Raw genomic sequence first — 71,735 nt, 5'->3', positions numbered from 1 at the left:
GCCATCCAAATCATTTTGGAATATATAACTGGCTGCCCCCAGGTTAGTTGTGTGCTCACCCCTGACCTCATCACCCATGGTCTTCCTCACCACCACCTCCCAGACCTGGAAGTCACACAGCTATTATGGCTGTATATTCTAGGCTGCTGTGGGTGGCAAGGGTGCTAAACTGCCAGGGATGTGTTATCACGTAAAGTGAGGAGCTATTTACAGAGAGGGTACACTTTGAATGATTATGTGATGGATTTCAGTTATGAGATTTAAGATCCAAATTTCTTATTTAAAAAAAAATCAATTTAGCTTAATAAAAATTGCATCAGGCTCTCAAGACAGACACATATGTGCACAGGATATGCCCAGAAATAACTTACTATAAAACTATTTGTGAAAGTTTCTTACAAACTGCCGTATAAGATTACATGCAAGCATAAGAAAGGATTCTCTCACTGAGCAAGTACAATCAAGGTATGACATGAAGTGGTCATTGATTTTTATGGAGAGAGGCGGGAGATAGGGAGGATACAAGCGAAGCAGTGGGAAGGATATGAACAAGAATTGGAGAAGTGAGATTATCAGTACCCTTGGAGAGGCAAACACTACAGTGTGGCCGAAGAGCAGGGTGAAGGAGGGAGGAGGAGAAATGACATCAGTCCACTATTCTCAGCCACATGCCGGATGTTTTCGCATGACACCTCGTTGAATCCTTTCCAGTGGTCCTTGAAGCACCATCTATGGTCCTCCTTTTACCAACATGCACAAAGGCCAAAACCATTCCTCCCATTTATGCCATCACAAGGATAAGGTGGAGAAGGCTACAGAGTGCAGATTGAGGGGAGGTCTACCTGCAATCTAAGGAATTTACATCTGACTCTGAAGGCACAGGGAGGTCATGCAAGATTCCTGAGCAAAGATTGCCATTATCAGATCTGGATGTTAGAAAGATAATGGTGGTGGAAGTGTGGGTATTAAATAAGTATTCTTTCTCTCTTTATCATTCATGTGATTAAAAATATATTTTGAAAACTCACTGCGAGTCAAGACCTTGTACCAGGTCTGTGGGAAAAAAATGTTCTAGACATAGCACCTAAGCTCATGAAGCTTATAATCTGTGTGTGCATATAATGTGTAGTTTATATATGCCTTTCTCAATATAAATATTATATAATGTATATGAACATACACTCACACACATACATACAGAAAGAGACAGTTTAAATTTTAATGATCTTTTAGCTCACAAAAATAGTATCATAACATTTTGGTTTCTAAAAATAATTTATAGGACTGACTAGAAGTATAGGTAGAGTGTTTACCTAGCATGCATAAGGCCTGGGTTCTATTCCCTAGTGCCACAAAAATCAGTAAATTAAAAACCCCTGCAAAATAGGAAAAATAAATCAATTAATTAAAGCAATATGAAAAATGGACCTCTAAAAATAATTTATATATTTCAGCAATTAATCTCTTATCAGATACACGATTTGCAGATATATTTTTTCTCATTCTATAGGTTACTCTTTTAATCTTTTTGTGTGGGTGGGGGTGTGTGTGGTACTGGGGATTAAACCCAGGCCTGCCATGTGCTTGGCAAGTGTTCTACCACTGATCTATAACCCCAGCCTGATAGTCTTTTGATGCAGATAAGTTTTTTTTACAAAGTCCAATTTGTCTATTTTTTTCTTTTGTTGCCTGTGCTTTTGATGCTATTTCCAAGAAGCTGATGCCACATCCAACAACATAAAATTTTCTCTTGTATTTTCTTCTGGGAGTTTTATACCTTTAGGTCTTTGATCCACTTTGATTTAATTTTTGTATATGATTTAAGGTAAGTATCCAACTTTGTTCTTTTACATGTGAATATCCAGCTTCCCCAGCATCGTTTGTTAGAAGACTGCCCTTTTCCTATTGAATGGTCTTGATACCCTTCTTGAAAATCAATTGACCATAGGTTCTCTGTTCTTTCCCATTGGTCTATGTATTTGTCCATACATTGGTACCATACTGTTTGGACTACTGTAAATTTGGAGTAATTTTTAAAACAAGCACATGTGAGCCAGTCACAGTGGCGCTTATCTGTAATCCCAGCACTTGGGAGGCAGGAGTTCAAGGCTAGCCTAAGCTACAAAGTGAGACCCTATCTCAAAATTAAATAAACAAATAAAATCAGGAAGAATAAGTCCTCCAACTTTGTTCTTATTCAAGGTTGTTTTGAGTATTCAGGGTCCTCTTGAGACTTCATATGAACTTTAGGGTGGATTTTTCTATTTTTGAAAAACAAACCACCACTGGGATTTTGACAGGGATTGCTCTAGAAGTCTGTAGTCAGAGGGAGTGATGTAGGGCTTCAGATATCTAATACAGAATAGTGTAAGACCCTGGAGTTGAGCAGATAAAAGTGGGAAGAAGGTAACATACGTCACAGGTGACCCACAAAGACACTGATTTCACAGAAGAGTCAAGACAGCAATTTAAAACAGTAAAATAAATTTAAAAAAAAAGAGACAGCAATTTAGGAAGAATGCACTCTTGTGTCATCACTGGAATGAGGTGGGGACAGATAGGATTATAGAAGGATTTTTATTATAGCACCTTTTAAAGGAGAACAGATAGTAAGGATGATTGTCTTAAAACTGTAATTTAGGAACTTTGATTTGGGAGAGGAAGATTAGGAGCCAGGTGCATTTTTGTTTTGTTTTTAAATCCTCATGGCAGAGACAGGAAATCCTCATTGGATAATGCAGGCATGGATGGATTGCATAGGGGAGGGCATGCCTGCCAGCTGGCTCAACATTTTATTTATTTATTTTTAGAGCAATGATTTGGCAGTAGCATTGTGGAGCCAGGACAAGGCCAACCCTGCCTTCTAACCCTGTTGTTAGGAGAGGTGGTAAAGCAAACTCCCCCAGGTTCAAGACAGCAGCGGAGGAAGCTACACTCTTGTAAGACAGCCAAGTTTCAGTTAAGGCAAGAAGTGGGAGACAAGCTGGGGATGGGATGGTTTGCCCACTATTAACAAGAGTTTCAGAGGTCACAGCAGACAGCTGTGAGAGGGAAGCAGGGTAGGATGAGTGAGAAGGCACACAGCAGTCTGGGCCCAATGTATAGGATGATAAGATGGGTGAGTGGAAGCGGTTGCACAGACAGGCCTGTAATCCGCCACTCAGGAGGTAGGAGCAGGAGGATCTCAAGTTCAAGGTCAGCTGGAGAAAATTAGAGACCCTATCTCAAAAAACATAGTACAAACCAAAGGGCCACAGCTCAAGTGGTAGAATGCTTACGCAGCATGAGCAAGGTCCTGGGTTCAATCTCCAGGACCAAGAGAAGAGAAAAAAAAGAAAGAAAAGAAAGAATGGGAACAGGGTCACTTAATACAGAATGGTAGTCTCTAAAGGCCCACAGAAGTGTGATGCCAAGTTGAGCAACAGAGAACAAGACCTCTTGGGACCTGAGCAAAACACTGAATTTGACCTGGGATACCACAGGTGGTAGAGTTTGGGTAGAAAATAAAACAACAATTCATAGTCCCAGAGACAGACATTAGTGGGGATAACTCATGGGCCATGGGCAAACCAGACAGACTGAAGTGGGTTGTGCTGGGGATTAGAAGGCTGGCTCCCAAGGGTGGGGCTGGGTTTTGGAGAGCCTTCTAAGCCAGCAGAGGAGTTGAGACATGATTTGTAAGAAATAGGGGCTCATTATGGTCTTTTACCAGTGAAGAGACAGATGAAAATAGCATTTAAGGAAGATTAGTGTGAGAAATATCCATGCAAATTGGTTGGGGTAGAAAAAAATTGGGCTTCCTTCAGGTTTTGCAGCTACCCAAATATGGTCTAAAATGGGCTTGGATGAGAGAGGAAAAGAAAAAGATAATTTCAAAATAAAAATAACAGAACTTGTTTTATATATGGGAAAAGGAAAGAAAAGTTAATATTTTTCATAATTGTGATCCTGACTGGAGATTATGGGCAGGAGCCAGATGTGGTGGTGCACATCTGTAATCCCAGCACTCAGCAGGCTGAGGCAGAATTGTGAGTTCCAGGCCAGCCTGGGCTATACAGTGAGACCCTGTCTCAAAACAAACAAAAAACCAAAATAATAGTAATAATAATAATAACATAAAAACAGAACAAGGGCAGAGAGCCCCAGAGAGGTACGTTCTGGGGATGGAATGGATGATGAGTGTAGTTTGGAATTTTATAGCTGTACAAGGCATCTGGTCACATGGAACAACTATAATATTTTACAGATAAAGAAAACAAGAGTTCAAGATAACATAGGACATCTGATGAAGATGTCCCAAGGCAGATGGCCATTCATGGCTGCACTTTAATGACAACAAAATGAGCGATGCCAATGTTAGAGCCATAAGCATAATTTTGTGAAACCATTCTGTAAATATGGGTGAATTATCCGAGAGAGAAGAGTTTAATCAAGAGGAGGAACAGAGACAGGAATTTTGGCTCTGCTATTTGCTATGCACATGAACTTGAGCCTGTCTGGGTTTCAGGTTGCAATTATATCCAATGACTGAGAGAGAGGATCTACCTCCAAGCAGATTCATGTGGTCTCTTGTCCTGGCCGGCTGTAGGCTAGAGACATTGGTTCTTTGTCATGTAGGCCCCTCCAGAGGACATTCACAACATAGCCACAGGCTCTCTCAGAGCGAGAGAGTGAGTAAGAAGTGCTCATGACAAAAACCTAGTGTTTTATACTCTAATCTCAAACAGTGGCATCTCATCACCTTTGTCAAATGTTATTCATTAGAAATAAGTCAGTAAATCCAACCTGCAATTAAGGGAAAGGGATGACACAGGGGTGTAAATACCAAATGGCAGAATCACTGGGGAACAATTTAAAAGCTGCTGCCACAATACCTAACAGTTACATTACTAGTCACCTATTTATTTTTATAACTAGTTCACCCACATTGGACAATTAAATATATATTGAGTCCATTGAGCTAGACACAGACACAGCTGGGGCACAAGGAGGGCAAAAAATAGTTTTACCTAGAGAGAAAATTCATGAAAATTTCCAGAAGAAAATTAATTATGCTTGCACTGATTCTTAAAAAATAAAAATTATCAGGAGACAAAATGAGGAAGTTTAAAATTTGCCAAATGATTGTAATTTGGATTGTGAAGTTCTTTTTTACTGATGTTAAAGCTGAGTGGAAATATGGCAGGCTTGAAAAATGCATAATCTGAAAAATCTCCAATCTAATTAAAATGTGAAAAACAAAATTTTGAGACAAAGCCTCACTATGTTACCCAGACAGACCTGCCCAGGCTGATCTCAAACTTGTGATCCTCTTGCCTCTGCCTTCCAAGTGCTAAGATTACAGGTATGTACCCCCATGTCCAGCTCAGTTTCATTTTTAATTATTTTTCTAATTCTGTAGGCTTTCCCCCTCATTCTAGTGCTTTCGTTGTCTATGCATCTGATAATCTCAATGCTTAGGGTGAAGAGTATGGATGAACTTCAAATAAGCAACTTTGACAGTGTCCCAAAATGACAACAATGACAGAACAGTATGTGGGTTTTTCAAAGGCTTCCCTCCCCACAAGAAGACCATCACTGCAAATCTGGCTTCCTCTCAGGGGCTGTCAGATTGCCCAAACTTTGACTCCATCTAATCAGGCTCCCCAAGATCTAAGCAACTAGAGAGGAGGACCAAGCAGCAAGGGGGAGCCCTAAGTAACCTCAATGCTAGTATTTGGAAGAATACTGTTTCGCTTTCTCTCCATTGTTTCTCTAACAACTAAAAGGTTTGGGTCACTATTTTGGATCTTAGTGTTCAACAATCCTGTAACCCTGGTACCAGTGGGTTAGGGTGCCCAGGAAGCAGGAGGTTTGCTTCCACACAGACTATCCTGTGTTAAATCAGCTCCCACTCCAGGGTGGCTGCTGGCAGCTGGAAATTTGATTTAGGAACAAATTTACTGTTAAGCCCCATTGTTTTTGTGTACAAAGAACAATGGCAGGGACTGTTTTTTTTTTCTTCCTAAGCATTCTTGATGTTATACTATTCTAGTGTCCCTCATTTTCTATTAATTCACTTTCTTTGAATAGCAAACACTCTTTTCTTAGTAATTAGGGACAAAAATAAACATGAAAAACCCCAGTGTTTTTTGTTTGGTTGGTGCTGGGGATCAACCCAGAGCCTTGGATATGCTGAGCACTGGCTCCACCACAAAGCTGCACCCCAGCTATGAACTAGTTGATAGTTCAGTCACATTTGCATGAATGAAATTAAATTTTTTTTTTTTTTGCAGTACTGGGGCTTGAACTCAGGGCCTACACCTTGAGCCACTCCACCAGCCCTTTCTAGTGATGGGTATTATTGAGATAGGGTCTTGAAAACTATTTGCCTGGGCTGGCTTCAAACTGCGATCCTCCTGATCTCTGCCTCCTGATTAGCTAGGATTTTTAAGCCACCGGCACCTGGCTTAAAATCTATTCTTAAAAATAATACTATTCATGCTTCTCAAATTAGAATATTTTATCTATCATAAGCAGTTGATTTCCCCAGAGAGAAGTAGAGATCAATAAAATGGCCAATCACAGATGAAAAGCATCCTAATTTTAGTAAGGATAAGCAAAGAATTATAAAGAAACATAGCTTCATGGTATGTTAGCATGCAATCACCACCTTTAAAGTTAAAATAATGCTAAATTCTTTTTTAAATACACAATGAATACAGTGTTGTTAAGGAAGAAGAGTATCTGCAGGCTCCCTCTGGTTCAACATGCTCCCAGTGCAAATGTTCCCTCTGTATATCTGAACGAATCCAGGGACAAGACAGCCTTCTGCATGAGACATCCCATGGTATTGCCAGTAACTTAGAGGTCTGTGTGCAGAGCACGGCACTGAATGTTCTGTGCAATTAAAAAAGAAAAAAGAAAAAAAAAGAAGTACTTGTTCAAAGAAGCTTCGTATCTTGTTCACAAAGTTCAGACAATAATTACAACATCAGACAAGAAATTAAAAGGGCACAAACAAGTCTTGGTGGCAACTCACTAGCAGAGGCCAGATTACCTGTCTGCTTGAGGGAATCCAATGGTCTGTTTGACAGACACTCATTTATCTGCCAGAGCTTCACATGCTTTCTGGAAGAAAGTTATCCGATCAGTTGCTGAGGGGCTTGAAGCTTAGCTCTGTGCATTGACACCTTTGAATTGTGTTGCTATTGGCTTTTTTTTTTTAATTTATCTTTTGAGATAGGGTCTTGATATGTATTACAGGCTGGCCTTGAACTCTTGATCTTCCTGACTCAGCCACCCTAGTGTTAGGATTATAGGGTGTAGGTGTGTTCTACCACACCCCAATAGATCCTTTTTTCTTTTCTTTTCTTTTCTTTTTTTAGTACTTGGGATTGAACCCAGGACAGGACATTGAACTTGCTGGGCAAGTGCTCTACTACTTGAGCAATGCCACCATTCCTTTTGTTTTTATTTTGTTTTTGAGATAGGGTCTCACTAACTTTGCCCAGGCTAGTCTTGAACTCCAGATCCTCCCATCTACCTCCCAAGTATCTGGGAATACAGAATTGTGCAACCACGCCTAGCAACATTCTCTTTTTTTTGGCAGCTAAGCAGGTGTTCTACCACTTGAGCCATTCCACCAGCCCTTTTTTTTTTTTTCTTCTTCCTTTTGGCAGTTCTGGAGTATGAACTCAGAGCCACCTGAGTGGAGTGTGAACACCTTGAGCCACTCCATCAGCCCTTTCTGTGATGGGTTTTTTTGAGATAGGGTCTCATGAACTATTTGTCTGGGCTGGCTTTGAACTGTGATCCTCTTGATCCCTGCCTCCTGAGTGACTGAGATTACCGGTGTGGGTCACTGGTGCCTGGCTACCAAGCAACATTTTCAAATATAAATCTAGATTCTTTCTGTTCAGCCAGATGACCCTGTACTTTTTTTTTCTCATTTGTGAAATGGGTATAAGACCAACCTGACAAGCATACTGAGGAACACATGATAGTATGAAGTACTTTAGCATAGTGTCTGGTACTTGCTGTTTAACGATGGTAGCTTTTGCCTGGTGTGGTGGGGCATGCCTGTCACCCTAGCACTCAGGAGGCAGAGGCAGAATTTCAAGTTTGAGCTCAGCCTGGGCTACACAGCAAGACCCTGTCTCTAAAATAAACAAAGACAGTAATTTTCACTTTCCATTTTATTCTTTTCTTTACAAATGGGTCTCCCTATGTTGTGCTGGGTGGCTTACGAACTTGTAATCCTCCTGCCTCAACTGCCCAACTAGTTAAGATTTTTAGGCACATGCTCATTCTTTGTTTTTGGGATTTTTCCAGGCTGGCCTCAAACTAGCAATCCTCTCATCTCACCTAGTAAATGGGATTATAGGAAGTACCACACACCTGACACCTGACAACATTTTTTTTCATTTTCATCTAATCCATCATTATCACTCCTAATAATACATTTTCTAGATCTCTTCAGTTTTATGTGTACCCTCAAAACTGTTTAGTTTTCACTCTCCTGTAATGTGTTATCTACTTTACAATAAAACTTGTCCCCCAAACAGAAAAGCTACAGTTGGGGCCTGACCATATAGAGCAAACCAAACTGCTTACCTTCAACTCCCTTCTGAACTATACTTTTACTAATGCAATTCAATATCTTTAAAGTGCTCTCGATAGCTTACCCCATCACCACTAGCAATGCTATGCTGTTGTTAATTTACAGGAAGCTTATAGTCGGCTGTATTATTTCATTAGTAGTCAGGTCTCTCTTGTATTTGATTTTTTGAGCCTAAAGGAAGATCTTTTTATCCTTCTTTGTGTAGGCCTGAACCCTTAGTTAAAAGCAACAGAACGCTAGCTGAAACTACTTTCAATAAAAAAGAAGTTGTTGGCATAACTGATAAACAAGAAGAATGAGACAAGAATGAGACTGCCTTCCACAGGTTTCTTCTGACATCGAGCTTTTACTGCAGCTCCTAGCTCAATAGTCATAACTTGAGTCACACAAGAAATGATTCCCTCTTCAAGTCCTCCTTCCTGCAACCTTTGATTAACAAGAAAAAAATCCCAGGGAAAGAACTGTCAATTGTTATCAAGTTGCCTCAGCCCCTAAAATTGAGTGAAAAATTGTTAATGCTTATACCAATTCCTGTGACTGAGGAACCTGGATTAAGAACATAGTAGCTCTCAACAGAACTCAGGCTATACACAGGAAAAAGTACTTCCAAAGAAATAAGGAATGCATTTTCTGGAAGAAAAAAAAAAGGTGGTTAAGAGTTAAGTTACTTAGCTAAGGAGAGCTGGAGGCTTTGTTGTTGTTTGCCTGTGGAGCTGAAGACAAAACCATAGCTTTGTACATGCTAGTCAAGTATTAGACCAGTGAGCTACACCCCCAGACATGACTCAAAGTCTTTTAACTGCTATTATACTGTAGGTGATTTTTTAAAATCAGACACAAAAAGGTTTTTATGAAAGCAAGTCATTTATGTTTCCTCTATTTTTATAAAGAACTAGTATTTATTTAATTAATTTGGGTTTTTTTTTTTTTAGACATCTGTGTAGTCCAGTCTGGCCTCAAATTTACAATCCTCCTGCCTTATCTCCTCAGTGCTGGGATTATAAATGTGGACCTCCAAGAACTAATATTTTCTTTTTAAACAATGTTTAAATTTTTTGTTGTTATACATTAATAAGGGATTACACTGTGATCATTTCATATATGTGTACCTTGAACAGAACTAATATTTTATAATTTTTATTGCAGGAACTTCCTTCTTTCCAGTTAAAATCAGATAAGGCAAATTTGGATTCATAAAAATGGGATGTGTGTGTGTGTGTGTGTGTGTGTGTGTGTGTGGTTTTAGATGGGACTGGGGACTTGGCCTCATGTTTGCTAGGCAAGCATTCTACCACTTGAGCCATGCACCCAGGCTTAGACTGATATGTTTACAAGAGAACTTGCAAAACTTCAAATTAAATGTCAAAGTAATTTCAAAAATCTCATTAAATAAAATGTAGCCTACAGATACCATTATTAACAATCATTTGGGATGTAGAATTAGCTCACATGATAGCACACAGACTAGGTCACTTATTAAAGAATATGAAGCAAACCACAAGTCAAGCTAGACAGGATGATTTCAGAACTTCTACCTTCTAAGCATTTAACCAAACATTTTAGGCTATCTTCCAGGCAACTGTTTTGAGATAAGGGAAATACAAACCTATCAGGCATTACCCAACAAACAATATACTTGTCAGATAATGCCTGGCAGCAAAATATAAATGAAAATAATTTTCCAAGATTTCCTAACTTCCAAAAAATAGAGGAAGGTATGAGAGCAAACATACAGGTCATGTCCATTGATGATTCACTAATGTTACATTTAATTTATAAAACTGGATTACTGCTGTAGCCTCTTACATAGGTTTCTAAATCAGTCCTCTTAAATAGTGAGCAATTTGTTGTTTCTTGAAGTCACAAAAGACATCAGTATATTACTTATGACTTGCTTATCACAGCAAGTGTCCCAAGACACCTAGAAAATGTTAAAATGCTGACCAACATCTGACACACATAGCCAGTGAAATGAAAATTGGACAATTTTTCCCCTTACACTTAAGATTTGAATTTGGGCTCCACCCTCCTTTGATTTCATACATACCACTCTATAGGTAGTTAACCTATAGACAAAGGTTTGGGTGGTGGATACCAGCCAGTGCTGGGATGCAGGGCATCTCTAGACTAGAATGCTATATAACCCTATTGAACTGGCTTTACATTTTGTAAGGAGAAAAATTAAACATGGTAATAAAATTAAATATTTCTTATTTGAAGTAAAAACCAACCTAGGTAAAGGAACTGATTTTACATGCTATAGCAAATAAAGGAGTATCTGTTGTACTCCTTGTATCTATTCATTTCAGAGAGAAGAGTATTTAATTTGAACTTAGTACCTGACAAAGTAATTTGGAAACTTTTTACCTATTTTTACTGGGCCTTAAATACCATTGCATCAGAGTCTTGATGAGTTTTTTGAAAGGTTGTCAGGGCACAAGAAATATGGTAAAGCTGAAATGCTGTAGTTTTGGGGTTTTTTTGGGGGGTGCTGGGGATCAAATCCAGGATGGGTCACATGCTAGGCAATCATACTATCACTGAATTATATATCCCCAGCCATCAAAATGCTTCAAAATACGAATGCTTTATTCAGAACATAAAAATTCTGGTTTCCCCTTCATGATAAGGAGTACTCTATTTACCTTGGCAATAAAAATTCACATTAAGTTCCCTTTAAACATTTCCATTGTCTTAGTTTCTCCATTTTGTGCTGCTATAACAGAATACCAGAGACCAGGTAATATGTAATGAACAGAAAATTGTTGGCTCAAGTGCTGGAGGCTGGGAAGTTCAAGATCGAGGAGCTGGATTTGGTGAGGACATTCTCATGGCAGAAGGGCAAAGAGAGGGCAAGAGAGAACAAGAGGTGGAGTGAAGAAGACTGAACTTGCCCTTTTATAAGGAACTCTCTCCCTCCATAATGGCATTCATCCATTCATTCTCTCATGACCTCATCTCTCATTAGGCCTCACCTCCTCACACTGTTGCACTTGAGGACTAAGTTTCTAATGCATACTTTTGGGAGATACATTCAAACCACAGCTTTCATTAAACAAAATATATATATATATATATATTACTCTTTATTACCTTTGAACTCTTTTACAGTCACATTTATACACATGATTGCATGAGATTTCTATTAGAGGGTGGTGATTTTAGGTTTACTTATTATTGTTGAATGACTTACCTTTATCAATAATGTAATATTTTATCTCTATTGGCACAAAAGCAAATAGGTTTAAATCAATCCAGCAGGATGATCTAAGTGTGAATGCTATTATATCATTTTATCTTGGGGCTCTCTATGTAATGTTAATATTTTTGCTGGCACAACCTGTGTATTTGTGTATGAGTAACCTGACTTGGCAAAACAACCAAAACCCCAAACCTCAAACATAATTAAATATGTTGTTCTCATTAAGTTGCTATGTTGTCTATTCCAATGTAGTACAGTTTTCAAGGTTCTATAGTATTCACTAAAATCTAGCATTATTCTTTAAACTTGAATACACAAATACTCATTACATGGGTAGTTTTAATAATTAAAGTTGCTGAGTTGCTCCATGGTGTAAATGATATTGGAGTAAGCCCCAGTTCAGCACCCTCCACTTGAAGAGAGGTCAACATTCCTGACATCACTGTAGCGGCTCCTCACTTGAACCTTTACAACCTCCTGTTCCTCTACTCCACTGAAATTGTTAAAAGGTCACAAATAACTTTTTCTTGGGTCCTTGTCATTCTCCAGGAATTATTTCGATTGCTTCTCAAATGTTCTCCCTGCCCAAACATATAATCCTTTCTCTTCCCATCTCCATATTCTCTGGCTTTCTAAAATGCAAATAACTCCCATGATCACAATCCTTCCCAATGCCTAGGGTTTAAAATTCACCCTTTGTTGGCAATAATGGCGCCGATAGGTTTCAGTTCTTACTGCACCCTTAAGCTCCTGTTTTCCAGGGTCACAGTCCTGCCTCCCAGGGTCACAGTCCAGCCTCAAGTCTAGCTTGAACCCTCCTTCTGCCCCAACCTCCAATCAGCATGAACCATAAGATCCTAACCAACCAGAGCATGCTAAGTCTCACTGAGGGGTATTTAAGCCCCTGCCCCTCTCTCCCTCACTCTCTTGGCTCTCTGCTCTCTCCCTCTCCCACCCAGCAATAAGGAATCTCTTGGCCAGATCACTCCTCTCCATATGGTCACTTTGGGGCCCACATTTCCTTACACCCTTAACATGAGATTGCAGTTTACTGATGATTTTGCATTTGTCAAAATCAGAATCCCCTTTTCATCCTGTTTGAAGGATATGACAACCCTGATCAATCACTCCACCTTGGAACAAATACTCTACTCCTTGAATGACTTCACACTGCACTATTCTAATCCTCTACTTCTTTGGCTGGTCCTCTTGGCCTTCTCTGCCAACATCTCTTGTCCCTGGTAGTTCTCTAGGTCCTTTATGTTCCTTTTCCTGTACATGTCAACAATTCCTTAATTATCATGTCTACAGGAAAGGCTCTCAAACTCACAGCTGAAGGGCTCCAGATCTCTCCATTTCCTGGAGATTTTACCTGGATTCCATTAGCAGTTCAAACTTCGGCGCTCAAAGCAGATTTGAGGCAGGCTAAGGTAGGGAAAGTTCAGGACTCTTAAAACATATATGACTTGTATTTCAGGTTGAACATTCTTCTCTTTCTCTGAGCCTTCTTTTTCAATTGCAAATGTGTGTAGATTGTCACACCTTGGCTCAGGGACAACACAAACTACCCTTACCTCAGCCCCTCCCCACTCATCTATTTTTGGTGATTGGGAATCACCTTCCCATAGGTTAGTGTAGGTTTTAAAAGCATCAGGAAAGACGTGTACCAGTGGTTCACACCTATAATCCTAGCTACTCAGGAGGGAGAGATCAGGATTGCAGTTTCAAGCGGGCCCTGGGCAAAAAACGCATCACAAAAAGGGCTGGCGGTGTGGCTCAAGGTGTAGGCCCTGAGTTCAAACCCCAGAACCACAAAAAACACAAAACAAAACAAAAAAAACACCTGGAAAGAAGAAGATGCTCTCTCTGCTTCTGGCTTCCACTAGGCCCTGTCATGGCCTTTTGTAACTCCTTTCTCTAACCTTCAGTAAACTCCATTACTTCCTTCACTACACCCACGTGTCCTGCCTGGAGGCTTCCACATGGCACACGAAGAATTTGGGAATTTTCTTGTAAGAGGGACTCAAACTGCTTTAGCTGAAAAAGCACTGACTCCTTGCGTGCACGAATTAACTATTAGCAGGAGAAAATCGTGGCATCCCTGCCTCCACTTTGTATTCGTCTTTGCTTTAAGCCATTTTCTCTGCAGTCACCTTGCAACCACCTTGGAATCAAGGAAGGACAGGAAAGATCAATAGCATCTTTATGACAAGGAACCAAAACTATCCCCAACAGTAGACTCTCCTTTGGATGGACCACCTGCCTGGCACCAGATAACAACTTCCGGGTAACTACTTTGGAACCTCTCCCCAGAACCTTGGGGCTGAGATAATCAGGACACACCTGTGACTGGGACTGTTTAACTGTATGTTGTCCCCTGCCCCCAGTTCTTTTGTCTATTTAAATCTATAGCTCATGTCTGTACCCCAAAGATGGCTGAAGATAAGCTGAGTGCTCACTCTGCCTCTTCCCACAGCACCTCCCGAGCCATGTGTTAAATCTCCTTTCTCTGCTTTCACCATATCTCTTTGGCGTTTAGGGGTGGGTGGTCAGACCTGGCATACAGAATCACAGTAGTCTGAGCCTCGGGTCCAAAAACTCCAGTTTCATTCTGATTAGAGACTGTAGGCGCCTACAGCAGCTTCATTTTATGACTTCCAGATTGGGTCTATTTCTATCTCTGTTCATGGTTCCAGAATTCTCCGTTGGTAAGCTTGATGGCCTCAAATCACTTAGCACTTCCTCATGTCCCTTGACAGTCAGGCTCTTTCTATGCCTTTTCTCTGTCATCCTTTCTGAATACCTTAGCACCTTTTAAAAGTGTTATAAGAGTCTGCCTGTTTCTGCAAACTGTCTTATCATTTCAATCCTATCCATTGATGCCAAAGTAACCTTTGAAAAATATGTCTTCAGTCTGTGTGGTGTGTGCTTCTGTAATCCCAGCACTAGGGAGGATGAGACAGGAGTATCAAAAGTTCCAGATCTACTTGGGGTACATAATGAGGCTGTCTCAAAAAAACCAAGCAATCCCTGCCCCCGCAAAAAAAAAAAAAAAAAAAAAAAAAAACAACTCTCACTTCATTTTGTCTTTTGAATATGAGCTGCAAAGCGTTAGTATGAGAAAACTGAGTCTCTGACCACTGGTGCTAAAATGACCTAAAAAAAAAAAAAGACTCGGATTGGCTGGGTGCCAGTGGCTCACGCTTGTAAACCTAGCTATTTAGGAGGCAGAGATCAGGAGGATCCCTTAGTAGGCCAGCCCAGGCAAACAGTTCCCCAAACTCCATTTCGGAAATATCCAACACAGAACAGGACTAGTGGAGTGGCTCAAATGGTGGAGCACGTGCCTAGCAAGTGTGAAGGTCTGAGTTAAAACTCTAGTGCCGCCCAAAAAAACCCCTAAAGGACAAGGATAAATTAAAAGCTATGTAGGTTATCTTAGACCCACTGGTAAGTTTGGTATGGAGAAAACTAAAATGACCTCGAAAGTGAGACATGAAGATTAAAGTAATGACGTTTGTGATATGACTAATCTCTCCATATAAGCCATGCTTCTTTAAAAAAAATTCCTGCTACACCATATTGCAACATACGAGTACTAACATTCTAACGCGATCACAAGCCTCTGTAATCACTGAACAGACCGGCCCTTGGCCACGAGGAATGCGCTGCCATAAAGGAGCTAACCATCCCCCGGGGCTGGACCTCTCCCTGGGAAGGCTGTCCCCAAGCAGCATGAGAGCCAGAGGAAAGCCCCGCAATGGCGGTCACAGGCCTCCCCTGCAAAACAGGTGTCGCGAAGGCTCCTGGCCCAGACACTGCTCAGGACTGCAGCCAGAGTGGCGCTCACAAAGCGCCAGCCCTCCGCAGGCTTTCAGCGCAGGCGCCTCAGGAGCTAGGGCGCGGGACCGGCGCTGCGCACTGGCCCAGCCGTCCGCCCTTCCCCCGCCCACCTCCACGCAGAGGGCCTTCCGCCTGCAGCGGAGCAGCGGGCGGCAGAGGGCGGGAAGCGACCCACTGGCCTGCACCTGCATGGCCCCGGCGTCATCGCCATGCCACTTCACCCCCCTGTCTGCTGTCCCCTTTCCTCTTCCGCCCCTCTGCTCTCCCGGGGCGGCAACCGGCCCTGCCCCGCTCGCGCGGCTGCCCAGCCGCCTGTGACGTCACCCGGACACGCCCCCTCGCTATAAATACTGGCGTCTCCGGCACCGCCTTCCCACACTCTGGCTGGTCTCTCGGCTGTGGCGTTCTCTTTTTTTCCCCCCCTTCCTCGTAGTCGCCTTCTCTGCCTCTTCTCGTTGCTTCTCGCTCTGCTGCTCTGCGGTGTGACGAGGCCGAATCCTCTCCCTCCCTAGCCCGCGTCTTTCTCCTACTCGCGCTGTTCCATTTCTCTCCTTCGGCCACCGCCGCCACTGCTGCCCAGCTGGTGTCGGTGCCGCGCTTTTCCTCCCACGTCGTCCCTGCAGCCTATGGCCCAGGCCGCCTTGGGTATTTCTGCTCAAGGTAACCACATCCCTCTTTAAAAATTCCGCCGAAAAAGAGAAGACGCTTTACCCGACTCTTTGGGCCGTTATCTCACGTGAGTACGGGGCCGAGGGCGCGGGAGGGGTCGAGGGCGCGGGCCGGCTGTGGGGCCGCCGGGTGCCTCCGCTGGGCCGTGCCGCGCTTGGAGTCCCCGCAGCGCCCGGCGGACGGCCGCCTCGAACATGGCGGACGGCGGTGTGTGTGGTGGCAATCGGTGCCTCGGGCGGTGGGCAGAGCCTCCGGGTCCTTAGGCGGTCGCTCGGAGGAGTCCTAAGCCACCGCGGTTGGGGCGAGGGGGCGGGGGCGCGCGCTGGGGTTTCGTTGCCGGGGGTCGCCGTCTCCTCCCGGCGGCGTGCGGCCTCCACCCCTCTCCCGTGGTGCATTGCTGTTTCCGGGGAGGGGGCCCGGCCGCAGCCCCTCGGGGCTGGGGTCCCGCAGCCCAGACCCGCTCTGCGTCGTCGTCCGGGACTCCGGGGCCGGACGGGCGGGCGGCGTGCTGGGCGCAGCGGCCCGGGCGCTGGTTATGAATGGAGCGGGGCGGGCCTCGCGCCGGCCTCCGGTGACAGCTGGGAGGAGGCCGGATCCTTAAGGACAGCGGGGAACGCGGTCCCCCTCTGGCGGAGGAAAGTTGACCTCATTCGGGGCCCGGCGGCGGGGAAGACCCGGTGTTAGATAGCGAGCGGGAGGCCTTCGGCCCCTCTGGAAGCGTCCGGCTGGTGCTCCGCCCCTGCGGGGCTCCTGATTGGGCCAGGTCGCCTTCATTCACCCTAGTCACCTTCTGAAGCCCAAGGATTAGTCACCATGGCTCCGAGTTCTTTGGTCCGAGCCCTGGGCCCAAAGAGGGAGAAGGGTAGGTTGGGGAAGTGGTGACGCGTTGTAACTCCTAAGCAGTGTAATGTATCCTGAACGCGCTTCTTCAACTAAAACGCTGGCTAGGAAATGTGAACTGGTCGGGGACGCAGCTTACAACCCCATGGTGTTTCGGCAGATCTAACTGGATTTGTGGTGGCATCTTGGTGTGTCCGTTAAATCCTGTGTCCCGTCTTGTTTGACCATTGAATTTCCAATTTGGGAGAGAATCGGAGGGCTCTCCCTTGCTGTGTAATCTGGAAAGGTGGATGTGGACTGTAGATTATTAACCTGGCAGAAGTACGACGAATGGTTGTCTGGCAAGGCCCTAATCTTTTTAAATTGCCATATATTAAATTGTACATGGTAAAGAGATTCATCATGACATTTTCATACGTACATGCTTATAATGAACTTTGATATTCACTCCCTCATAATTTCATGCATGAGAGCATGCAGGTGCTGGTAATGAAGTAATCAATATCTTTCTCCCCCCGAGGTTTTACTGTAAGATTTCAAACATAGAAAGATGAGTGGTACTCCACTTAGCTTCCACAGTTAACATTTTTTCTGCATTTGCATTATTGTCTGTTATTCCATATAAGTTAGACACCACAATGCCTCACCCCTCCAACTGTGGTATGTATGTATCAATAAATAAAGCTCTGTACTGTTTACGACTTTTTAAATTTTGGGGGAATAAAATACACAGAAGAGTATTCAAAATTTTAAAAAATTTCTTTTTCTTGGTGGTACTGGGATTTAAACTCGGTTTCATGCTTGCTAGGCAGGTGCTCTACCACTTGAGCCACACTGGCAGCCCTAAAATTCACAAATCTTAAGTATACCATTTCATGAATCTTAACAAAAATGCAAACTGCGTAGTGGTTCTCAGAACTCAGGCTGACTCAGGAACGTTGAGAGTTGGAAGCCAGCGTGGGCTACATAACAAGACCCTGTCTCAAAAAAAAATTAAAAACAGCTCTGTAACTCTAGTTAGAGAATATTGCTAACAACCCAAAAGAGTTCTCTCACCCTCAACCGTTCATGCTGTTTCCTAGTTCCCATAGAGGCATTTGCTTTTCTGATGTCTCTTTAAACCAAAAATTAGTTTTGTCTGTTCTAGAACCTCCATGTAAATGAAATCAACCAGTATGCATTCTTTTGTGTAAAAGGTGTCAATTAAGTCTGCTTTTTTTTTCTTGGCCTACATTAATAGTTAAAGGGGGTTTCATTGATGATTCAATAGGTGCATACAGTGTACTTTGAACCCTTTCACCTCTTTATTATATTCCCTTTAACTCCCTCTTCCCCAGGGAGGTTTTTTGTTTTAATAGTCCCTGATTTTTTTTTTTAAAGTAGTGCCTGATTTTAACAGAAAAGACTCAGATAGCAACGTCCTGTATACTTAAATTACCTAGTTGACTTTAACACCTTGCAGTGTCAAGGTATATTAATACAAGAAACTGACTTTAGTATTAACTAAACTTTACTCTCTTTGGAATTTGGACCAGTTTCCTCTTTATTGTCCTTTTCTTGTTCTAGAATTCCATCCAAGGTGCCACATTGTATTTAGTTATCTTGTTCCCACAGTCTTTGGTCTGTAACAATTTCTGTCTTCTCTTGCTTTGGGTGAACTTCCTAGTCTAGAAGTATTGACTAGGTATCTGGGAGACTACCCTCCAATTGAATTCTCATTATTAGACTGGGGTTTTGGGTTTTTAGAAAGAAAAACAGCTCCAGTGGAAGAGTGCCTACCTACCAACTGTGAGGCCCTGAGTTCAAGCCCCTGTACTGCCCCCCCCAAAAAAAAGAAAGAAAGAAAAAAGAAACAATACCAAAGAGAGTAATGGGTAAAGACAATGTATGGTCAAAGAAAAGGTAATTTTGAGATACAAAGTTTTGAGTGGTTACTGTCAGAATGGCATATTTCTTGTCTTTGATGATCAACTCTTATTCAGGCTAATCTCATTATTCTCTTCAAATGATTGAAGGAATTTGGTTTCAATATTGTGCCTGATTTCAGCTGATTTATACAAACCTTTCTAAATGAGAATAGTTTATCTTTTTCTGTACTGCTTTTCATCCACTTTTTCCTTCCCATTTCATCTATTCTATATGTAAATGACCAATTTATCTTATATACTCCTTTTAGTATCTATGAAAATGTGCCTTTCAAATTTGGGGGCCTTAATTCCCTACTAGTAAAGTTTAATGGCCATTTACTGTTTCGCTCTACTGATCTTGGGTTGTGCTGAGCAGCAAAATGACTTTGGATAATATAGCAGGAAAAAGATGAATGTCTCACCCAGGATAGTTATGCTATTCCTTAGGATAACTGTCCCAACATGAGTAGACTTTTTATTTCTTGTATTTTCTAGACGTGGGAAGAATTAGAATGTTTATAGAGTAATACATTATTTGGAATCTAAGGTCATAGTCATTGTTGCAATGACTATGTGAGTCTTTCCTCCTCAACCTTGAATCTTGAGTGACTTTGAGTGGTTAGTTCCCGCTATTAGATGGAACATTTTATTTCTCTTAAAGGGTACCTTGATCCTGGTTGAGATGAGATAGGCTTTAGGTATGCTTAAATAGAAGTATAGGCATAGCAGTTTAGCTGAGAGGTGTTAAGTCCTCCGGTTCAAACCACAATAGGGGGCAACCATTTCTAAAACCTATTTAGCATTTTGTGTAGTATGCTATGCTTCCCATTGATATGCTTCTAGTGATAATACAATGAAATAGATTAGGTAGTTTAAATATGAGGAGACAAGCCTGAAGTATGAGTTACTTGCTTAATAAAAGGATTTTTCAATAATATTTAAAGTCTTGAATATCAGGAGTGAATTCAACTATGACAAATTGTAAGAACTTTTGTAAATGTCACAGAGTACCCCCAGTAAAACAATAGTAAAAAGTCCTGCATATATACCAGGTTGTGAGAATACAGATTTGAATTTTAGAAAACAAAAGCAAAAATGGAATTAGATGAAGACTGGAAACTCACGAGTGGGTAGATAAAGGAACTTGAGAAGATGACCGATGACAGAATCTGAGAATTTTGTAGTACAGCTTGGAAATGCTTAGCACATAAAGTACTTGGTATCATGGTAAAATCTTTGAAAACATTGTTTTGTGTAATGTGACTTTAATAGAACACTCTGAAAACTAAAACTTGTTCTAGCTACATAGTTCATCTTTAAGTCAAGCATCTTTAAGTCAACCTGCTTGAAGCACAACCTAATTCTTGAAACATAAATCTACTTTTATTTTCTATAGGGCGAACTTTCTGACCAAGTATACAACTACCCAGAGGGCCTAGGAGAAGTGCTGTATAGAGAGCAGTTCGACTTCAACGCTGAGCCACCTTGGGAACCTAGCTGATGATAGGGGGGTTCCATCTCCTAACTTGTCCATGTAAGTATCTTCACATCTGAGAGAATCTTAATAAAATTGAAGTAAACAAGAGTCCTCTGTTTTACAAAACTTGAAATTGTATTTACTTCTTTAAGTACAATGTCCCATAAAGCTAGAGAAGTTTTTTTTTTGTTTTTTTGTTTTATGCCTTATTGGGAAGTTGAACTCAGGGCCTCACACTTTGTGGGGAAGTGCTTTACCACTTGAGCCATACCTCAGCCCCGGAAGTGATTTTTTGATTCAAGATGTGCTATATCACATCATTCAGTCATTTAACATAGTAAGTATAAGTATTTGGGCTTGATCAGAAAAGAATCAAAGACATTTTTATTTCTTTGGCACAGGAGATTAAAGTCCACTGCATGCTAAACATGCAATCTATTACTGGCACTACAATCCCCAACCCGAAAGACATTTTTAAATACAGCAAATTATTCTGTTTTCTGATTTCACTTAGTGAAGCTATATTTGAAGCATGGGATATGTGAGTTGAATGTTGTTTTTGGAGGTACTGGGGTTTGAACTTGGGGCCTCATGCTTCCTAGGCAGGCATTTTACCACTTGAGTCACTCTGCCAGCCTAAGTGTTAGTTTTTGTTTTCCTAGTTCTGTACCTTGCCAGAGTAAATGTGATTTCTTAGAATTTATATTCCTTTTCATAAAATGTCTTTATAAATCCTCAGCTGGTGTCTGTCTCCAGCTTACCACCTTCCAAACTAGATTTTCAAGGACAGTTTTTGACTATTTGATATTCTGTGTTCAAGTATAAACTTGAACCTTTCTGAAAAATGTGATTTCTCAGTAAACTGATTTGAGTTGCTAGATTTGTGTAATTGATTCATTTAAAAGCAATATAGGGCTAAGGCTGTGGCTTAAGTGCTAGAGCTCCTGCCTAGCGAGTGTGAGGCCTTGAGTTCAAACCCCAGTACTGCCAGAAAAAATACTAGTAATTTTTAAATGCAGTGTATGTAGACTTCTATTGAAACTTAGATGTTGAGCAAATTGCTTATTATTTGAGTCACACTTACATAACACAAATTTGTACTGCATCAGTTCTTTTAGTCTTAAACAGGCACAGTAATCTATATTTTTCTGAATATATTGCTTGCTTGGTATGAATTATAGTTCTTGGATTAGAAATGGCAGAATCTCACCCAACAACCTGGATCAGAATCTGCAGTATTTAATCAGGTGGTTAAATATGCATAGTAAAGAGAAGTATTGTTGCCACCATCTTAATATCAAGTCAGTTACCTAATTTTTGTTAGTCCATCTCTTACACCTCTAACTGATCTGAAGTTTTCCCCAAAATTAACTTGCAGATTTAAAATTTTCTGAGGTGGGGCTGGTTGGCATCATAGTCATTATGAGTCTGTTGTGGATTTTTAAGAACAGATTTCTTTGTAAGGAATTCCATAATAAGGGCATGCCTGTCTTAGTTGAAGTCTCTTGATTTAGTAGAAATTAAATCATGAATTTTATTTCATATTTCTACTAATGAGACATTTGAGACTTATATCATTGAACCAATATATTTATGAATGATTTTTGCAAATTTTTGTCTTCAGAATAATGAATAATGTAGAACTCAAATCTACAGGGTCCCCTTCTCCCTTGGGGGTCAGGGGAATGGAAATAAACTATGCTAAAGATATTTATTATTCTGCAGTTTCTGGCAGCCAGAGCTGACTGACTTTTAGGTTTATTGTGCCAAGGTACAATGTATAATATGTTAAACTCTAGTAACTTGATGGTTTGCTATAAAGCCACAGGTCCACATCCTTTATTCATAGAATTCTGAAATCTGAAACAGCTCTGAAATTATTTTCATAGCTTCCTTGATGTGACCTAAACTCGTTGGTAGAAAAACTTGAATCTGTGCTGATTTAAGGCTATTTTTATCCTACTCCATTTAGTGTTAATATTCCTAAATTTTACTACTAAAATACTGTAATCAGGGAGCTGACTCTTTCTCTTGGAGAGACAGAGACTCTGTGTGTGTGTGTGTGTATTGTTGCTCTAAAATTTGACAGGTATGGATTCAGAAAGATACCATAGTCTTAAAGGTTTCACTAAAGTTAGCTTAAAAAAATATATATATATAAAAGCTACCTCCCAGAAATAGAATATCCTTATTACTGTAATAGTTTGTGCTACTGGTCACTAAAATCCCAAGGTTAATTTTTTGTGGCATAACAATGTTATTTGCTTATAGTACTATAAGGTACATAGCTATATGAACTCTGAAATATTGAACTGTGAAGTATTCCAGTAGTCCTGCAGAATATTTTTGCAGCTCACTTGAACGGCAGGATTTGGCTTCAGGATAAGGTTTTAAATCAGATAACCATCTTTATTTTGAAAGGTAGTTCATTTCATTAAGTATCTAGAGACTTTGGCGTTTTTAATCTTTTCCTTTCAAAACTTGGTTTTAGTATATGTATATGGTGTAGTATGCATCTTTTAAGTTGTGAGTGTCACAGGGCCATGGCAGGTGCTCTGTGGTTTAGACTGCCAGCATTGTGAAAATATCTTGCCAGGTATTTCAGATCTATGTAGTGGGGCCCTAATCAGAAAAGTTTTTGCATACCTTCTTGAAAATTCCCTAGAACTTTATCCTGGAGTAAGGTTTTTCTAGTGGGCTGACTTTATTTTAGCTATAACTCCTGTTTCTATTAGGATAATTATTAAATTAGTCTGATAAAAAATAGGCCAATAGACAACCATTTAATAAATTAGCCCCTTTTTCCCCCTTTCTCTTTTTTCTTGTTCTAACTTTTTTTTTTTTTTTTTTTTTTGGGTGGTGCTGGAGTTTGAAGTCAGGGCTTCATGTTCACACACCTTAAGTCCATTTTGCTCTGGTGGTTTTCAAAGATGGGGTCTCAAGAGCTATTTGCCTGAACTGGCTTCAAACCATGATCCTTCCAATCTCAGTCTCCCAAATAACTAGGATTACAGTCATGAGCCACCAGCACCCAGCTAAAGTACATGTATCCCCTTGGCATGCATAAAGTAATATTTGATGATGCCTTTCTACTTGTATAAAGTAGCAGAAAATATTCCATTACAAACAATGTGAACAAATAGCACATTAATAGATGAACAAGATTTTGGAGACATGTTATTCTTGGCCTTGAGCAAATTTATACTCTTAGGAGTATACAAAAGATTAGAAAGCAGTATAAACCAATTTTTTATGGAACAGTTGGGCTGAAAAACTTAATAGTGATAACCAATCTGTGTTTTGTCACACTTTTCTCTACCTACCCTGGTCTTGTTTCTGGGCTTTCCAGTTTGAAGTTTTCTCTACTTCCCTCCCTCTAAGAAAAAATGGACACTTTTGGGACACATAACTCCAATTAGAATAAACGGAGTGTTGTATTATGAGAAAGGTTTGTAAATTGCAAACTGTAGGTAAATTTGGTCAGCTGATATTCTAGGCAGATGAGCCTAAGGAGCCCCTTCCAATCAAGTACTCATAGGTAAAGGTCTAATAAACAGATACTTCATCCTTCACCTCCATTCCAGGGTCATCCATGCACACTAAATCAGTTTCTTACATGTTAACTGAAATAGAGACTTAGCCGTGCTTTCCTTTAATCCATTGTTCACTTTATGGCATAAATAGAAAGTGTTTGTATATAGCACACTGAGTTACAAGGATTTAGCTAGTCAAGTTCAACCTGCCCAGGCTGTAACCCAGCCACTAGGAGTTTGAAGTGCCTGTAATTGATTTGCAGGAGTCTAAAAGTGTTCTCTAAACTTTTTGCTTATCTTATAAGCTCATATTTCAAGTCTATTCAGGACTTACTTGCTAGGAGTTTTGTTACTTTTTGTTCATTTACTGTCCTGCTTTGTCAGCTTGTGATTTGATCTTTGCTACCTTGAGCAAAGTCATTTTGGGGGAACTAGTTTTGTTTTTTAATCTGTGGGCTATGTGGACTTGATCTCTAGAAGTTAGAAAACTTTTGAAAACAGTACCCTCTAGCTGCTGTTCAGAATGTTAGCCATTAGACTAGTAGCTGTTTTTCTTGTGTGAATTACCCACACTTTTTTACACAAATTTTGTGATCAGTTTTATACTCAAAAATATTGCCATGGAAATCTTATATTTCATTTTCTTGTTAAGATATTTTAATATTTATTGTGAGGCATTTCAAACTTCGAAATAAGTTGGGCTCATTTCCTCTAGCTTTCTCCTCCCCCCCCCCTTTTTTTTTTCTTGTTCTTCTTTTTTAAAATAATTCTTTAGTGCTCTTCTAGGCTTACTCAATGTTATTCAGACTCATCATCTGAAAAATAAGTTGGAATATTTATTGTGATTGCTAGCTTCCAGTTACTATCAGTTGAAGCCATCCCTGTCCTGGCCATCCTCAGTACTCTATGTAGGCTTCTTGTTTTTGTCCATTGTTTGTTTTGTGTCCAATATGGCAAAAGTAGTTTATATGATCTTACTGTTACCAACAAGTTTATTAGAACTCCTTACCTACCATTTTCGGTACATAGCTTCCTGGTACTTTTTCTTAGTGATTCAGACCTGCTTTAGGCCTCATCTGTAGTATCACAATCATCCTTTAGAAGCCTCTTCTGGTTAATTACTTATCAAGTTGTTCTGTGTGGTAAGTAACATTTTTTTTTTTTCTGTTGAACATAGAATACAGGGGGGCTTAGACATCATTGTCTACTTTTAAAAGCTGATCTGAGTGCTGAGTCATCCAATGCTTACATAACAATATAGGTAGAAATGCTGTTAGGCATCTTTAGGGTAATTGTAGTAGTGTAAATATCAAAATGAGTAAAAGTCCTGTTAGAAATATGATTGATGTATTAAGGTTGGGTTTCCTGCTTAGATGTCTCTGAAACAGTACTCTCAACCTTTCAGCTCTCCCTGTTCTACTTCCAGGGAGGTCTTCACTTCAGAAACCCAAGACTCATATTCATCCAGCTTGGTGTCAAGTGGCTGTTGCTGCCAGAATTATCTTGTGATTATTTGAGAGATGTTTCAGTTTCTTCTGAAGTACAATCAACTGTAGAAGCCTTTGTAGCAGGTGTGTAACAAGGCAAGTGCCCAGCTGCTGCAGCCACTACTCTTGGAACCACCTTCCCTGTGAGCTTGAGGACTCAGCTGGCCTCATGAAAGGCTCCAGGGAGAAATATGTGGTTCTTTCAACCTTTTGTTTCTTTTTGGCAGCTCTTCATGGAAAATATATTATCAAAAAACACCAATATAAAGGTGTAAATGAGGAATGCTACACATTTTTCCAGTTATGAATCAAAAAAGATATTAATGACAAAAGTAGTATTGTGATTATAGCAACTATAATAGTGTGAAATAAGTCATTTTTTCTTAGCCACACATAAGTAAGGTGTTTAGTAATAAAAATAGCTTTAAAAGTGCTTGACTAGAGACCACTTCTTAGTAATTGTACACACCAATAAACATTGAAGCTTTTATTAAACAAATTTACTATGAAGTTCTAAAGCATTTAGATGAGAGTCTTAAAATTTATATTTAGGTTTTCTGAAGTTTAACTATTTCAAAGTCCAAAAAACAGTACCAGATTAGTGTTTCATGTCTAGTAAATCAGTCCCATTTCTGATTTGTATATAAACCAGAAAAAATGGTGATTTTTAGGAATTACTGCTATTCAGAATTTCTGGGAGGTTTCATCTAACACTTGGTTTGAGTTTGCATTCTTAGTGGAGAGAATAGAAAGGTCCTGGAGCAGAGTTTGGTGTTAAAAATTAAGGTGGATTAATTTGTCAAATTTGGCATATAGTATAAATTCTACTACCTCCTAACTCATACACATTTATTTTCATGCTGACTCCCTGAAACAATGTATCTGGCTTTTTATTAACAGTATTAAATAATACCTCTTGCTGGGTGCTGGTGGCCCACTCCTGTAACCCTAGCTACTTGAGAGGCAGAGATCAGAAGGATTGCTGGTCAGGGCCAGCCCAGGCAAATAGTTCAAGGGACCCTATCTCAAAAAAAACATTCTAACAAAAATTTCTTCATTTGGTGCCTTAAGGCAAAAATGTCAACATAAATCTTTTCTGTGACAGTGGAGCTATAAAGTATTTTTCCTAACATTAATGGAATTGCAAAGCTGAGCCATGGTGGCTCATGCCTAATAATCCTAGCTACTTGGGAAGCTGAGATGGGAAGGAATGAAGTTTGAGACCAGCCTGGGCAAATAGTTCTCAAGACTCCATCTCTAAAAACTAACCAGAGCAAAATGAACTGGAGGTGTGGCTCAAGCGGTAGAGTGCCTGCTTTGCAAGCTCAAGGCCTTGCGTTCAAACTTAAGAAAAAAAAAAGCAAAGCTTCCTGGAATCTTTATCCTGCTTTTTAGGACTCCTTCAGTGGTGTGGATATACAATATTGGCTGTAGGAAAAACTCTAGATCAACTTGCTTTGATTCTATTTGTCTGTTTTTAATGGAAATAACAGGCTTCAAAATGACATTTTGTTTGAATTTGTTGGCTCAGAGTATCATAGAAAACTTGTCTCCTGAACGTATTTGTGTTTTGCAGAATTAGTTTTTTCTGGACCTACCTTTTAGCATTTAACAATAACTGATAGTTGAACTTTGTGTTTACATGTGGAGCACTTGTTTATACATGAAGGTTATGCTCCCCAGCAGCACAAATAACTACCCAGTGTTAAGAGTTGTAAAGTCCTTTTTCCATTTGTTCTGAAGACCTGCTCTGGCTAGAAATGTATGGAAATCTCAGATGAAAATAAAACTCTTCAGTACTAGGGTTTGAACTCACTCAGGGCCTCACAATTGCTAGGCAGACTCTCTACCACTTGAGCCACTCCTCCAATCCTTTTTCCTGTTGAGTATTTTCTAGATAGGGTCTCATGAACTATTTGCCCAGGCTGGCTTCAAACCTCCATCCTCCTGTTCTCTGCCTCCTGAGTGGCTAGGGTTATAGGTTTGAGCCATTGGTGCCCGGCTAGAAAATGAATTTTATTTCACTTTTCTAAACACAGCCCTTTTCTCTGTCAGTCAGGGTTTGGTCAACAACCCTGCAATTATTTCTGAAGTGACAGTTCCACTTCAAAGATGAATAGCCACTTTTTTTATTAATGTATTTTTACTCATTGATAATTGTCAACTATTTTGGTCTGGTCTTTTCAATTACTGTTAGAATTATTTCACTTCTACAAAAATAAGGTAGGAAATAGGTCTCTACTAAGGTATTTGTTGGGTTTGGATATACATTGCTAACAGGACATGAAAGAACTTATGGTAGTAATGGTAATACTTAAATGTCAAAATGGTTACGCATTTTTGCATATGAACTGTTAAGATGGATGCAGAATGGAAAAATAAATTGGGGTGTATATCTAAAAGTCAGACAAGATTTTAAAAGAATAGCAAGATTGATAGTCATGGCACAGCACACGTTAAGCCCTGGGTTCAATCCCAGCACCAAAGAAAAGGAAAAAAAAAAAAAAGTAAAAGGAAGAAAGGTAAAAGCTGTGAGTAGGAACAATACAATGTACCATCAACAACTGCAAGAGTTTGTCTGAAAATGGTTAGATGACTTGAGAGCAGTGTTGATTTTCCAGAAAAGGAATCCTCTTTTTATAGGGATGAGGTACTGGAAAGGCAGGTTTTTGCATTTTGTTTTAAACATAGATTCACCAGCATTTTAAAATAGTACCTGGCATATTGTTATAATTATGTTTGCTGTTAGATTTAAGCTAGGTTAGCAAGCATTGAGAGTTGAGCCTACTAGATGATGTGATTTGCAAATACTTGGAAAACATCCCAGTGATACTACTCTAGAAAAGCCTCTGAAGAATGTGGGCATTCACCAGGTAAGACTCACCCAGTAGTCTTGATGTTTTTGCCAGTACTAAGCATCTATATATTATTGGAAAATTACCCTTCCTGAGCTATAGAAAATTGAGCTTATCTTGTCCTAACTTAAAAAACAGACCTTCCACATTTGGCAGCAGTTGCCTGTGGTGGTCCAAGGTTCCCAAGTAAGTACTATATACATAGTAGAACATTTTAAAAAGCCATGATCTGACATTAGGATTTAAAAAAACAAAAAATTTTTATTTCAAAGTGAATTTTATTTTAAGCTTAAGTTTTTTTGAGACAAGGTCTCACTATGTAGGCTGGGCTGGCCTTGAACTCCATTATTCTTTCTCATCCTGCTTTAAGTGCTAAGATTACCAGTGTGGGCCACTACATCTGTGTAGACTAAATAAGCATTTTGGTTAAATATTTTTTCTACCTAGTTAATAGAATAAATGAAAACTGACACTGTTAAAACAGTGATGCTAAACTTAACAGGAAGTTCCTCCCTTGCTCTTAATATTTACTTTGACATTTATCTTTTTTGAATGAGCAGCCTTCTTTCTTTCTGTGCCTAGTTGAATATCCCCCTAAAAGTGATGTTCTGGCTGGAGTTAGGCATCCTTGGCCTACAGTGTCTACTTGGGAGCACAGGTTTACATCAGTCTGGGTATAACATTCTTTAGAGAATTGTCTAGGCTGTGGTTTCACTTCACTGCATTATAGGTATCATGCAGTTATACCTAAATTAACTCCTTTGGTAAAGTAAGTATCTTTGACTCTTTGGTCTCCACTGTACTATGAAAGACATTTGATGGGTTGAACTGAATGTAGTTGGCTTCTTAGAAATGAAGCTGTTAATGTTTTCAAAGTTAAAACTATGTATTATATTTTTGTGAGACTTGACTAATAACTGCAGCTGAGCAGTTCATTCTGATGCAGCCATAAAGCCAGCACTTTGTTTGGAAAATGAGTGTACTTTCAAGAGGGCCAACAGTCAAGGTGAAGTCTAGCATGGGGCAGTGGAAGGTGGAGGGAGTGATAGGAGGAATCAAGGACATAAGAAAGGCTGCGCAAGCTTTAAAATAGGTTGCCAGGATAGCTGGTCTATGCCCATTATTAATGTGTAACCAGAAATCATCACCAACAGTGAGTAGGACCCATAAAATTCAGCAAAGAAGATAAACTTACTTTGTCATGATGTGCTGCTCCAGAGTAGAGTTGGTGACCTGGAGGAGGGGGAAGTTATTTGATTGGTTGATTATGAAGGAGGAAAAGCCAAGAGTGGTGGTAGATTCCTGTAATGTCTGTAATCCTAGCACTCAGGAGGCTGAGGTAGGGAGGATCAACAGTTCCAGGGCAGACAGGCTACATGGAGAATTCAAGGCCAGCCTGAGGTCTGTATCAAGACCCTGTCTCAAAAAAAAAAAAAAAATTTATAGAGCCTAGTAAATGGTTCAGGACATATAGGTACACAACTTAAACATAGTTTCCAGTTATGATGGAGTTTTGTATTTATGGCAGTTGCCAGCTCAGTTTTAGTTCTTGTTTTGAGCTAACATTTAGACATTTTTTTATTTCATTTACTCTAGAGTTTTATTTACATTTGTATACAGTCTGGCAATGCTAATGTTATGTGGTACAAGTGTTGGTTACCTTTTCAGTAAAAATTACATTTCACTTGTTTTTTTAATGTTTAAAATATGCATTTATTGAAGTGGATATTAAAGGTTCAGTGTAGCTGAAAGTGTTAAATGATCCCATAAATTCCTCACTAAATTAAGCACTTGGCACATTTTCACTAAAACTCATACATCATTTAACTATTGGAATAATGCGGACTTTGATATAATTTCTATTTTGACAGTTTGTTGCATATTCTAAGGACCCAGACACAGGCTTGGTGGCCCATCTCTTGTTTTTCCTGGTTTATGACTTTCGGCTTTGTGGAATACGGCTGAGATGAAAGGATTTATTGATGATGCAAACTACTCCGTTGGTGTGTTGGATGAAGGAACAAATCTCGAAAATGTTATTGATAACTATGTTTATGAACATACTCTGGTAAGCAAACTTGGTGTTTATAATTTTCCAAATTTGAAAACATACCAGTATGTTGTTTTTGTCTTGTTTTGCTTTTTGGTGGAATTAGAGTTTGAACTCATTTTGCTCTGGTTAATTTTTGGAGCTGGGGGGGTCTTGTGAACTATTTGCCTCAAACCATGTGTGAGTCACCAGCACCTGGCATCAGTGTGTTCTTAACTTCTAAGACCTTAATTTGATGAAAGTACTTGGTTTAGTTAACCTTTCAAGTTGTCTCAACTTGACACTGAAACCCCAATCTCCATTCTCTTTTTTGGTGTGTATTTTTCTTTCTCTAGACTACATTTTAAAAATTGCTTCACAGACTGCATAGTGGAGCATCACCATAATCTCAGCACATGGGAGAATGAGGCAACAGACCAGTTTCAAAAAACAAAAAAAAAATTATTGCCATCTAACATGAATAATGCATGCTCTGGTCTCTATATAACCATCTCTTTGGTCTTAGGAAGAATAGCCATTGCCACAATTTTAAGATCATTATAGAATCTTTGTTTTCTTTAGAGGGAAGGGTGTTCTTACTGGGGTTTATCTTTTGAGCCAAGGTTTCATTATGTCGCTCAGGCCGTGCTCAAGTGACCGTTTGGCCTCAGCTCCCCAAGTGGCTTAGACTATAGGCATATACCTCCTCACCTGGCTCTTACGCATTGCCATTTCTGTGCACAGACTTAACTAACAACTTTGTCTCCTTAAAAATTGTTTCCCAGCTGGGGGTATGACTCTCAAGTGGTAGAGTGCTTCCTTGGCAAGCATAAGGCCCTAAGTTCAAACCCCAGTACTGCTGCTGTCTGGCGTGTGTCGTCGTCGTCCCCCCCCCCCCGCGCCAAAATATTTCCTAATGAGGCTTCTTCCTCATTATCTTTTCTTTATGTGCATTTTGGCGAAGGGGGAGGTTGGAGCAGGGGTTGAGACGGGCTCCGTAATGTAGTCCAAGGTGACCTTGAACTCTGCCTCCTGAGTTGCTAGGTTTATGGGTATGCACTAGCATGCCTGGCTTATGACATAAAATTTAAGGAGATCTTGCTTTGTTTAGCATTCTGGAGTCAACTCATTGTATTAGAAAATTACATCCTGAACCGCTAACATGAATTTGGTCTCTCCTTCACGCAACCATTACTATTACTAAGAAGTAAAATTGAGTCTAGAGGCTGAGGATGTAGTTTAATGTTAGAGCACGTGCCTAGTGTACAAGATCAAGGTTTGGTCCTCAGCACCACAGAGGACCACACCTGCTGCCGCCCCCCCCCCCCCGGGTAAAAAAAATGACATTGATTCTGAAAATTGAAATAGAAAGTTTGTATTTAGCCCAGTGTGGTGGCTAGTGCTTATAATCCTAGCACTTGGGGAGGCTGAGGCAGGAGGATTGCCCAGCCTGGCCTACATAGTGAGATGTCTAGAAGAAAATAAAGCAAAAAATGAGAGAGAAAATATGCCAGAAAAAGTGAAGTTTAAGAAGAAAAAAAAATGTTTACTAAGCTCTAAATTACTCTAAGCTTTACCTGGTGTACCTGGTATGTGAAACCTGGTCTATTTTCAATGGTTCTTGGTTTTTGTTTTTGTTTTTTTTCTCCCCATAACCATATCAGACAGGGAAAAATGCATTTTTTGTGGGGGATCTTGGAAAGATTGTGAAGAAACACAGTCAATGGCAGAATGTGGTGGCCCAGATAAAGCCATTTTACACAGTGAAGTGCAACTCTTCTCCAGCTGTACTTGAGATTTTGGCAGCTCTTGGAATTGGGTTTGCTTGTTCCAACAAAGTAAGTATTTTTCTTTCTTTTTTTAAACTTAATGTGGCAACATTTTTAAAATGCCAACAAAAGGCAAGTTTCACAGTAATGAGCCTTTTAGAAGCTTTCTCCTTACTAATCCAAAATTTGGATTTGTTCTTCATTCTTAGAAGCTCTAAGTCCAGCTAGCTAGCTCTAGACCAAGCAAGCTACTTTTGACTAGCAAATATTTATAAACTATGAGATTTCTCTTTTTAAAGGTATTTTTTTTAAGTAGCAATGTAATGATAGGAAAGAATTAACAAAAAGTGAACTGTGACATTATGTAGTCAACATTTTAGTTTAACCAAAAAATAACTTTGGAGCTGGGAGTAGAACAATGGTAGAGCACTTGCCTAGTGCTCATAAGCCCCTGGGTTCAACCCTTGGCCCTGGGAGAAAAAGAGTAAAAGATAGTAGTCAAATGAAAAGTAAACAAATTTTGCCTTATAAATGACAGTGGTCAAAATCTATTTCACAGAATGAGATGGTTTTAGTGCAAGAATTGGGTGTATCTCCAGAAAACATCATTTACATAAGTCCTTGCAAGCAAATTTCTCAGATAAAGTATGCAGCAAAAGTTGGAGTAAATATCATGACATGTGACAATGAAATTGAATTGAAGAAAATTGCACGTAATCACCCACATGCCAAGTAAGTGTAAAACTAAGTACCTCAGGGATACCATCATTACTACTTAGGGGGGGGGTTCATTTTGTCTTTAGTACCAGAAGAAGAAGGGGCTTGAATCATAGTGCATTGGTATGTATTATAACTATAACTTAAGAGTTCCTTTATGGAAAATGTTAATACCATTTTATTGACTACTTATATCTGATCCTTTATAAGAGCAGTTTGAGAGATCTCAAATCTAACTCAGGAAATTTGGTATGATCATCAAATTAGGACCATAACTATGTGTTTTGTTTCTGTGTATCTGCAATTTTCTTTTTGACTTTAATGGTTTTCCTAAGGTCCCCTTTCAGCATTGATTATTCTAAAAACCTTTAACTTACTTACATAAAGGCCTTTTTGGAAAAATTGTAGGGAATCACTTTTTCTGAAAAATCTGCCCGCTGTGATCAAAGATAAGCTTTGACTTGGTGTATTTATTCACTGTGTTAGATTGTAAGCTGAATGTTACATTCTCAATATCTGATTCTGCCCTTAAAATAATTTTGCTTTTATTAGTTTTGCCTTTTGACCGTTAATTATTCTTCAGACTTCTTTGGAAAAAAGTTTTAGAAACATTTATACATTTGTAGCTTCTAGTGGCTTACAGTAAACTACTGCTTATAGAGAAATTCAGTAAGCCTTTATCATTTTGTCTCGGTCATCCCATTTTGGGAGGAAATGACAGATTTGAATCCAGTAAATTAAAAGGGTGCTGTTTAGGTACATACACTAACTAAAGTATCACAGTTTTTTCAGTTAGAAACTTGTAAATATGTAAAAGATTAATAGAAGACTGTTCATGGTAAAGGGTTAGCTAACCTTGAAGATGTTGTAAAGCCCTGATTTTTTTTGAAAGACATGGATGGCATTGCTATTCAATTTAGTCTTTCTAGGTGGATTTATGGACTGATGGACTTCATTTGAAAGTAATGTCATCTTTCATTACAGAGCCCAACTGACTCTTCCTGCTACAACAGTCTTAACTTGCTGCATATTCCAAAATCCCATCCTTGTAAGCTTCATGCCTTAGGCCCTAATTGCTAGTTTTTTCTCTATACAGGATTGTTTTTCATTAGGTTCACTTGATTCTTCATGGCTGGATTTGGGAGCGCTGGCAACATAATCAACAATTCTACAATCTTCAGGCTTCACATGTGCTGATGATGATGTAAACCAACTCTGCCCCAATCATCTTCCCCTTCTCTTAGGGTCTTACTACATATTGCAACAGAAGATAATATTGGAGGTGAAGAGGGTAACATGAAGTTTGGCACTACTCTGAAGAACTGTAGGCATCTTTTGGAATGTGCTAAGGAACTTGATGTCCAAATAATTGGGGTTAAGTGAGTATTTGTTTTAAATTGCATTTTTTTGGTGATAATCTGCCTTTCTGGTTTAAGACTTAACTTACATGAAATCTACAATTCATCTTCTTTCAGCTTTGTAATACACGTTTTCTTACTTAAAATAAATACTTTTTCTTTATTCATACAGTTTTATAACTGCATCCCCTCCTCCTAATAGACAAAATAAAATACCAAGTACAGTGTAATTAAATCCATTTTTTGGAGGGTGGGGATCCTAGGATTTCACTCATACTAAGTGAGCACTCTGAGCTCCATCCCAAGCCTAAACCATTTCTTTTATGTTTTTATTCTTTGTGTGTGTGTGTGTGTGGCAGTACTGGGGTTTGAACCCAAGACCTCACACTTGCTGGGCAGGTGCTGTACCACTTGAGCCACTCCACTAGCCATTTTTTGTAATAGGTATTTTCCAGATAGGGTCTCAAGAACTATTTGTCCGAGCTGGCTTTGAACCACGATCCTCCTGATCTCTGCCTCCTGAGTAGCTAGGATTGTAGGCATGAGCAACCAGGGTTCCATTTTGATGTTTCATAGGGCTAAATCATCCCATCTGACATTTATTGAGACCTTTCTTTTTTGGCATTATTGGAACTTGAACTCAGAGCCTCACCCTTGCTAGGCAGGTACTCTACCACTTGAGCCACATTTCAGACTACTACTGTTTTGAAATGAGGTGCTATGTGAGAAAACAAAAAATAATGTGATCACAGTGTTAGAACTAATGAAGTAACTCAAGCCCCAAATTTTCTGAGTTGCCAGTCTACTGCTAGGCTCTTTTACTATGGTAAAAGGTACTGTTTTTGTAAATGGTCATAAAAACGTATAGTTGATTGTATATCTTTCTATGCCTCTTTGTATGCAAGCATAGTTAAATTGTAGCTTTCTTTTCTGAAGATTTAAGTACCCCTAAGAAATAATACTAATAGGAATGACTATTACTCCGCTGAATTAATGTTCATTTGTATTTATCTCCAATAAAGACACATTTTTTCTCCTGTCTTTGGTTTTCCTGCAAACATTTTTATATTTGTTCAGATCAAATTGAAAGATTTTGTAGTGCCTAACCACGTGCCGGTGGCTCATACCTGAAAATCTCAGCTACTCAGGAGGAGGGTTCAGAAGGATTGTTTTAAGGCAGTCATGGCAAATAGTTTCCAAGACTCTATCTCAAAAATACTCAATACAAAAAAGGGCCAGGCTGGTGGTGTGGCTCAAGTGATGGAGTGCCTGCCTAGTAAGTGTGAGACTCTGAGTTAAAACCCCAGTACTGCAAATAAATAAATAAATAAATAAATAAATAAATAAATAAATAAATAAATAAATAAATAAATAAATAAGTGATCCCATTCAATTGAGAATGCTTGTTACTTTACCATATACATAAAAGCATGCTGTGGCTTAAAACCATGGCAAATAGTTCTTGACATCCTATCTTGAAAAAACCCTTCATTTAAAAAAGGGGTAATGGAGTGGCTCAAAGCGTAGGTCCGGAGTTCAAACCTTACTACTGGGCGGGGGGGGAGCATGCTGTGAAACATGACTGACTGGCATTGTTAAAGTTTTTGTTTATAACATCACAGTATTGTTCAAACATTGCCATTTCTAAAAAGTTCACATTGTAACTTGATAATTTAGATGCCACTCTTCTTATTTGGTGAAGTTAACATGTAGAATGGTATCCATAGGGTGAATTGTAATTGAAAGGATTTACAGGAGGTACTTCATGTGTTTCTCCTTTAAATTTATTGCTCTGTTTCTTTCAGATTTCATGTTTCAAGTGCTTGCAAAGAATCTCAAGTATACGTACATGCTCTATCTGATGCTCGATGTGTGTTTGACATGGCTGTAAGTTCTGAACTTATTTTGGTATTTTACGCCAGGATGTAATTTAAGACTAGGACTCAGTATTCTGCCAGCGTGACTTACTCTTGTTACACTTAACATGACAGATACTTCATTTTTAATAATTCACGTGCATGATGACAATTTACTACCATGTCTAAAAGAACACAGAAAGATCAAGGGGAGGATAGTATACATCACATTGAGTTAATCTTGAATTTTGTTAATAAAAAAACCAAAGAAATTAAGCATGGTAGTGCACACCTGTAATCCTAGTTTTCAAGGAGTTGTAAGTCCAGCCTGGGTGGCGAGACCATGTCTCAAAATATAAAATTAAAACCAAAGAACGATGTACTAAAGGTCAGAACAGATACTTCCCTTCCTGGGAAGGTTTTTTAAAGTATTTTTAGTGTTCTCATGTCCATTACAATTTGGAAACATATTTATGTTTTTTTCTCTTAGGGAGAATTTGGATTTAAAATGAACATGTTAGACATTGGTGGAGGCTTCACCGGAACTGAATTCCAGTTGGAAGAGGTAAATATATATTGGAATAGTCTATTCTTTGCTATTAAATTGGTGGGTATATAAATCAGGATTTTTACAGTAGCAGAAACTAAATGACCTGTAACATCTTAAACTTAGATTCTAAGAAAATGAACAGGAAATGAAAAGTTGTAGCTAACTGAAAAGTTTTAAATTCTTTGAACCTTATCACATTGTGACAAAAAATTTTATGTTTTATGATGCTGGGCATTGAAATCTTGACCTCATGCATGCCAGGCAAGCACTCTACCACTGAGCCACAATCCCCAGCCCCACAAAAATTTTGTTTCAGTTGTGTTTATGTACTTATGTTACAAATGAACTCGTTTAGAAACCTTGAACAACTTGCATTGAAATAGCCAGTTATATGAGTCCTGCTTTTTGCCCTCTCATTCTTTTTTTTTTCTTGTTCTGTAATATCTAGAAACTATTATTTGAAATTTTGCTTCTTTAGGAGCAATCAGCAATCTTCTGTTAACAATTACCTGATATTTAAACTGATGTCATTGTGCTATAGTTACAAAATGAACTGCGACTTGAAAGCCTAATTGATTACTTGAAGATACCTGCTAAATAAATAGGCTTCCTAGTCTTTAATTAGAGCTGCTTAATTTTCCTAGAGAATTCCATTAATAGCTGTCAGTCTCTTAATTTGAGAATTCTGCAGTGCAGCACTGAAGCCATAATCTGGGGTTTTAAATCCATAGGTTAATCACGTTATCAGCCCTCTGTTGGATATCTACTTTCCAGAAGGCTCTGGCATTAAGATAATTTCAGAACCTGGAAGCTACTATGTGTCTTCTGCATTTACACTTGCAGTTAATATCATTGCTAAGAAAGTTGTTGAAAATGATACAATTTCCTCTGGAGGTAAGTTTTGAAGTTTATGATTTGGTTTTGTTAGTAGATAATTCCAGTTAGTCTGGATGTGAATAGTTGATTGTGAGGTTATGAGTGTTTTTCATACATCTGTAGGAGGCAGTGGAGCTTTTCAAGGGACTATAGCCAAGGTTCCATTCCATAAGACTTCATGATTCCAGCTCTCTTCAAAGCCACTTTGATTGTGATCTGTTACACGCTTCTTGCCTCAAATGAGTCCAAAGGAAGAACCTGCTCCATACTTTCTGGCATAATATGCCCAACAAAGTCTTTTAATCAATCCTCCAGCCAAACCAGTAAAAGCATTACTCTGTCCTATCAGCCAGTATCACTGTAGGAAATACTGTTTTATACTAATGTATCTATTGTGTTTTTAACTGTGGGTTAAACTGTGGCCTGGGGAGTCCTCAGGACTGTGCATTGCATTTGTTTTGTCTCCTTTGTATTTCTTTATTTTTGAAGAGTAGTGTTCTAGTGTCCCTCAGTTTGAATTTATCCAGTGATTCCTCCTGATTGAATTCTGGCTACACACGTTTAACAGGATATTGTGTTATTCTCAGTGCATGTGTTAATGTTTTTATTTTTTACGCTGATTTTGACACCAGGTTGAGGTGGTATCAGACAGGTTTCTGCATTATGAAGTGGTAAGGTGATGTGAGATTATGTAATGTTTCTCATCACTTTGCTACTTCTAGCATTATTAATGAAATGAACTCTTATTATTGTCTTTACTGGTTGACCTTTAAAGACCAGCTTTTTGTCAGGCATGGTGGCATATGCCTGTAATCCCAGCACTTGGAGGCTAAGGCAGGAGAATAGTGAGTTTGAGGCCAGCATGGGCTACGTAGTGATACCGTTTAAAAATCAAAAGGAACAGTTTTTCCTTCTCTTATTATTTTTAATGTATTAATTGAGACTTGTCAGTAGTGAATAGGTTATATAATCTTGACACACCCCAATTTTCTGAGCATTTTAGTTTCTGGTCTGTCAAGATGTACCAGGCTCATTTCATCCTTTTTCTGCCTTAGTACTGTAATCGGTTGTTTTTCATCGAGTCCTGGTTCACTTTGTGGAGAGTGGTATTTAAAAACCCAAGAAATAAGTTGATTTTGTTTACTAAGAATTGCTGGTCAGAGTATGGGTGTTTTCAAAGGTGTCAGGTGATTGTACCATTTTACCTTCCCACTGGTGATGCATGCACATGAATTCTAGTGGCTCCCCACCTTCACTGGTACTTTCATCAGGTTTTAAGTTTACTTAAATTTGTGTGTGGTGTAGTAGTGTGTCATAGTGGTTTTAACTTTATTTACTGAATGGCTTGTGATGTAGAGCACTTTTCATGGGCTCATCAGTCATCTTTTGGGAAGTATCAGGGTTTTTTTAGGCTAAGTCTTATCTTCAGATGTCCGTATATAGCAGTCCTTTTTTTTTTTTTTTTAAGTTAAAAATGTAAAAATTACGTTAACTTGTTTTATAGATACTAACTCAAGCCTATTTGATGATGTGTTTTATATTAACATTTCACTACAAATTCATCTTTCTCTTTCCTGTTTTCAGTAGAAAAAACCAGGAGCGATGAACCAGTGTTCATGTATTATATGAATGATGGTGTTTATGGTTCTTTTGCAAGTAAACTGTCTGAGGACTTAAATACCATTCCAGAGGTTCATAAGGCAAGTTTTACCACAAATACTAAAATTTATTTGGCAGTTTAAAAACCAGTCCATAGGAATTGGGAGTATAGCTCAATGCTTACTATATGTAAGGCTCTGGATTCAATCCCCAGCAGTCCTTCCCTATACCATCCCCCCAAAGAAAAATAAAGTAAAAACCTAGCTGTTGTTTTTAAAGTATACCCAATTTTTTGAGAACTACATTGGAATGAGGAAAATGCTCTTTTGAGGATTCATATACCTTAGCTGAGCCCCTTCAGTTTATTGCCTTGGTGTGGAGGTCATGGTGCTGTTGATGCTTAATGGTATTATTCTTCTTGTGCTTGGCCCTACACATGGAACCTTACATAGTGAAAAATGCTTCCTAATCACAAATTCAGTACTTGTAAGAATTTGAGTTTTTAAAAAATAAAACTTTTATTTTCCTACAGAAAGACAAGAAAGATGAGCCTTTATTTACAAGCAGTCTTTGGGGTCCATCCTGTGATGAGCTTGATCAAATTGTGGAAAGCTGTCTTCTTCCTGAGCTGAATGTGGGAGATTGGCTTATCTTTGATAACATGGGAGCAGATTCTTTCCATGAACCATCTGCTTTTAATGATTTTCAGAGGCCAGCTATTTATTACATGATGTCATTCAGTGATTGGTAAGGTGATTTTATTTTAAAACAAGTGGGATATCTGAAGTGACATTCTTTAAGCCAGGCACCAATTGCTCGTGCCTGTAATCCTAGCTATTCTGGAGGCAGAGGTCAGGAGGATTGAGGTTCAAAGTCAGCCAGGGCTTTGTTTGTGATACCCTATCTTGGCAGAAAAAAAAAAAAAAATTCACAGAAAAGGGCTGGTGGAGTGACGCAAGGTGTAGGCCCTGAGTTTAAACCCCAGTCCCGCCAAAAAAAAAGTGACATTGTGTGTTTGCTAATAACTTCCATAATATGCATAAAAATGATAGCCTTAAAGGTAATTGGAAGGCTAGTTAAAGTCCTGTTGCTTTATTTGTTATGTGATTTGCAAAGACTTAAATTCAGAATTTTGCATATTCCTTATTTAGGTATGAGATGCAAGATGCTGGAATTACTTCAGACACAATGATGAAGAACTTCTTCTTTGCATCTTCTTGCATACAGCTAAGCCAAGAAGACAGCTTTTCCACTGAAGCTTAAACAGGCATTAACGCTTCCATAGATCTGAAGTAGCAGGTTAAGCTTGTCTGGTCTACATTCCAGTGTGGAAAAAAAAAAATTCAATCTATTCTGCTATTCTCTTGGAAACAAAAATTAATACTAATAGCTATTTGGGACCAGACAAAATCAGCTTCATCTACAATTCATTGGGGGTAGTGGGAGATTTAGATAATGTATCCAGATTTAAATATCAGTTTGTCCTACCCCTTAAGCGTTTAAATAAAATATGCAACAAAATGGGTGACTTAGTGGAGATGGAAGCCCATTAATTGGGTTCCCCATTAAACCGTTTACATACAAGTACACAGTTTTTATACTAAGGATTCGTGTTAAAAAGTCTTGTAAAGTTAATGTCTTTCACCCAGATACATCAAATGTCAGTGGAAGACCAGTGTGACTTCATTAGATATGTTTAGTGTATTTAGAATGTGTAAATTTGTGCTTTGAACTGTAGTTTAATAAATGTAAAATTGCATCATAGTACTTGTTGTATTTGACCTGATATAACCCTGTATGATTGCAATAAATTTTTGTGTAGTTTTACTGTTTTTTCAGGCTAAAGCTTTGGGAAAGGGGCTAGCTAGCAAAGGTAGTTTTGAAATAGATGTGTATATGGTCTGTTTTGAGGGTTATTTTTCTTTTAGCCCACTTAAGTTTAGTTTGACTCAGTACATTTTTCAGTTATTTAATTAGTAATTTAAAGTGTTTGGTAAATCATTGTGAAGTTCAGATTTATTATGGAGAGTTGATGTGCAGTAAGCATGATGTTTTAATAATTTTAACACCAAAAATTGTTAATTGCATAAACCAACTGTAATAATTAATAAGTGTTTCTGTATAGATAGAATGCATAGAGTACCTTAGTAAATCTTTAAATCACAAGTCTGGCTGACATGGAAGATTCTATTAAATACTTTGAATAAACTTGGTAGGGGAGGGGAATAAAATTGCAGAAAACTGCGAGCACTAGAATTTAAAGAAGGGCTACATCTATATCCTGAAATCTGTTGCTCTTTTGCACAGAATATGTAAATTTAGAATGGGGAGGGGGTGGGGTAAAGCACACTTTCTTTAATTTCTCAATTGCAGTGATTTCAAATTTAGGACTTTTTGGTTGTTATTGGGTTGAACTATTCCCTTAGTTTCTTATTATTCCCACTTGTTCAACTTAGTGATTACTTTTAATGTTTTTCATACTAGAATTTTATGGTAGTTGGGGAAGGAGTTAATGTCACTAACCTGACAGTTTTACCAGGAATTTGCTTTGTTCACTGCTAGTATATAGTGATCTTAGATCTCAGAATCACAATAGTAATAAAACAAACTACAGGGGTCATTTCTTCCTAACTTATTCTATGTTCAAATGTGGAATTTCTGTCTCCCAAGAGGAAATGTGACTTCACTTTGGTGCCAATGGACAGAAAATTCTACCTGTGCTACATAGGAGAAGTTTGGAATGCACTTAACTAGCTGGTTTTCACACCTTGATTTCAAGGTGGAGAGAAATTGATCATGAATCTCTAATTTCAATCTCAAACCAGTAGGTGCTTAATATTTTTTGATTTGATTAACACCCATTTGAATATCATGGGTTCTATTAGTTAGAAAAAACAAGAATTTAGGACCCCAATCCATTGTCATCTAATTGCCCTTGGAGTTTTCCAAGGTATAATACGGGGTTTTATGCAAAATTTCAAGCAACCATGCAATGTTTTTAACTGTAACAAGGAGGAGGAAGTGTTCCCTACCTTCTTATGTTGTGCATTGTTGTGGTCCAGAAATGCCATACCTTTTTAAAGATGGCATAACTCTGAATCCTTGGCTTGACTATACAGGCTTGAGTTTCATGGCGTCAGTTTTGCCATCTCCCTAGGAGAGCTGTTGTAGTGAGGCAGCCGAGTTGCAAATACCACATGTGAATGATAAGGTAACTTTAAGAAATGTCTGTGTTGTATTTGAAGACTGCTTTAAATCTGAAGTTTGAACCTATGTATTTCAATTTGGTATGCTAAAAAATACTGAACTATTGTAAAATCTTTTTATATATTGTAATCTCAGTTCAAAATTTAACTGAAAATATAAAACCCAAATGATTTCTATATATAGTAAATTGAACTGTAAAGGTAACTTGTGTGTGATTCTGAATACACAGATAAAATGTTTTTATTCCTCCTCCTGTTTTACTTTGGCTTCTATCATGAAACAGTGAAATTTTATGTATCAGCTTTGTGTATATTTGCAAACATTCTTGTTTAGAATCTTTATCACAAAGTAAATTGAATCTGGTAAAGTGGTGCTTAGAGTTACATACGGAACAGTGAAGAGTTTGATGGAGTTCAGGATACATGTGAGTCCACATCTGGGCTCGCCTTTTCTAGACTCGTTAGTTTAAATTGAGCTAAATGAAATAGCACTGTATAAATTAAGCTATTATTCCACATAGTGGGTACTGATACCATCCATGGGACATTTGGGTTAGAGAAGCCTAGTGACTAGTCTGGCTTTAAGAAGTTCCCTGATGTCTGCTGAAATGAAAGTCAGCATCTCTGTTCTTGAAACATGTCGGTAACTTGTTAAGCAAATTCATGCTTACTCAATATTCACAGAAGGTACATTGCTTTGTTTTTTGGCATACTAGGGTTTGAGCTCGGGGCCTTGGCTTGCTAAGCAGGCGCTCTTACCACTTGAGCAACACCTCCAGCCCCAAGGTAGGTTAAGTTTAAAGCTTTGCTTTATTGTTTAGACAATGAAGGTAGTATAAGCCAACTTCAGCCTGACAGGTTTTGAATCCTGCTTCTGACACTGTCACTTAGCTTTTCTGTGCTTCAGCATGTTGGTAATATTGTAAGTTCCAACTCCATAAGGTGAAAGGGTCAGAAATAGCTGTAAGGTGCTAAGGCTAGTTAAACTGTATTCTTTCCACAGGTCTTTGCTTGTGTGTATGATGGCAAAGCAAGCAGAACTGAAGCTGCCAGGTCACTGGGGATTAGAGAAGATTAACATTCCTAAAAGAGCCTGGCAAATGACAAATGTCATCTGTGGTGATGCTTGTGGATGTTTTTTATGAGGTTTTTTTTTTTTTCCCTTGTTTTGAGCTTTTGCAATACTAGGGTTTGAGCAGGGCTTCATACTTAGCAGGTAGGCAGGCACTCTGTCATCTAGCCTTGCCTCCAACCTGATCCTTGATATTTGTGTGTGGTACTGGGGATTGAGCCTCACACTTGCTCGGCAAACACTGAGCCATGGTCCCCAGCCCCCAGTCTTTGGTTTTAAGATAACTTTAGCGTACACTCTGCCATTCTGCTTTGGCCTTGTGCGTTGGGTTCAGGGTTGGTGGGAGTTAGGGGAAGGCTGTCCATTGCTACATGACATTTAAGTTAGTTACTTGATTTTAACATGACCATTGCAGCATTATCTTACAGTACATTGATTTAGACATTTAAATTGCCTGGCAGAAGCCACATTCAGGTTGTTAATAAGGTACATTCATTCATCCTGAAAGCAAAACTAAGTAAACGGAAGTATTTGCAGATGCAGGCTTTCATAATGGGGATATGCTTGGCCAGGAGTAAGAAACAAAATCTTTTGCTGGAGGTATGGGTCAAGTGGTAGAACACCTGCCTAACAAATGGAAGCCAAGCTCTGAGTTCAAGCTCTATTACTGCCCTAAAAAAACTACCTAGCTTTATGGATACTCACACCTGTAAATCCTAGCTACTCAGGAGGCAGTCGGGAGAATCACCATTCAAAGCCAGCCTGAGACCTTATCTTGGAGAAAACATTGCAAAAAAGACTGGCAGAGTGGCTCAAGTGGTAAGAGCACTTGGCTTGTTCTGTTTTTGTTTTTCCATCCAACTGAGCCGTTTAGTTTCTTTTGAAGAATTGTTGAAAAAACAAGACTAGAAATACAATTCTGCGTGTTGTGTGATGAAGCCTCCCCTTTACAAGACAGTGAAATGCCCATGGCATACGTATGACTGAGGTGTAAAGTGCCATGCATAGAATTTCATAACTGCAAAAGAATGCTGTATATGCATGTACTCCTCTTACGTTGCACTTGTAGAAGTTGGGCGGGGGGAGGGGGGTGATTCAGCAGCACCTGAGTTGCACTCCTGCCCACAAGCAAACTAACTTAAAATCTGAAGACAGGCCCGAATGTAAGAGTATAGTCTTTGCTCATTGCTGAAGGGTGGTTGTATTTTGGTAACAAAAATAAAATACAATCTGATTTCTGGACCCTCTTTGTGCTAGGACTAAAATCAAAATAGGAATGTTCCTTCTTTGCTTAATGCATGTGTCTTCTGAACCCTAGTGCATGTCTTCACCCAGAAAATAGGTACAGGAATACTGAAGCCACCCAGAATAAAGGCACTTTGTCTTCCGTGTTATAATTGCTGAGGCTCAACTGTGTTTTGTTTAAATGGCAGTTAGTAGAAGGGTTCATCTGCACATCATGCTGTTTGTTTTGTTTCGACATAACCATAGGGAACAAGATCCAGCTCTTACTCCCAAACACCTTGACTTGTATATTTAACTTTGACTTCAGAAGCAATCTCATTGTTAGTTTTTCAAATCCTGATTCTACACAGTGCTGCTTGTGCCTGTCATAACCCTTGGCAGTTGATCTTATTTGCAGATGGTCTAAAGAAGGTTACCTGCACATCATTCACAGAAAATTGAAGTGTGCAATTAACAGGTGAAGTACTAATGAATGACAGTAGAGAAAAGGGGTTGCATAAGATCTTGAAATAAACTTGTAGGATCTTAACTTCGTTTGCCCTCAGTCCAGTTAAGACCTTTTTGGAAATAATGGTGCCAGGAGCTGGGGCATAGCTCAAGTGATGGAGTGCCTGCTAGCAAGCATGAGGCCCTGAGTTCAAACCTACCACCACCAAAAAAAAAGGGTGTTAGGCTTCATCTAGTGTGCCCCTGTGCCTACAGATGTCAGCACTCATTTTTTGTAATATGCAGAGGTAGGGACGTTTTGCTAAAGTTAACGAATCTTAATTATCTGGATTTCATTGGTTTCTTCTGTTCTGCTCAAATTGCTCCACTTTCTGGGAAGTTTTCTCAGCTCTATTCCAAGTCTTTCACTTCTGCAGTTGTAAATTTGAAAGCCAAATTTGCAGCCCTGGGTAGTCTGATTTATCTTCAGTTGTCTGGGTCTTGTGGTGAGAGGCATTCCTCAAATGTTTGATAACCCTTGTATTTGAGTGGTTATCGGAGCTAAGAAGCAGTTGAGTATAATGTCAACAGAAAATTACTGTCCTGGTAAATTGAGGTGTTATCTTGAGGTGTTGGCTGATTGATGGGTGACAGGCTTTCGACTGGCCTTGCAGAAGTCCTGCAGGGTAACAGGGCACCCTTGCCATTCCAGAGGATGTGTCCCTATTCCAGAGGCCTGTGGCCCTGCAGTCAATCCTGCTGGATAAGAGAAGGCTGTCACCCAGCTGTGCAGTGTTGGCAGAAGGACCTGTGGTCTTTTTTTTTTTTTCTGTTATTCATATGTGTATACACTGTTTGGATCATTTCTCCCCCCCCCCCACCCTCTCCCTCTCGCCCCACCCCCTCGCTACCAGGCAGAAACTATTTTGCTCTTATCTCTAATTTTGTTGAAGAGAGAGTATAAGCAATAATAGGAAGGACCAAGGGTTTTTGCTAGTTGAGGTAAGGATAGCTATACAGGAAGTTGACTCTCATTGCTTTCCTGTACATGTGTATTACCTTCTAAATTAATTCTTCTCAAACTAACCTTTTCTCTAGTTCCTGGTTCCCTTCTATTGGCCTCTGTCGCTTTAAAGTATCTGCATTAGTTTCTCTGCATTGAGGGCAACAAATGCTATCTAGCTTGTTGGGTGTCTTACCTATCCTCATACCTCCTAAGTGTGCTCTCGCTTTATCATGTGTTTGCCCTTGATCTAATGTCTGCATATGAGGGAGAACATAACGATTTTGTTGCACTACCTGTACACCCATATTTACAGCACCAGTATTTACAATAACCAAACTGGAATCAACGTTGGTACCCATCAACCAATAAGTGGATAAAGGAAATGTACAGACACAATGGAGTATTCAGTCATAAAAAGAAAAAAAATGAAATTGTGTTTGCAGGAAAATCATTGGAACTGGAGATAATTGTGCTAAGCAAAATAGCCAGACTTTTGGGAAAGACAAATGTTGATGTAGACCAAAAAAAAGTGACAAGTAATGAAACGATTGAGGGAGGAGAAGCAGGATGGGGGGTGGGACTGGACGAGAGTGCAGTTATGATCGAAGTAATTTGTATGCATGTGTGAAAACAAGACCTATTAAAAATTGGTGAAAAGAGGAGGGAGCAACTAGAGGTGTGGTTCAAGTGGTAGAGCACTTTCCTAGAAGTGTAAGGCCCTGGGTTCAAACCACATGCCACCAAAAAAGTGACTTCCAGGAACAAGAAAGCAATGAGGGGGTGAATTGAGTCAAAGCATACTATGTACAAGAATGGGAATGTTAGAATAAATAGCCCCTGTGTACAGCTAACATGTGCTACGTGGGAATGTTTGAAGATGTTAGACCTTTCAGACTGCCTCTCTGACCTAACATTGGAGAGAGTTTAAAGGTACTCACGTGCCAAGATAAAGCAGTTTTGTAAAAGGTTACAGGAACAGCACAGGATTTTAATACTCTCTTAGGTTTTATACTTTATATTGTAGTATACCTAACCAATGATCATTTTATACTGGTATACAGAATTAGAATTTTAATTTCTGCATTTATCTAAAATTGTTTTTAGAGTTAATGAGTGAGATACCTCTGTACCTCTAAGTTAGGATTTTCATAGTCTGGGGAAAGCAGACTATGCTGTATCTTTCTTTATGACTTAAATTTATCCTCTTAAAATACTGTCCCTGTTAAATCCTCAATACATAGGAAGTGAGTATTTTCAGTGACTGGTTTTTGCCTTTCCTAATTCTGAAATTCTGTTGCAGACAGGAATGTAAACACAGGTTTAGGTCATGTTACCTTCACTTGCCGCTGTAACTTAACATATGCTGTCCTAAAAGTCAATGTGAATTTCCGCATGGAAAAAAGGGTTTAAGGCACATTCCAAAACTGATGGAGCTAATTTCAAACAGTAGTACAGTTTTGCACAGTTAAGAAATGCAGATACTAGAGTTGGTGTTGGCACTTTAGCCTGAAGTAGAAAGACTAAGTTAGTGTCATCAGGTGGAAGGAAAGAGAGTTACCTGGAATAGGATGGAAAGGTGACACCACAGCAGTTAAGTTCAAAGCACCTGCTGGAACAGGCTGGCCTTAGTGCTGAGTGCCCAGAACTCGTTGCTACCCAAAGAAATTGAGGTTTGGGCAGCAGTGGCAGGTCATCCCACTAGATGGCGCTTGTGGATCATATTTGCTCAGTGTCTGGGAAGCTGCAGCAAAAATTGCTTCTTGGTGTGTATAGCTGATTTCACCTAGTATTAAACTCTTTTGTCATGTCATGAACTTCACAAGTGTCCCTGCCTCTTCCCTATGTGTCTTGAGGTGGGAAGGAACCAAGAAGAAGAGGTGATTTCTGCTTCACTTCCCCTCCCCATCCTGAATGCACACCTTATTATGTAGTAATAGCCTTTTGCCACTGTAAGTCCTAAATAAAGTACAGGTTTCCAGTTACAGAGAAAACCTGCAGGAGCTCTGAGTTGTGACAGGTCTGGGGAATTCGGGAGGGTGTTCCTGAGTCCGAAAATCAAGATGTGGTTTGTTATATAGCTCAGTGGTAGAGTGTTTGCCCAGCACCACAAAGAAGGAAGGGAGGGAGGAAGAAACTTGATGCCTTTGGAGCCACTCAAAGTGAAATTACGAAGTGCTTTTTGTGGGCAGCTCCCAAGGTTGAGGAAAGAGGGATTGGTTGGTTGAGAGAAAGGGGGCTTTGACAGACTAATTTCGTCTTCAAGCAGAGACCACTTGATGTGGTTGTGGGAACAGTTCCATGGCTTTGCTAGGTCCAGGTCCATGGGTCTGTTTTTGTGGTATAGAAGTGAAGATCTTGAAGGTGTCCAGTCAGCAGGTTCCCCAGAGACCAAATCTGAAATATCTTGTATCCCACAAATAATGTTGAGCTCAGTGTTTTGCAAGCAGGTTTTGGATGTGTGCTTTTGTCCTAAGCGGCTTCCTGATACACGCCTAAGATACAGATTCACTAAGGTGAGCCACTGCCTCTGTTCATCTCCCAGGATGCCTTGTTCTGTTTTAGAGATCTGCAGCTTCCCTCCATGTTTGTTTCAGGTTAATTTTCCCATTAGGATTCATCCCTTGGTGTGGTTCTCCATTGTTTGTTTTGTTTTGTTCATTGTATTGCCCAGGCTGGCCTGTGCTCAAGAGATCCTCCCACCTGAGCCTTCTGTTGTAGATGGAACTACAAGTGTGCACACCACCATGCCCTGCTCTGTGCTTTTTTTGGTACAGGGGATGGACCTCAGTGTTTTGAATGTGCTAGGCAAGTGCTCTATCACTGAGCTACCCATTCCCCTGCCTCCAGCTGCCTAGTCCTCCATCTTTGAGAAGTTGGATGAGGTAGCAGTTCCTCTTTTTGGTGGTACTGGGGCCTTACCCTGGGTAGACCAGCCCTCTACCACTTAAGCCACGCCTCTAGCCTGCACTGAATATTTTGCATTTTAGAGTCAGGCACTAATGGCTCACACTAATACTAGTTACTTGGGAGGGTTGAGGTTCAAGCCCAGCCCAGGCAAACTGTGAGAGACTTCTACTCCAAAATAACCACAGTAAAAAAAAAGCAAAACTGTAGGTGTGGCTCAAGCAGTAGAACACCTGCCTTGCAAGCACAAAGTCCTGAGTTCAAGCCCCAGTAACTCCAAAAAAAAAGTAAAAAATAATAGATGGGGTGATTTGATTAAGGTACATTATATGTATGTATGAATGTATGGGAATATCATAATGAAATCCTGTACAATTAATATGCTAATAAAAATAGAGTATTTTACATTTTGGCTCCACCTTAATCTAGGACATACCCTTGGCGCTCCTTCCCTCCCCCTAAATATGCTTCTGAAGCCCCTCTACCAGCCCAAATCCTGTCCAGGCAAAGTGCACGGTCCTGGTGTTCGTGATGGCCATTCCAACCCTTCCCAGCCATGCTCACCCTCACCCTGCTGTGCTCTGGCAGGGTGACCTGCAGGGATTGCCTCAGTGCATTGCTATCCCAAGACTTCGTGGTCAAAGGGGAGGAGAGGGAGTGTGGGGTAGTCACTGTTCCTGTCCCCTTGCTGCTGAATGACTGGATTCTGATGGGACCTCCAAAGTTCACTGTATCTCTCTGGATCTGGTTGGTCTCTGCCTCCAGCCCCCAGGTGTCCTACACCCTGTCCACACCCTTGGGGTGAAAATCTCCAACAGCCGGTCTAAGGATGCCACCTGCTGCCTGCTTACTCTGACAGATCCTTCTAGTCTAGGCTGCCATGTTTAGCTCTTGAGGACATGGGCTGCAACTTCAAATCCCCACAGCCTTACACACACAACAGATGCTGTGTTATGAAACACCCTCTCATTTCTCTGACTCCAGCTCTCCTGAGCTTGACCTGAGATGAGGTGACTAGAAACCACACATTGCTTCAGGGACAAACAAAATGGAATATTCATCATTCATTCTTTCACACATTTACCTGGACACCTACTCATGGAGCACCTAATCTGTGCCAGGGACTGGGAACACCATGGCAGGCAAGCCAGACATAGCAGTTCCCTAAAAGAGACAGGCATGGATTGAGTGAACACTCAGGAGTACAGGAGTCACCTTTGATGGAGTAAAACATGGTGCTGAATTGAGGATGATGGCACCTTTGACTTGGCCAAGGATTTCCTGGGGGAAATGCCAGTTGCACGGGATGTGAATGAAGAGCAGGAGTCAATTAACTAGGTGAAGATGTAGAGGGAGAATGTTCCTTGTAAGGAGTACAGCATGTGCAAAGGCCATGGGGTAGAAACTCAAGAGACCGAGAAAGCCAGTACCATTGGAGTATAGCGTTACCACACAGGCATTGCACAAGAGAGGGCAAAACTTCATGACTCACTTTTCATAGACCTCCTTTTCTATCCTAAAAGGGGGCACGAGGGTAGCAGTACTGCCTCGATAGCCGTTGGGGTGTGATTCCAAACTGCCACATGACTGCAGGCCATGAGCCTGGGTAGCTGGTGTGTGGATGACATAAGTGTGTGGTTCACAGGGACTCCTCCAGCTTCATTGTGGAGGAACGGCCATACGGAGGAAGGATGGAGAGGGAATGGAGTGAGCTCTGGGCAGCCTGGTTCTTGCATTGGGATTAGATGAGTGGTGAGAGGAAAGAGAAGGCAAGGACAAGGACCAAGGGAAAGAGGTAGAAAGGCTGAGTTTCTTAGGTGAAGAACTGGATGGCTGATGGATTCCATCACTGACACAGGTCATGATGGAAGAGGAGAGTTTTCCAGGGGAAGCTTGTGGCCTTTGAGGCAACTGTGGAGTGGGAATCAAGTGGAGGCATTCGGTGTGGCGATGGAGTTGGGCCAGCACAGAGGCCACTGTAGAATGGCTTGCCATCCTTGAGAAGTGACTGGCCTTTGGGGGTATCTTGAGGGAGGCGTGGTGCTCTCCTTATGATTCCCAGATGCTGTGTACTGGGACAAGCGTAGCGAATCCAGGGTGGAGAACAGAACCACAGAGTGCTGAAGGCTGATGGCTGGAGGGAGGCGTCCTGGGAGCAGAGAAGGCAGGCTGGCCACATCCCAGTCCAGCCAAGTCCTGCCACTCAGTCACACCTAACCAGCAAGCAGCTAGGGGTGTGTGAGAGGCAAGTTGAAAAGAGCAGGATGGCGATGGCTCGCCCATGTCATCAAGCCCTCCAGGTTCCTGGAGGTAATGCAGGTTTACGTCCCTTCAGTTTCAAATTTCAAAATGCTCTGGAAAACGCAAGGCCCTGAGTTTTCCACCCCGCAAAAAAGAAACAAAAACCACTCTGAAAACCCCAAGGCTTTGCATTACTTTGAAAACTGACTGAGCTGACGCACAGCTGCTGACAGCACTTATCCAACTTGGCTGAACAGTCGCACATTTTGCTGCAGTAATTCACTGTGTTTGATTACAAGGTGTTGTCCCAGACCCCATGGGGGATGGGCGAACTTATGTGTCACTGAACAATCCTCCCATCTAGCCCCAGTTTCTAGTTGAGGAGACTCCTGAGTACTCACATCCAGGGGCCAGGAAATCATATGGGAAATGTTAGTACACTAAAAATGATGGTCCTAACTGTGTCAAGCGTGATCCCACGTTGGTAGAAACCACAAATGGTTTTTGAGCAGCCACATCACTGAAGATAGAGCAGTGAAGAAAGTAAGAAGACCTCTGTGTTCCCAGAGCTGACAATATTGTATTTTTATTAGTCTATAAAGAATGCATTGGGCTGGGGCACCTGACTAGCAAGTACGACCCCATGAGTTTAAACCCCAGTCCTGCCCCCCCCCCCAATGCATATAGGTGGGCATGGTGGCCATACCTGTAATCCCAGCACTAGGGAGGCTTAGGCAGGAGGATCATGAGTTCCAGGCCAGCCTAGAATACATTGTGAGGTCCTATCTCAAAACACCAAAAAAAGAAAAAAAGGACAGAGCAGGGCAGGGAAGGGATTACGACTTTCTTTTGCTTCACATTTCAAAATGTCCTGCGGTTCACATGATTCACTTTTGAGTAAGGTTTTTTCTTTTTTTCTAAGTGGATGGTGAATTTAACCAGCACGACTGGGGTCTCGGTGCAGCTCTGAGATGGCAGCGGCAGAGGGCGCTGCGTCCGCGGGCTCGGGGCGGGGCCACGCGCGCTTTTCTCCCTAGCAACTGGAGCCCGCGCGGCGCTCAGGGGCGCGGCCTGCCGGCTTCCCCCCGCGGGCCGCTCCCGCCCCGCCCCGCCCGCCAGGCGAGGGCGGTGGCTGCCGCGGGGTGGCCTCGCCCGCGCTTCACCCCTGCCGCCCCGGGTGCGGCGGACGGGGCCAAGAACCACGCCCCCGCCCCGCCCCCGCCCCGCCTTTCCGCGGGCGGGGCCGGGCTGGCTCGCACTTTGGAGCCGGATGGGGAGACGTGACCGCCGAGGCTCCGGCTGCGCTGGAACAGGGCGGGGGCAGGAGGGGAAGGCCGGGCCTCGGGGCCCCGGGAGGCCGGGGCGGATGTGGGGGCAGCGCCGGGTTCCCGGGGAGGGGGAGGGGAAGCGGCGCCCCAGGGCCCCCGCCGAGGCCGTCCTTCTGCTCCCTGCCCCGCTGCGCCTGCCCGTGTCGGAGAGTCGGGCGGCCTGGCCACCCGTCCGGGCCGCAGTCCTTTGTCCGGGCGCCTATCCGGGACGGGGAAGGAATTTCTGCATTGGTGTAGAGCCACCCACGGTTCGATCCCGGTGGAGTCTCGGTCCGGCTCAGTTTCCTGAACTGTAAAATGGGAAAACTAGATCCCCACCTCCCATGAGGCCCGCAGGCCCTAGCACCAGAAAGCTGGTCATCCTTACAAAGAAAATGGCCGGGGACAATCCCAAGAGCAAAATTACCAGGATTTGTGTTGCTGTTTTTAAGGGAGGACCCTCCCTTACTCCAACAGGGCCATCTGGTGCCACCTCTTCTGTACTGCCCAAAGCCCTCGACAGCCATTTGCCTTCCTTTACCAGGAGAGACCCTCCACTAAACGCTGGTTGCCATTCATGTCGCTCTCTTCCCATGAGGAGCATCTCAACAACATACTTTTGGGAGTTAATGCCCAAACTAGGACTGGGGAGCTGATGGCCAGACAGAACAGAAAAAAACACAAAAGGCGCAGAGAGGACCTGCCTACTTTGACTCCTGGTCTTTCAGATTCCAGTCCTAGCACTGCCACTTGCTGACTGTTGCTCCTCAAGTTATTGAATGTGGCAGACTCAGTTTTCTCATCTGTCAAGTGGGAGAGTTTTTCATCAACAGTGCTTGGTGGGGTCAGGGTCTGGGTCCTCAGGAGTTTTCTACATTGGCAGACCCTCACTGAGTCCTTTCAATATCATCACAGGAAATCCTTCCTATCATCTAGAGATCCTTCCCAGGCTCAAGCCAAATTTCTGCTTTGTAGTCCTGAGAGAGGACAGCTGGTCGCCCACCTGGTAACCAGTGTCATTTCCCCTGCTGCAGGGAGACCACTGCCAAGTTCCTCCGCCTGACCTTCTGTCACAGGGCCTCAGTTGTGGCTTTAGGGTCCTCCTCATACTCTGTCAGTTGCGGAGTGGGGCTGGGCAAATGCTGAGGAAGGTGTCTTGAAGCCCAGATTGGGAGGCTCTCCCTAAATTCGTGGAGACCTTAGCTGAGTCCCCATGCACCTTGGGCACCCGGCCAGCGTGCCTGTGGAGCTGGTGGGAAAAGGCTCCAGTTCGTCCTGAGACCCAGTTCTCCCCCAGGGAGGTACGTGGTGGTTATCACTAACGCAAAGGTCATTTGGCTCTGGAGAACAAACAGAGGCCTTGCCTTCCCTTCCTGCCTGAACCTTTGGCCTCAGCTGCAGAGTAGATGTGCGGGAGACACCGCAGGGAGGCCAGCTGCCCCTGGAGGTCTTCCAGAGTCACTCACAGGGTGTTAGAAATGAGGAATCTGAAGGCCAGGAGGTCCCACTGAGTGTGGCTCTGCCCAGCTGGCCTTCATGGTGACCATCTACATTAGTGGTTCTCCTCTGGCTGCCCAGGCGAGCCCCATGTCTGTGAAATCACATTTCTGGGCAGGCAAGCCCATACGTCAATGCTGTTTTGTTTTCCAAAGTGTCCCTAGGTAATTCCTGTATGCTGTCAGGGTTGAGAAGCAGGTAGAGCAATGCAAACTGAAAACAAGGACAGAATAGGAAAAGTATTTGAGATTAGGACAGAAAAGGACCTGCATTAGGTGCCAAGTACTAAAAGCCATTCAAGGCCAAGGCTCCTGCAGCTGTGACTGAGCAGGACTGTGGAACTCTTGGAAGGAGTTCATCTGTCTGGGAACTGGCATGACTCCGTGCCCGGGCAGTGGGTGGAACCCGTGACTGCAGGTCTTTCTGGGTCACTGCCTGCTTCTGAGAGCCACATGTGTGCTGCGGGGCCAGGCAGCTGGTGCTCCAGAGCTTCTGTTCTTCCAGTCAAGCTGGACTGCTGCTGTTCCAGAACTCACTCTGCTCTCCCCCAGGCTTCTAGCTTTCAGCTCCAGGTGTTTGTCTAGAATGTTCTTTCCCTAACTGTTCAAAGCATTCCTCTTCAAGGTCCCTGTCCCAATGCCAGCCCCACCAGGGCTTCTCTCTGTGACCATTCTCCCCTGTCCCTTCCCCTCCTGGCTCCAGATGCATCCAGAGCAGTCACTAAGCAGACTGTAACTACAGGCCTCTAGGCCCCATCCATTCCCCAACCCCTCCACCCCTTCCCCACTCCCCCATGCTCTGCTTTCCCCCACCTGTCTGTCCCTGGGGGAGCAGGTGCCTTGCACAGAGGAGCCTCACCTATGGCTTGAATGTCATGGAATGTGTCCCTGTTCCAGGACAGGGAGGACATCACACAGAGAACTCCTCCAGTCCCACACTCCTTTCTGAGACCCTCCTATCCTTCTGCTGCGTTTCCTGAGTGCCACGGGGCCTTGTGGTTAGCCATCGCTGACAGGAAAGACCTGGAGCCAGACTTTGACCCAGCAAGTGGTGTCCCTAGCCAAGCCTAGCTTCTAGATGACCCGGGTAGGAAGAGTGAGGCGGGAAGCCATGCATCCAGGCCCGGGTGCTGTCGCACGCTCTCCGCACAGCCTTTGAGCGAGGAGGCAAACCCTAGCGACCTCGGTGCCACCACTGCCGCCTAGGAACTTTCTTCTCCCATGACGAGACCCACGGAGACCGGGGGGGAGGGGGAGGGGTACTGACTGGGGACGCCGGGGACGCAGGACAGGGGAAAGTAGGCGGGGGTTGGGGGCGGGTTCCAGCCTTGGGGCTGCCCGCAGGTGACAGCTGCTGCCGGGCCTGCGCCCCTGCCGGCTTCTTGGGGTTTTCCGGCTCCGCGCGCCTCAAACGACCTGGGGCACCGCCCGCCCCGCCACCCCCGCTCCGGGCCGCGCGCACGGGCTTCTGATGAGTCAGCAGGAGCGGGAGCCGCGGCCACCGTGGGCATCTGCTCCGTGACGCACCGTGAGTCACGGGCGCCCGGGCGGCCGCCGCCGCCGCCGCCGCGAGCACCGAGCACGAGCGCACAGCACCAAGCACCGAGCGCCGTCCCCAGCGCCGCGGCGCCCACCCCGGCCCGCTCCGCTCGGCGCCCGCACCCCGCCGCTCGCGCTCGCAGCGCCCCCGGCTCCCGCACCCTCCCGCCCCTCCGCCCTCCCGCCGGGCCCCGCTCCAAGCTGACATCAGGCGCTGGCCGCCCGGCCACCCTCTGAGTCAACAGTTTCCGAAGCGCAGCCCGCTGCCAGGGGCGGGAGAAAGCGCGGCTCCGGGGGAGGCGGGGGCCGGCACCGGCCTGGCAGCCGCCGCAGGGCGGGGGTGGGTGGGGGCGCGCGGAGCCTTTTACCAGAAGTCACGAGGGAGGGAGGGGGAGGGCGAGCTGCGGGGCGTGGAGGAGCCCGGGTCCCGCAGCCACGTGCGGCCGGCCACGCCGGATGGTGGCTGCCCCCCCCCCCTCCACCGCACACTGTGGCTTGGGAGGAGAGGAAGGGCGAGGCCCTGGCTGGGAAAGGCCCCAGGGCAAGTTTCTAGGGGAGGAAAAGAACCACCCCGGTCTCTCTCGGGATACCAGGGGACATTTGTGTCTAATACACAGGACCAGTACCCTTTGATGGAGTAGCTCTGGTTAAGCCTACTCTTGAAGACTGGCCTTGCCTGAAAAGCTGCCCTGGCCTTACCTAACTCCCTTCTGTCACCAAGGGACACGGGTGGAGGGAGGAATCCCTCTCGCTGCTAAAGAGGTTGTATGTGACCAGGCGCTGGTGGCCATGCCTGTGATCCTAGCTACTCAGGAGGAAGAGATAAGGAGGATCACAGTTTGAAGTGGGGCGGGGGGGGGGCTGGGGGGGGGAAGAATGGAGTGGCTCAAGGTTAAAGGACCAAGAGTAGAAGTGGCCTTCCACTGAAACTGTGGAAAATGGGTGAAAAGAAAATATAGGAGGAAGGGAAGGGGAACTTTGAGAATGTGCAAAGGACACAACTGAAGGACATAACTCACCTTCCAAAAGCAAGTTTGCAGGGGCACTTGCCTTGCATGCACAAGGTCCATCCAGTCCTCAAAGCTGCAAAAAAGTAAAATTAAAAAAAGGGCAGGGTATGGTGGTGCCAGCAGGTGGAGGTAGGAGGATGGAGTCCCGGGCCACCTGGGGGAAAAACTCTGAGACTATCTGAAAAATAAAATAAAGCAAAAAGGGCTGGGGGAGGGAAGATGACTAAAACCCTGAGTTCAAACTCAGTACCACCAAAAATAAATAAGAGGAAGGAAGAAAGGAAGGAGAGAGGGAGGGAGGCAGCCACCACTCAACAAGTGATGCCAGCCTGGGGAGGGGAGGTGTCTGTGTCTCATCTGGCAGACAGAAGTAGCACAACAGCCAGGTTCACCAAACCCACCCAGATCTGCCCAGGCTGTTTGTCAGGACAGCTCTGGCAGGGACCACATGAGTTTCTACTTGCCCTGTGTGGTCTTCATCCAAACTCATGCATAAGAGAGGCCCCAATTCCCTTCTAGGTGGGCAGCCTTTTCCTAAGTGTGCCTTTTCCAAGGGTGGGTGGTTTCTTTCTGCCAATCCAGTCCAGCTCAAAATAGCATTGAACGAGACTTTTGGGAAGCCCTGTGCTCTTTTCTGCAGAAAGGAGTTAAAAATGACAGTTCTTGGGAAACCAAGGGGTTTAATTTGCTAAGCTGGGATAAGACTCAGAAACTCTGTGACATCAGAGGAACAAGTAGTGTGGCCTAGGATGGGTATGGAAAGTGTTAGCGGTAGAGACCTTGTTGCCAGTCAAGGAAGTTTGTGGGCTGGACCAGTGGGGGTTGTCCTGGGAGCTAAGAGCAGGTGAGGGAGGGGCTGTGGCCAGATGCATATGCCACAAGACACCACAACCTCCACATTCCAATTTCCTTCAGGCTGGAAATTCCATCTCTCCTGCCTCTTTCTCTGATTCTGATCCTGCTTCTGACTTGGGCTCAGCTCAGTTGCCACCTTCTCTGTAAAGCTGCTTCTTCATCCCTCTTTGAGTTCCCTTGGCCTATGGTACCTCCCTGTGTGACTGACCCTTACTGTGCCTGGCTTGCCCTGAGACAGGTTGGCTTATTCAGAGTTCTCCTCTACCAGAGGCACCCCCCCGGGAAGTCAGAACTTTATCTTTGCAAATCTCTCTTGCTGGAACTCACAGGGAAGCGAGTTAGCTATCAGCTCTGCCCTCTTTGGCCTCCACGTTTGGCCTTTGTGTCTGTCAGCTTCCTGTTTGCTCTGGCTGCTTACAAAGCAGCCTTATCTTGGGTTTTGACCCTGCCTGCCCCTCCAGCCCAGCGTTCTGGTTCAGGTCTCAACATCCTGATTGACCCCAGTAGCCAAGCAGCAGGAAGAGCCTGGACACCTCGCCATGGCAGGGCAGAGGACCACTGGAATGTAATTGTACGCCATTAAAGCACGTCACATCTAGAAGCCTTTCTAACCTCTATGCTTACAGAAAAAAAACACGGGCTGCTGGCTGCTTCCCATCACAAAACTTTCCTCAAAGATCACTAAATAGCCGGGCACTGATGGCTCTCCTCTGTAATCCCAGCTACTCAGGAGGCAGAGATCAGGAGGATTGTGGTTCGACGCCATCCCAGGCCAATAGTTCTCCAGACTCTATCTCGAAAATACCTAACACACAGAGAAAAGGGCCGGTGTAGTGGCTCAAGGTGAAGGCCCTGAGTTCAAGCCCCAGTACCACAAAAATAAATAAATAAATAAATAAATATAAGATTCCTGGGGCTGGTGTATAGCTCAGTGCTAAACCATGTGCTCAGCATGTTCAAAGCCCTGAGTTCCATCCCCAGCACCACGTTAAAAACAAGAAGAAGATAAAGTAAGTATGATTCTTCTGTGCATTTAAAGGGCTCACTTTCCTTGCAATCTTTTGGGAACAGATACATTGAAAGTGGGGTGTAAGATAGGAGAAATTAGCAGGCATTGTTATATATTTTTTTGGTAGTATAGGATTTGAACTCAGGGCCTCACACTTGCTAAGCAAGCACTCTGTCACTTGAGCCATCTCCCTAGCCCTCCCAGCTTATTTGTTGAGGTGGAGTCTTGTTAACATTTTGCCCGGGCTGTTCTGGAACTACAGTCCTCCTACCTCTGGTTCCTGAGTAGCTGGGATCACAGGCATGAGCCACCACACTCAGCCCTGTTATGAAGTATTGTGAATTTAGGGGTGATATGATTACAAAATTCTGCCTTATTTCAGGTAGTGGAAAGTTGGAGATGAAATTAAGCTGGACTAGGAACAAATGCGCTATACCCCACCCCCCGGAATCTTTATATTTAATGATTTGTGTGTGTGTGTGTGGTGGGACTTGAACTCAGGACCTACACCTTGAGTCACTCCATCTTTGTAGTGCCTCAAGGGGTTTGGCATAAGTCCACAAAACATCTAGCATCTAGGGCTGGTGGAGTGGTTCAAGCTGGTAAGAGCACCTGCCTAGCAGGCGTGAGGCCATGAGTTCAAACCCCAGTACTACCAAAAAAACCCCAAACATTTGGCATCTCTGGTTGGCATTTGTCACCCCACGGAACCTCTAAGTGTTGACCACCTGATAAGCCAGAGAGCTAAGACCTCTACATTAGAAAGACTTTGTGTGGCTTCTGGCTGTACCATGAACCATTTAGGGGATTTTGGGCCATCTGCTGGCCTTTCTGGGCCTTGGTTCTATAACTGTAAAACAGAGACCATTGTGTTTATGAAAAGGAAAAGAACAGCCAGGCATGGTGGTACACACCTGGAATCCCAGCACTGGGGAGGCAGAGGCAGGAGAATCTCCAGTTCATTCATGGCCAGTCTGGGCTACATAGTGAGACCTAGTCTCAAAACAAAACAAAAAAACCTTTTCCCTCTACTCACATTCAAGAACACTTCTGTCACCAAATGTGTGTGTGTGTGTGTGTGTGTGTGTAGGGGTACTTTCTGCAACAATCAATTCTCCCACCACCAGTTGGGAGCCCTACAACTTAATTCAGCTCTGATGCTATCTACCTGGAGAGAAATCAGTGTCATAGATTGACAACCCTCCCCCCCCCCCCGCCCAGATGCCAATAGGAAACACACTGGTCCCGAACTTGTAATGTAAATTGGAGTTGATCATTTGCTGGAACGGTATACAGAACTCAGGGAAGCACTGACAAGTACTGCAGAAAGGAGATTATATAGGACGTTACACAAGATACAGCTGAACAGCCAGACGGAAGCGATGCATAGGGCACAGGATGGGGGAAGGGCCCTCTCAGTGTGCCACCCTCCACATCTTAGTAACTGGGAGCTCTTCAAACCCCGTGGCTCAGGGGTTTCTATGGAGGCTTTGTGATATAGGCCTCCTCCCTCCATCATTACCCTCTCCCTCTCCTGGAGTGGTCTTTCTGGCAACTAGCTCCCATTCAGAACCCTCTTATCACCCAGGAAATTCCCAGGGATTAAGAGCTCTGTGTCAGGAACTGGGGTCAAAGGTCAATTATGAGAAGGAAAAATACAACTAGCACCCCCTATCATTCAGGAAATGACAGTTTTCAGGAGCTCTATGCCAGGAACACAGAACAAATCTGTATTTCTTAGTGCATTGTTACATCATGATATCACAATCTGTCTGGTAGGAGCTCTTGTGAGGACCAGAAGAAATAAATGGCACCTGGTGGACATTTAGTAAAGAATAGTTTAGGCTGAGTGCAGTGGCTCGTGCCTGTAATCCTAGCTACTCAGGAGTAAGAAACTGAGAGGATCACTGTTTGAAGACAGCTCAAGCACAAAGCTAGCAACCTCATTTCAACCAATAAGCTGGGTGTGGTGACATGTGCCTGTCATTCCAGCTACCTGGGAGGCAAAATAGGAGGATAGTGGTCCAGGATGGCCTGGGCAGTTTTTTGCCCTAGCAAAAAACTAGGCTTGCTGCCTAGCAAGCATGATGCCCTGAGTTCAAGTGGCAAGGATCCAAGTCCCAGTGCCATAGTACCCAGCTGGCTTTGAATCATGATCCTCCTACCCATGCCTCCTGCCAAGCTGAGATTATAGACATGAGCCACTGTGCCTGGCCCCCTTAAAATGTTTTAGACTTTGTAAACGTTAGAGTAACAACTTCCTTAAGCATATAATCTCCACATAGTTTCTTCCCACCCCAGTTCTGGGGCCTCCACACATGCTAGGCAAGTGCTCTACCACTGAACTACATCCCCAGCCACCCGGGTGGGGTCCTCTTTTGTTTTGTTTTCTTGGCATTACTGGGGTTTGAACTCAGAGCTTGGTGCTGATGAGGCAGGTGCTTTACCACTTGAGCCACACTATCAGCTCTCCACTGTAGGGTTCTTTGGGTCCAAGTTCTGTTCAGCATCAAGAAGGTCAAGCTGAGAGAACAGCTTCCTCAAGCCACTGGAAAAGAGACCAACACTTTAGGAAATGGTGTCACAACCTGCCAACCAACCAGAGGCTCAGAGACTGCAGACATCCGATAAATCACCATTGAGACCTAATCAGTGACAAAGGTGCCGCTGGTCCTGACGCTAGGCATGTAGGAGCCAGTAAATGAAGCTTTACTCTAGGAGGTGATGAAAGACCCTAACGATACTTATTCTATTGTGTCAAATTCAAGAAGTTGAAGAAAAATGCTGTATTATTTATTTAGGTGATACAGGGATTTGAACTCAGGACCTTGTGCTTGCTAGGCAGGCATTCTACCTCTTGAGCCATGCCTCTAGCCCTTTTTGCTTTAGTTATTTTTATTAATTAATTTATTTTTGTGGTACTGGGGTTTGAACTCAGAGCCTATACCTTAAGCCACTCCACTAGCCCTATTTTTGTAGGTTTTTTTTTTTTTTTGAGAAATCTTGCAAATTATTTGCCCAGAACTGGCTTTGAACCACAGTACTACTGATCTCTGCCTTCTGAGTAACTAGGATTACAGATGTGAGCCACTGGTGCCTGGCTCACTTTAGTTATTTTTTAATAGGGCCTCCAGTTTTTGCCCCCATCGGCCTTGGACCTCAATCCTTCTATCTATGCCTCCTAAGTAACTGGGATTACAGAAGTGAGCCACCTTGCTCAGCTTGCAATTATGTTTTGTGTGCCCCTTTACCTTGAGCTGTGGCCCTGAAGGAAGCACTAAAGTAGACCCTGTGTAAAGAATGACTCAGAGCCCTGTGCTGGTCCCTGACCATTGAGCTGGGCTCTTGCTCCTGTGCCTGGAACAAGAAATGTGCCCAGAAAGAACAGGTTAGCAGGCAGATTGGACATGTTCTGGCAGGGAACACACTGTCCTTTGTACCTTAGCTCTTTTTGGCTCAGTAGCCACCAAGCCATGGAACACACAGTCCATCCATTTCACAAATCTATGTAACAAAGCACCACAAATGGGGTGTTTGCAAACAGCAGAAACTTATTCTCTCTAGTTCTGGATGATCAAGGTCTGAAATCCAGGTGTCACTGGGCTGTTTGTTCTCTCTGAAACTGTGACCATTCTGTGCCTCTTTCTAGCTGAATCCTGGCATTTCTTGGCTTGCAGCTGTGTCACTCCAATCTCTACCTTGTTTAGCACTCGATCCTCTCCCTGGGATTAGAGCACTGTATCAGGAACTGCCATCAAAGACCAAATATGCCAGGCACCAGTGGCTCACTCCTTAATCCTAGCTACTCAGGAGGCAGAGATCAAAGCCAGCCTGGGCACATAGTTTTCAAGATCCTATCTCAAAAAAAAAAAAAACAAAACAGGGCTGGTGGAATGGTTCAAGTGGTAGAGCTCCTGCTTAGCAAGCTCAAGACCCTGAGTACAAACTCCAGTACTACCAAAAATATAAAATAAAATAAAGAAGCCACCAGAAATGCTGATACTCATCTCAGTATTATTTACATCATTAATTGTTGGAAACAACTTCGAAACCCAATAGCTGGGGAGTGGTTACGACTGTGCTGTCCGTGTGATGGAATTGTGCAGCATTTAGAAAGAATAATTCAAGAAGGAAATTAATAATATGGGAGGAAAAACCACATATTAAGTATGATGTCATCCCCTACACATATGAGCAATATTATTTTTTCCTGGTACTGTATACGTTCTCTGCATTAGCTTTATAACCAAGGAGAAAGAAGCAACTGTTATTTTTTCAAATAGACATAGTCGAGGTTGGTGGTACAGGCCTGTAATCCAGCACTCAAGAAGTTGAAGCAGTAGGATCAACAGTTTGAGAACAGCCTGGGCTATATGGTGAAACCCTGTCTCAAAAAACAAAACTCAAAAACACAAACTAAGGCCTGCATATGGAAATGGAAGAGTACTTGCTAGGTCCTGAGTTCAAACCCCAGTATTACCACCCATCCCCCGCCCAAAGGACCTATAAATTTCCTGGAGTACACAATTCCAGGAAATTTCTACCTGGGAGGAGGGCAGCCGCCATTTATCCATCTGGTTCCTGGGCTTCCAAAGTCTGCAGCCTGAACTTTTTAGGGAGTTTTTCCTCCACAGGGAGCTGGGTAACCGCTCCCATCAGAATTACCCTGATGCTTGTTAAAAAATGCAGAATTCCAGGCACACCCCAGAGCCACTAAATCAGAACTAGGCCCAGAGCCCAGGAATTTGCATTTTAACAGGCTCTGAACATGTGAATTTGAACCCCTGCCTCAGAGGCTGTGGGTGACCTACTCACCAGTCATTCAGTGTGCACCTTAGTTTATACCCTCAGCCCTTTCAATACCCAACACTGTGCTTTGAAGAATAAAACCAAATCAAATAAACAGAAAGATATATACCCAAGATGGGAAGCTACAAGGCAAGTAATGCAAAAGAATATAAAAATCCTAATTTTATTTTGGAATCCAGTGGCAGCAAACTGTTCTCCTTGATTCGTACTAGGCTAATAAATACAACGAGCTGACACCCCCAACTCTGCAATAGCTAGTTTAGCATAGAGAAAGATAGCTGCAATAGGACATCAGCCCACCATTAGGTTTGCCTAATGAGTGAGTGTTCCTCGTGTAGTCAGTTGAGAATCATAATTATAGACATGACTACCACAATTACTTTTTTTTTTTTTAATTCACGGTCTCACTATGTAGCCCAGGCTAAACAGCCTTGAGGTTTCCCTGACAGACAGTCACAGGAAAGAACATTCCAGGACAGAACAGTCTCCACTTTCAGGTGTGTTCTGGCTCAAGGGAGGGGTGACCCTTCCAGCTGTGAGATGCCATGACTTGTCAAGGGCAGTTATAAGAGGCTCTGAGAGGTCCCAACAGCTGTGCAATTAGCCAGTCTCCCAAGCAGATGAAATTCCAAACAGCAGAGAGGCAATCAGTCAAGGTATCAGCTCACACTTACTGTTTGCAGAGTTTCTCACAGCCTCTTAGAAAAGATGAGCCGTCCTGACAATGAAGCATCTGTGTGTATGTGAGCGCAATCAGAAAAGAAGAACAACAACTGAAAGTTTTGCATTGACCTTCCTGGAAAGGTTCCCTTCCAGAGTCTTCAGGAAGCCATCTGTACCCCTCCTTCCCCCTGAGAGCGATTGGATCTAGGCTCCAGAGGGGCACCTAGGTGACATCTTCCATTTCTGCAAGCAGTACGGGGGAGGGGGGATCCCAGCGTGGGTAAGGAGGCCCAGAGGTCAGGCAAAGCAGAGGAAGGCAGGCGAGAGGGTAGAACCCATCAAGAAAGATACATTGTTAAAGGAAGCCCTGTATCTTTCACACAACAGGTAATTAACTCTCAGCAGAAGATGCCACCAGTTCATAATGGGATCCGACAGAGGGTGGAGGAAGACTGACAAGCCAGAGGTTCTGGTGGGCCTTTTAAATTTAATTTTTTAAAGAAACACGAATAGTTGCAATTATTATCGTGATGGTGTCGCTCAGCAACGAGCCGGGATCGTGCAGTATCCCGCCCTCTCCCCAAGCGGGATGAACCCGAGACCCTTGCAGCCCTCAAGACGAGCAGCCCCCAAGCCCTGGGCCGGCCCACCCAGGCCGTTTCTCCTCCCCGGCGCCCGCCTTAGCGTGTGGCTGTCCCCAGAGCCCTCTCCTGGGAGTCATCCCTGCCTCTGGCCCAGGGCTCCCAGGGTCATGCCTCTGGCAGTCCCAGGGCTCCTCCCAAGTGCCTGGTCCTCAGTAGGGCGGTGGCACCCTCGGAGGAAGGGAGGGTCACAGGAAAGGTGGGGAGCCCCGGGGTGGGGTGGCAGGAGGTGGGCAGTGCCGGGACTTCTGCCAGGGTAAACCGGCCAACCCCTCTCCCAGGCACAAAGGGCTCTCTGTGGGGCCACGCCCAGACCATGTGGAATCCGGGTGGCTCACGTTTCTTAACACAATAGACGAAGTTCCCAGCCGGGCCTGGGTGTGGCCTGTAGCATGAACCCTGGTGGGCGGAACCCGTGGACTCCGGGTGACCCGTTGGGGCGGGTTTGCACAGGAAGATGGGGAGAGGAGAGGCCTGGGCAGGCAGGCTTCCTGTTCAGGACACAGGACACTCCTTCCTCTGGACAAGGCCTTTATGGGCCTATTCCCCCCCACCCCCTGCCCCCCTTCCCCTGTCTCTCACACGTATGCATGTCACACTCAAGAGTCCAAGTGAGCGATCCCCAACCAAACCACACGGAGATCCGCCAAGAATGCTGCGTAGACCCTTCTCCCTCCTCAAGTCATTGCCGCCGCCAAGAGGTTAGACTAGGCCGGAAAGAAATCAGGCTGGGAATATGTGACAAAAACTGCTATACTGCCGGACGCTGGTGGTTCACGCCTGTAATCCACGCTACTCAGGAGGCAGAGCTCACAAGGATCGCGGTTTGAAGCCAGCCCTGCAAATAGTTTCCAGACCCTATCTCTAAAAACCCTTCACAAAAATAGGGCTGGTGGAGTGAATACCCTGAGTTCAAGTCATGATACTGCAAAAAAAAACAAAAACAAACAAATAGAAAACACTGCTAATAATCCTTTTTTTTCAGAATTGGGAGGCTGTCCTTCCACTAAGTGTCCTTTCAGTGTGACCTTGCTAAGCATGGCAGGGAAATCTTTTGGGGCAGGCAAACTAACGTAGGAGAGATCTTGAAACAGGTGGTGCTGGTGCTGTTTTCCGCCACATCTGTGGTTCTTCTGGGAGGCTGTGCCATGTGGTGGAAGGGACCAGCAGGGAGTTAATTACCAAACCCTTCGCTGGGTCTCCTGCCCTTTGAGTTTTAGCATGGAAGAGTTGGGGTAAGCTTGCTAATTCCTTTCCAGTTCTCAGCCAGGCCTCAGAGCCAGCCACCAGCACCTGCTGCCACACAGCTTTGAGGCCCTGTTGCATCAGGTGGACTGTGTGCCCTCTGTCAGGGCAGTGGCAGGTACAGTCCCTCCATGGACCACAGCTTGAGGTAGTGTTAATGCGCTGGTGCAGTCTGGAATCAGAATTCCAAATTCTTTGTATCCCACCAGAAAGAATCCATCGCAGGACACATGGGTGCAAAGAAGTTTATTAAAAGTTAGGGAAGGGAGACACAAAGAGAAGCGTGGTGGGGCCCAGGTGGAAGCCTGGAGCTGAGAGAGGTGTTTCTGTGTTTCTGCTCTTCAAGTGCTTTTAAAACCTCAGATAACCCACCGGAAGGGGAGAACAAGTAGATTCTCAGTCAATAGTCAGTGATTGGGAAGGAGTACGGGGTGGTTCCCATCCAGGTGAGGGCGGTTCCTGAGCCAAAGCAGGGTTAATCTAAGATGTAATTTTCTTTTGTGAGTCCTGAATCTTCCTTACTTTAGCCTGCCTCATTAGGAGGAAAATGGATGAGAAGTGTGGGGTGTCTGCACATCTCACCTCTCTATATGCCATTTATCTGACTGTATGAACTATGACAAAATATATTATTTATTGAACATATATTTCTTTTTTGCGGGGGAGGTACTGGGGTGTGAACTCAGGGACTATACCTTGAGCCACTCCACCAGCCCTATTTTTGTGATGCAGTTTTTCAAGATAGGGTCTTGAGAACTATTTGTCCAGCCTGGTTTCAAACCATGATCCGCCTGATCTCTGCCTCCTCTGTAGCTAGGATTACACAGGCATGGCCACCAGCACCCGGTTGAACGTGTATTTCTTGAACACTATCTACATGCATATACTGATTTGCTAGGGTTGGCCCTAACAAATTACCACAGTCTGTGTGGCTTAAACAACAGAAATTTACTGTCCCTCAGTTATGCAGGCCAGGAGTCCAAAATCAAGTGGTCTGTAGGGTGAACTCCTGAGAGCTCGAAAGAAGATCTGTTCCATGCCTCTCCAGAAGCTTCTAGTAGTTTACTGCGATTGCTGGTGTTCCTTGGCTTGTAGACTCCTCATTGTGACATTTGCCTGCCTATGTGTCTGTCTGAATTTTCCCTTTTTAAAAGGACACAGTCATTAGATCAAGGCTCATCCTAATTACCTCAACTTAACTTAATCATTTGCAAGGACTCTGTTTCCAAAAGAAGGTGACAGTCCGGCATGCTGAGGGTTAGGATTCCAACATGTCTTTATTTGGGGGGAGAGGGGATACACACAATTCAAACCACAACACCTGTAGAAGTGTTGGAAAATAGGCAGGTTACCCTCCAGATTTCTCAGCCTCCTGCTTCCCCAGTGTCTCCCATGGATGTTTGTGACTGGTGGAGTCTTGGCAGGTCATGTGCCTGTTCCCCATCACAAGGGAGGCTGGGAATTCGGGTTTCTGAATTCTGCCTGGAGGAGGGACGGGCACGTAATGTGGAATTCCCCCACGTGCAGAAAGAGCATTCCAAGGATTCATGCACATGTGGCCACAACGCACAAGAGAGATCTGTCATGCACGAGGCCTAGTGGCAGATACCAGGAGGATCACAGTGCAGGCTATCCAGGCATAAACTTGAGGCCGTATCTCAAAAATTACCAAAGCAGGAACTGGCAGTGTAGCTCAAAGTAGAGTGCTTGCCTAGCAAGCGCGAGCCCCAGAGTTCAAACCCCAGTCCCACCAAAAATAAAATCAAATTTTTAAAAATTATCAAAGCAAAAAGGGCTGGAGGCATGGCTCAAGTGGTACAGTGCCTGTGTAGCAAGCACGGGGGCCCTGAGTACTGCCAGAAAAAGAAAGAGAGAAAGAGAGAGAGAGAGAGATCAGGATCAGGAAACGAAGGCCACAGCTTCTGTCTCCCCTTTAGTGTCTAGGATTGTGTGCCGCCCACTCTAGAGACCAAATGTTGATGACCATGGAGAACACCTGGCAGACACAGAGAAGAGTTACTGTCACAGTCGATAAGCCCTTCCTAGGAGCCTGGCATTTTTTTAAAGCCCTTTGCACGAATCACCTCATTTAATCCTCACAACGACCTTATGAGACAGGACGATTGTTATGCCCTTTTCACAGATGAGAAAAGTGAGGCACAGAGACAGTAACTTGTAGGTGGGAGAGGCAAGTTTGAACCCAGCAGCTCAACCACCTGTGCTCCCTAACAGATGGAACAAGATGGTGAAGGATGGAAGAAGAACCTCACCTGGCCCGTGTTCAAGGAGGCTGGGGAGGGCTACCAAGCTGTTGCCCTGCTGCCAACTTGGCAGCTCCACAGAGCTACCCGTGGTGGCATGTCCACAGTGTCACACTCCCTGAGTTGAGGTGACTGTGCTAAGGGCGCAGCAGCCCTGCTTCAAGTAGGCATCCTGACAAAATGCTCAGGAATCCTGGGAGACAGGGAGGGAGGAAGGGAGAGAGGAGCGGAGGGAGGGAGGGAGGGAGGCGGAGGGGAGGAGAGAGCAGAGCAGAGCTGGGCAGCCACAGGCCAGCCCCCAGGCTCTGCATGCACAGGTGGCTGAGGAGGAATGTCAGAGTACTGGCTTCTGAACTTGTGACCCAGCTGGGTGCGCACAGGCCTGCTCCCTGCATGGGCAAGGAGGGCCCCATGCTGGTCCTTTGCCAGAGTGCTGCCGCAGACAGGGCCAGGCTGTTCCCAAGCCTTCTTCCCCAGGGATGGAGGAGGAGCCAGGCCATGTGGCTGCCAAGACAGCCCCTCCAAGCTGAGCTGATTTGGAATGTGGCTCAGGAGCCTGCCACAAGTCCAGAGAAGAGAACTGGGACCTCTGCACCTGCACTCAAGGAGCCCTGTCCCCCAACCTGCCCCTCCCAGGAGCCAGGATATTGGACCTTTTCCTTTGGGAAAAGGAGCAGAAAGATGCAAAAATAAACAGACACATTCTCACAGCTCTAAGAATACACACCAGAGAGTCACTGGCCCTGGCCTGTGGAACTGGTCAGAGCAAGCTATCAGGACTGTGTCTGCACTACAGAATTTTGATTTACTTTGTTTCTTTGTAGTACTGTGGTTTGAACTCAGGGCCTTCACCTTGAGCAACTCCACCAGCCCTTTTTTTTTGTGATGGTTTTTTTGAGATAGGGTCTTGCAAACTATTTGCCCTGGCTGACTTCAAACCTCAATCCCCCTGACCTCTGCCTCCTGAGTAGCTGGGATTACAGACGTGAGCCACCAGTGCCCAGCTCGCTATAATTTTTTTAATACCAGGGCTATCCTTCATTCCAGAGAACCCCCACTCTAGTACCTGCCTTTTGAAAAGAAATGGTGCTGGAGCATTTTTTTTTTTCCTTCTTTCCTGTGTTGAGTATCTTGTATGTGCTCTACCACTGAGCTACACTCTTGGTGGTACTGGGGTTTGGACTCAGGGCCTCACATTTATTAGGCTGGGGCTCTACCACTTGAGCCATTTCTCTAATTTGCACCAGGCTGGGTTTTGAGCTCTATCATTTGAGCCACACCGACAGCCTGGCCCTTGTCTTCTTTTTTTGGTGGTGGTGGTTTTGGGATTTGAACTCAGGGCCTTATGCTTGCTCGGCAAGTGCTCTGCTATTGGAACTGCACCTCCAAGCCTGTGGCCCTTGGTTTCTTGAAAGGAACAGGAAAGAAGAGTAAAAGGGCCAATCATAGCAAACTCACCCGTGACCCCAACTGGACTAGAGGGTCACTCAAACCCAAAAGTTTGGGGCCAGCCTGGGCAACCCAGGAAGACCTCCACCTCAAAAGGAAAAAAAAATGTGTGATGGCTTGCACACCTATAATCCCAGCACTTGGGAAGTGGAGGCATGAGAATCACAAGTTCAAGGCCAGCCCAGACAAAGTTAGCAAGACCCTGTCTCAAAAATACAGTATAAAACCAAAAAGGGCTGTGGAATTGTTCAAGTGGTAAAGAGCACTTGTAGAGGCCCTGGGTTTGCGAGCCAGTACAAAACAAAAACAAAAAACCCCGAAACAAACAAACAAAAAGAAAGATAAAGGATATTTTCCTTCAAACTACCTTATTGATAGGTAGGACTAGAATGGCTTCCTATATACTAACAAGACATTTCTAAAACACACGTGGGTAACAAAAATAAGAAAGAAAAGAGAAGAAAAAAATTTTCCACTGGAAGTTTTTATTCTAATAGGAGACTCTGAAATATGTAGCTAATAAAATGTTCAGTTGAAGAAATGTTTGCAAGGGCCAATAGTGTTCCAGAGTTTTAAAACTGGATTAATTTTGTAATAACAGGAAAAACATTAATGTGTTCTGTGGGTTCTTATTTCTAAATGTCTCCCCACAGATAAAAAGTAGAGAGGAGTGACATTAATAGTATTTAAAAAATAAGTTAAATAGCTCAAGAAATATATGTTCAGCCAGGCGCCAGAGGCTCACGCCTATAATCCTAGCTATTCAGGAGGCAGAGATCAGGAGGCTCAAGGCTCAAAGCCAGCCCTGGGCAAATAGTTTGTGAGACTCTGTCTTGAAAAAACCCATTACAAAAAAGGTTTGGTGGAGCGACTCGAGGTGTAGGCTCTGAGTTCAAATTCCAGTACTGGGGAAAAAAAGAAGGTGGAACTAGGATTGCCAGATGACCTATTAATTTTGAGTTCCAGATAAAAAATGAATTATACTTTACATTTTTAATGTAAGTATGTCTCAAATGTTACATGGGACATACCCATACTAAAAGGTTAATTGCTGTGTATCTGAAATTCAAATTTAACTAGCCACATGCATTTTTATTTGCTTCAGCTGATGACCTTAGGCTCCCCTCTCACATGAACCAGGCAAGGGATGGAGAGCAGAAGCAGCTGGCAGGGAGACTCCAGGAATACCAGGCCCCTGAGGCTGGCTCCAGGGCTGCCACCTGGGGCCCTAAGCACTGCTTCCTCCCTCAGCAGTGTCTCCCTACAGGGAACAGGCAGGGCCAGCAGCTGCCCTTAGAAACCTTGCAAAGCACTTGCAAACAATTCAGGCTTCTGGGGAGGGCACCACGTTCACCAATGCCTGAGAGGCAACGCACACCAGTCACCAGGCCCCAGGGGCTGTCCTGACGCTTCTGCATGGTACAGCGACACTGTTCCCCTCTCATCTGGTCGGGGCTGACCTTCCCTTCAGCCTGGCTATTCAGCCCTGACCCTCACCAAATTCCCCCACACTCTCCCCAGCCTGGGGCCTGCAAGGCCTAAGTGCCAATTAGCTGGGTGGTTGGTTATTTGTGCACCACCAAAGGTATCCTGGGGAGAGGAAGTGTGGTCACCTGTTCCCCAAGAGAGAGAACCCGGCAGGGTCTCCCCAGTAGGGGAGTGAATCCTAGCTGGGAGGGCCCATGCTGTGCTCCCCAGGCCTATCTATGTGTCCTTTCTCAGTGAGCCAGGAGGGAGAGGGAGGTAGCAGGGGGAGGTCCTGCCTGGGAGGCTATACCAGGACCCTGCAGGCAGGAGGAGAGGGGAGGGGAGAATTTGTGAGCAACGCATCTTTCTGATATGGGACCTTCCCCACCTACATCACTCTGGCTCCAAACCTGGGCCTGTTCTATTAATCTTCTCTGCACGAGAAAATTCTGGGTCCGCTCAGGAGGAAATATCTGCCGTCAACTCTGTTATTCTGTGTTGTCAGTGTCCCATCTCCCCTGCTACTTCCACAAGTTGGCTTGTGACTGTGAAATTTCCACTAGAAAATAATGCTGAGAGTAAACAGCTGTACTTCTGTGTGCATGCCAAGAACTCCATCTCTTGGACCCTCCACCCTCCTCCCACAGTGTTTGGTGCACTGTGTGAGCTGGGCCACAGGGGTCTGCACACTTTGGTGATTGTCCTTTGTCCCTGC

General features: G+C 43.1%; 1 protein-coding gene across 6 annotated transcripts; it reads left to right on the top strand.

Annotated features, from left to right (window-relative positions):
* The first annotated feature begins 16,000 nt into the window (after positions 1 to 16,000).
* Azin1 (antizyme inhibitor 1) lies at positions 16,001 to 49,433 on the top strand. 6 transcript variants are annotated; one of them, XM_074068965.1, is made up of 13 exons: positions 16,001 to 16,383; positions 20,460 to 20,597; positions 25,500 to 25,656; positions 30,287 to 30,483; positions 32,109 to 32,282; positions 32,773 to 32,945; positions 34,175 to 34,309; positions 36,094 to 36,175; positions 36,635 to 36,709; positions 37,426 to 37,588; positions 39,155 to 39,270; positions 39,702 to 39,916; positions 40,321 to 49,433. In XM_074068965.1, the coding sequence occupies exons 4-13, from the start codon at positions 30,382 to 30,384 to the stop codon at positions 40,430 to 40,432; spliced, it is 1,347 nt and encodes a 448-aa protein (XP_073925066.1). In that variant the 5' UTR covers positions 16,001 to 16,383; positions 20,460 to 20,597; positions 25,500 to 25,656; positions 30,287 to 30,381; the 3' UTR covers positions 40,433 to 49,433. The 6 variants fall into 6 exon arrangements, with proteins under 6 accessions (XP_073925066.1, XP_020031682.2, XP_020031680.2 ...); XM_020176093.2 differs by having other exon boundaries at positions 25,479 to 25,644; XM_020176094.2 differs by having other exon boundaries at positions 16,002 to 16,383; positions 25,500 to 25,644; positions 39,158 to 39,270.
* The last annotated feature ends 22,302 nt before the right edge of the window (positions 49,434 to 71,735 follow it).

This window comes from Castor canadensis, chromosome 3 (assembly GCF_047511655.1).
Source record: "Castor canadensis chromosome 3, mCasCan1.hap1v2, whole genome shotgun sequence".
NCBI lineage: Eukaryota > Metazoa > Chordata > Mammalia > Rodentia > Castoridae > Castor > Castor canadensis.
Note: the sequence above shows the minus strand (reverse complement) of the source record. Positions and strands in the feature narration are given on the sequence as shown.

What these genes read in the sequence shown, in the direction of transcription:
- Azin1 (XM_020176091.2), top strand. Translation starts at nt 30,382, where the DNA reads ATGAAAGGATTTATTGATGATGCAAACTACTCCGTTGGTGTGTTGGAT. An exon ending in CTGAATTCCAGTTGGAAGAG is followed by an intron (nt 36,710 to 37,425) that starts GTAAATATATAT and finishes TTAAATCCATAG; the next exon opens with GTTAATCACGTTATCAGCCC. An exon ending in TGATACAATTTCCTCTGGAG is followed by an intron (nt 37,589 to 39,154) that starts GTAAGTTTTGAA and finishes TCCTGTTTTCAG; the next exon opens with TAGAAAAAACCAGGAGCGAT.